This window comes from Perna viridis, chromosome 4 (genome assembly GCF_037379345.1).
Source record: "Perna viridis isolate PV_CMFRI_1.1 ecotype Kerala chromosome 4, ASM3737934v1, whole genome shotgun sequence".
NCBI lineage: Eukaryota > Metazoa > Mollusca > Bivalvia > Mytilida > Mytilidae > Perna > Perna viridis.
In genome coordinates, this window is record NC_142448.1 from 958,175 (window position 1) to 1,030,263 (window position 72,089).

Consider the following 72,089-nt stretch of genomic DNA (forward strand, 5'->3'; position numbering starts at 1 on the left):
GAGCTGTTTGGTGAAGTCGTCGATATCGTCTCGGAGGAAACAGACATCGAGATGTACGATTAAAAGAATGAAGATGAACTTCCAAAAAAAAAAAAACGGCTCTTTTCAGAGCCACACAATTTTTTCAAAAAGATTCTTATATTGATAATGCTAGCTGTAAACTAGTCTTATTGGTAACAGAGTACAGTCGTAATTCTATGATAATTGCATAAGAATTTTTCATTTTACCAAAAAAGTGCCAGATATTTACCAGAGGGGAAAACATAAGCCCATTTTATTTCCGTTTAGATTCTCTAGTGGAGAAAAATGCTACTTTAGTGGATATTGACTTTTTCCGTGTCACTTTAAATTTCAATTGAAATCTGAGAGTAAAAGGTTTGTGCGTAATTGAATTTTGCATGCATGCAAGTGAGAAGGCAGTGGCAAAGTATTGCACATTCAAGTGGAGATAACTCACTTTTTTCTACTACTTCATTAATTTCAAATTTCCAGTCTTATCCATCATTAGAATATTCACGTAGAGATTTCATGAGCATAAATATTGGAATTTATTTACAAATCTACAAATCTATTTACCGTAATTTATTTTAGTTTTGGCAAAATATTTCACCTTTCATTTCGTTTGTAGTCTTTTTCTTTTATTTTTTTCACTTTATATATCACTATATAATATTTGGATTATATTATTATATTTTTAAAATATTTTTTAACAAACGTTTTGACTTTCCCTATTGTTTTTTTTTTTTTTTTTTTTAGTTTCTTCCATTAATTTATTAATGATTGGATTACAATAATTTATGATTAATAGACAAATGAGTTGACAATACACACAAGCCCACGACACGCGACTATTTTGACAGTGGACTCGTGCCTTAAATTCAATTACTCTTTTCTGTCATTACCTTGACTTTCTCAATTCCAAGTGTCAAACTGAAGAGCTATATAACCAATGGACATATCCAGAATAACCAGAACTTGTTTCTGTCATCATAGTGCTAACTGCAAAATGAAAGCCAAAGTCCAAATGAAAAACCGTGACAAGCGGTCTACACTTGTCGACAGTGAGCGGCGTTTTAAGAGAGCCTGTGAACAGATTGTCCAGCTGAACTACTCACTTGACGCACTTCAGCAAAGGTATAACAAAGCAAAGAAAGACAATCACAGATCTTTCAGATATTCACTACGCCTAAGAATAGCGGTCGTTGACGGCATGCGCAACATGTACTACGACTACGCCCACAACAAAGCAGAGACCATTGCTGAACTACGCCAAGAGCTGTTTGGTGAAGTCGTCGATATCGTCTCGGAGGAAACAGACATCGAGATGTACGATTAAAAGAATGAAGATGAACTTCCAAAAAAAAAAAACGGCTCTTTTCAGAGCCACACAATTTTTTCAAAAAGATTCTTATATTGATAATGCTAGCTGTAAACTAGTCTTATTGGTAACAGAGTACAGTCGTAATTCTATGATAATTGCATAAGAATTTTTCATTTTACCAAAAAAGTGCCAGATATTTACCAGAGGGAAAAACATAAGCCCATTTTATTTCCGTTTAGATTCTCTAGTGGAGAAAAATGCTACTTTAGTGGATATTGACTTTTTCCGTGTCACTTTAAATTTCAATTGAAATCTGAGAGTAAAAGGTTTGTGCGTAATTGAATTTTGCATGCATGCAAGTGAGAAGGCAGTGGCAAAGTATTGCACATTCAAGTGGAGATAACTCACTTTTTTCTACTACTTCATTAATTTCAAATTTCCAGTCTTATCCATCATTAGAATATTCACGTAGAGATTTCATGAGCATAAATATTGGAATTTATTTACAAATCTACAAATCTATTTACCGTAATTTATTTTAGTTTTGGCAAAATATTTCACCTTTCATTTCGTTTGTAGTCTTTTTCTTTTATTTTTTTTTCACTTTATATATCACTATATAATATTTGGATTATATTATTATATTTTTAAAATATTTTTTAACAAAAGTTTTGACTTTCCCTATTGTTTTTTTTTTTTTTTTAGTTTCTTCCATTAATTTATTAATGATTGGATTACAATAATTTATGATTAATAGACAAATGAGTTGACAATACACACAAGCCCACGACACGCGACTATTTTGACAGTGGACTCGTGCCTTAAATTCAATTACTCTTTTCTGTCATTACCTTGACTTTCTCAATTCCAAGTGTCAAACTGAAGAGCTATATAACCAATGGACATATCCAGAATAACCAGAACTTGTTTCTGTCATCATAGTGCTAACTGCAAAATGAAAGCCAAAGTCCAAATGAAAAACCGTGACAAGCGGTCTACACTTGTCGACAGTGAGCGGCGTTTTAAGAGAGCCTGTGAACAGATTGTCCAGCTGAACTACTCACTTGACGCACTTCAGCAAAGGTATAACAAAGCAAAGAAAGACAATCACAGATCTTTCAGATATTCACTACGCCTAAGAATAGCGGTCGTTGACGGCATGCGCAACATGTACTACGACTACGCCCACAACAAAGCAGAGACCATTGCTGAACTACGCCAAGAGCTGTTTGGTGAAGTCGTCGATATCGTCTCGGAGGAAACAGACATCGAGATGTACGATTAAAAGAATGAAGATGAACTTCCAAAAAAAAAAAACGGCTCTTTTCAGAGCCACACAATTTTTTCAAAAAGATTCTTATATTGATAATGCTAGCTGTAAACTAGTCTTATTGGTAACAGAGTACAGTCGTAATTCTATGATAATTGCATAAGAATTTTTCATTTTACCAAAAAAGTGCCAGATATTTACCAGAGGGAAAAACATAAACCCATTTTATTTCCGTTTAGATTCTCTAGTGGAGAAAAATGCTACTTTAGTGGATATTGACTTTTTCCGTGTCACTTTAAATTTCAATTGAAATCTGAGAGTAAAAGGTTTGTGCGTAATTGAATTTTGCATGCATGCAAGTGAGAAGGCAGTGGCAAAGTATTGCACATTCAAGTGGAGATAACTCACTTTTTTCTACTACTTCATTAATTTCAAATTTCCAGTCTTATCCATCATTAGAATATTCACGTAGAGATTTCATGAGCATAAATATTGGAATTTATTTACAAATCTACAAATCTATTTACCGTAATTTATTTTAGTTTTGGCAAAATATTTCACCTTTCATTTCGTTTCTAGTCTTTTTCTTTTATTTTTTTCACTTTATATATCACTATATAATATTTGGATTATATTATTATATTTTTAAAATATTTTTTAACAAAAGTTTTGACTTTCCCTATTGTTTTTTTTTTTTTTTTTAGTTTCTTCCATTAATTTATTAATGATTGGATTACAATAATTTATGATTAATAGACAAATGAGTTGACAATACACACAAGCCCACGACACGCGACTATTTTGACAGTGGACTCGTGCCTTAAATTCAATTACTCTTTTCTGTCATTACCTTGACTTTCTCAATTCCAAGTGTCAAACTGAAGAGCTATATAACCAATGGACATATCCAGAATAACCAGAACTTGTTTCTGTCATCATAGTGCTAACTGCAAAATGAAAGCCAAAGTCCAAATGAAAAACCGTGACAAGCGGTCTACACTTGTCGACAGTGAGCGGCGTTTTAAGAGAGCCTGTGAACAGATTGTCCAGCTGAACTACTCACTTGACGCACTTCAGCAAAGGTATAACAAAGCAAAGAAAGACAATCACAGATCTTTCAGATATTCACTACGCCTAAGAATAGCGGTCGTTGACGGCATGCGCAACATGTACTACGACTACGCCCACAACAAAGCAGAGACCATTGCTGAACTACGCCAAGAGCTGTTTGGTGAAGTCGTCGATATCGTCTCGGAGGAAACAGACATCGAGATGTACGATTAAAAGAATGAAGATGAACTTCCCAAAAAACGGCTCTTTTCAGAGCCACACAATTTTTTCAAAAAGATTCTTATATTGATAATGCTAGCTGTAAACTAGTCTTATTGGTAACAGAGTACAGTCGTAATTCTATGATAATTGCATAAGAATTTTTCATTTTACCAAAAAAGTGCCAGATATTTACCAGAGGGAAAAACATAAGCCCATTTTATTTCCGTTTAGATTCTCTAGTGGAGAAAAATGCTACTTTAGTGGATATTGACTTTTTCCGTGTCACTTTAAATTTCAATTGAAATCTGAGAGTAAAAGGTTTGTGCGTAATTGAATTTTGCATGCATGCAAGTGAGAAGGCAGTGGCAAAGTATTGCACATTCAAGTGGAGATAACTCACTTTTTTCTACTACTTCATTAATTTCAAATTTCCAGTCTTATCCATCATTAGAATATCCACGTAGAGATTTCATGAGCATAAATATTGGAATTTATTTACAAATCTACAAATCTATTTACCGTAATTTATTTTAGTTTTGGCAAAATATTTCACCTTTCATTTCGTTTGTAGTCTTTTTCTTTTATTTTTTTCACTTTATATATCACTATATAATATTTGGATTATATTATTATATTTTTAAAATATTTTTTAACAAACGTTCTGACTTTCCCTATTGTTTTTTTTTTTTTTTTAGTTTCTTCCATTAATTTATCAATGATTGGATTACAATAATTTATGATTAATAGACAAATGAGTTGACAATACACACAAGCCCACGACACGCGACTATTTTGACAGTGGACTCGTGCCTTAAATTCAATTACTCTTTTCTGTCATTACCTTGACTTTCTCAATTCCAAGTGTCAATCTGAAGAGCTATATAACCAATGGACATATCCAGGATAACCAGAACTTGTTTCTGTCATCATAGTGCTAACTGCAAAATGAAAGCCAAAGTCCAAATGAAAAACCGTGACAAGCGGTCTACACTTGTCGACAGTGAGCGGCGTTTTAAGAGAGCCTGTGAACAGATTGTCCAGCTGAACTACTCACTTGACGCACTTCAGCAAAGGTATAACAAAGCAAAGAAAGACAATCACAGATCTTTCAGATATTCACTACGCCTAAGAATAGCGGTTGTTGACGGCATGCGCAACATGTACTACGACTACGCCCACAACAAAGCAGAGACCATTGCTGAACTACGCCAAGAGCTGTTTGGTGAAGTCGTCGATATCGTCTCGGAGGAAACAGACATCGAGATGTACGATTAAAAGAATGAAGATGAACTTCCAAAAAAAAAAAACGGCTCTTTTCAGAGCCACACAATTTTTTTCAAAAAGATTCTTATATTGATAATGCTAGCTGTAAACTAGTCTTATTGGTAACAGAGTACAGTCGTAATTCTATGATAATTGCATAAGAATTTTTCATTTTACCAAAAAAGTGCCAGATATTTACCAGAGGGAAAAACATAAGCCCATTTTATTTCCGTTTAGATTCTCTAGTGGAGAAAAATGCTACTTTAGTGGATATTGACTTTTTCCGTGTCACTTTAAATTTCAATTGAAATCTGAGAGTAAAAGGTTTGTGCGTAATTGAATTTTGCATGCATGCAAGTGAGAAGGCAGTGGCAAAGTATTGCACATTCAAGTGGAGATAACTCACTTTTTTCTACTACTTCATTAATTTCAAATTTCCAGTCTTATCCATCATTAGAATATCCACGTAGAGATTTCATGAGCATAAATATTGGAATTTATTTACAAATCTACAAATCTATTTACCGTAATTTATTTTAGTTTTGGCAAAATATTTCACCTTTCATTTCGTTTGTAGTCTTTTTCTTTTATTTTTTTCACTTTATAGATCACTATATAATATTTGGATTATATTATTATATTTTTTTAATTTTTTTTAACAAAAGTTTTGACTTTCCCTATTGTTTTTTTTTTAGTTTCTTCCATTAATTTATTAATGATTGGATTACAATAATTTATGATTAATAGACAAATGAGTTGACAATACACACAAGCCCACGACACGCGACTATTTTGACAGTGGACTCGTGCCTTAAATTCAATTACTCTTTTCTGTCATTACCTTGACTTTCTCAATTCCAAGTGTCAATCTGAAGAGCTATATAACCAATGGACATATCCAGAATAACCAGAACTTGTTTCTGTCATCATAGTGCTAACTGCAAAATGAAAGCCAAAGTCCAAATGAAAAACCGTGACAAGCGGTCTACACTTGTCGACAGTGAGCGGCGTTTTAAGAGAGCCTGTGAACAGATTGTCCAGCTGAACTACTCACTTGACGCACTTCAGCAAAGGTATAACAAAGCAAAGAAAGACAATCACAGATCTTTCAGATATTCACTACGCCTAAGAATAGCGGTTGTTGACGGCATGCGCAACATGTACTACGACTACGCCCACAACAAAGCAGAGACCATTGCTGAACTACGCCAAGAGCTGTTTGGTGAAGTCGTCGATATCGTCTCGGAGGAAACAGACATCGAGATGTACGATTAAAAGAATGAAGATGAACTTCCAAAAAAAAAAAAAAAAACGGCTCTTTTCAGAGCCACACAATTTTTTTCAAAAAGATTCTTATATTGATAATGCTAGCTGTAAACTAGTCTTATTGGTAACAGAGTACAGTCGTAATTCTATGATAATTGCATAAGAATTTTTCATTTTACCAAAAAAGTGCCAGATATTTACCAGACGGAAAAACATAAGCCCATTTTATTTCCGTTTAGATTCTCTAGTGGAGAAAAATGCTACTTTAGTGGATATTGACTTTTTCCGTGTCACTTTAAATTTCAATTGAAATCTGAGAGTAAAAGGTTTGTGCGTAATTGAATTTTGCATGCATGCAAGTGAGAAGGCAGTGGCAAAGTATTGCACATTCAAGTGGAGATAACTCACTTTTTTCTACTACTTCATTAATTTCAAATTTCCAGTCTTATCCATCATTAGAATATCCACGTAGAGATTTCATGAGCATAAATATTGGAATTTATTTACAAATCTACAAATCTATTTACCGTAATTTATTTTAGTTTTGGCAAAATATTTCACCTTTCATTTCGTTTGTAGTCTTTTTCTTTTATTTTTTTCACTTTATAGATCACTATATAATATTTGGATTATATTATTATATTTTTTTAATTTTTTTTAACAAACGTTTTGACTTTTCCTATTGTTTTTTTTTTTAGTTTCTTCCATTAATTTATTAATGATTGGATTACAATAATTTATGATTAATAGACAAATGAGTTGACAATACACACAAGCCCACGACACGCGACTATTTTGACAGTGGACTCGTGCCTTAAATTCAATTACTCTTTTCTGTCATTACCTTGACTTTCTCAATTCCAAGTGTCAATCTGAAGAGCTATATAACCAATGGACATATCCAGAATAACCAGAACTTGTTTCTGTCATCATAGTGCTAACTGCAAAATGAAAGCCAAAGTCCAAATGAAAAACCGTGACAAGCGGTCTACACTTGTCGACAGTGAGCGGCGTTTTAAGAGAGCCTGTTAACAGATTGTCCAGCTGCACTACTCACTTGACGCACTTCAGCAAAGGTATAACAAAGCAAAGAAAGACAATCACAGATCTTTCAGATATTCACTACGCCTAAGAATAGCGGTTGTTGACGGCATGCGCAACATGTACTACGACTACGCCCACAACAAAGCAGAGACCATTGCTGAACTACGCCAAGAGCTGTTTGGTGAAGTCGTCGATATCGTCTCGGAGGAAACAGACATCGAGATGTACGATTAAAAGAATGAAGATGAACTTCCAAAAAAAAAAAACGGCTCTTTTCAGAGCCACACAATTTTTTTCAAAAAGATTCTTATATTGATAATGCTAGCTGTAAACTAGTCTTATTGGTAACAGAGTACAGTCGTAATTCTATGATAATTGCATAAGAATTTTTCATTTTACCAAAAAAGTGCCAGATATTTACCAGAGGGAAAAACATAAGCCCATTTTATTTCCGTTTAGATTCTCTAGTGGAGAAAAATGCTACTTTAGTGGATATTGACTTTTTCCGTGTCACTTTAAATTTCAATTGAAATCTGAGAGTAAAAGGTTTGTGCGTAATTGAATTTTGCATGCATGCAAGTGAGAAGGCAGTGGCAAAGTATTGCACATTCAAGTGGAGATAACTCACTTTTTTCTACTACTTCATTAATTTCAAATTTCCAGTCTTATCCATCATTAGAATATCCACGTAGAGATTTCATGAGCATAAATATTGGAATTTATTTACAAATCTACAAATCTATTTACCGTAATTTATTTTAGTTTTGGCAAAATATTTCACCTTTCATTTCGTTTCTAGTCTTTTTCTTTTATTTTTTTCACTTTATAGATCACTATATAATATTTGGATTATATTATTATATTTTTTTAATTTTTTTTAACAAAAGTTTTGACTTTCCCTATTGTTTTTTTTTTAGTTTCTTCCATTAATTTATTAATGATTGGATTACAATAATTTATGATTAATAGACAAATGAGTTGACAATACACACAAGCCCACGACACGCGACTATTTTGACAGTGGACTCGTGCCTTAAATTCAATTACTCTTTTCTGTCATTACCTTGACTTTCTCAATTCCAAGTGTCAATCTGAAGAGCTATATAACCAATGGACATATCCAGAATAACCAGAACTTGTTTCTGTCATCATAGTGCTAACTGCAAAATGAAAGCCAAAGTCCAAATGAAAAACCGTGACAAGCGGTCTACACTTGTCGACAGTGAGCGGCGTTTTAAGAGAGCCTGTTAACAGATTGTCCAGCTGCACTACTCACTTGACGCACTTCAGCAAAGGTATAACAAAGCAAAGAAAGACAATCACAGATCTTTCAGATATTCACTACGCCTAAGAATAGCGGTTGTTGACGGCATGCGCAACATGTACTACGAATACGCCCACAACAAAGCAGAGACCATTGCTGAACTACGCCAAGAGCTGTTTGGTGAAGTCGTCGATATCGTCTCGGAGGAAACAGACATCGAGATGTACGATTAAAAGAATGAAGATGAACTTCCAAAAAAAAAAAACGGCTCTTTTCAGAGCCACACAATTTTTTTCAAAAAGATTCTTATATTGATAATGCTAGCTGTAAACTAGTCTTATTGGTAACAGAGTACAGTCGTAATTCTATGATAATTGCATAAGAATTTTTCATTTTACCAAAAAAGTGCCAGATATTTACCAGAGGGAAAAACATAAGCCCATTTTATTTCCGTTTAGATTCTCTAGTGGAGAAAAATGCTACTTTAGTGGATATTGACTTTTTCCGTGTCACTTTAAATTTCAATTGAAATCTGAGAGTAAAAGGTTTGTGCGTAATTGAATTTTGCATGCATGCAAGTGAGAAGGCAGTGGCAAAGTATTGCACATTCAAGTGGAGATAACTCACTTTTTTCTACTACTTCATTAATTTCAAATTTCCAGTCTTATCCATCATTAGAATATCCACGTAGAGATTTCATGAGCATAAATGTTGGAATTTATTTACAAATCTACAAATCTATTTACCGTAATTTATTTTAGTTTTGGCAAAATATTTCACCTTTCATTTCGTTTCTAGTCTTTTTCTTTTATTTTTTTCACTTTATATATCACTATATAATATTTGGATTATATTATTATATTTTTAAAATATTTTTTAACAAAAGTTTTGACTTTCCCTGTATTAGGAATACAGGTAATGGAGGCGGATTGAGTACGCACACACGTGAGAGCTCTGAAGAAAAAATGTAAATAGATGTGTTTTTAAATGGAGTCCAGAACTCTAGATTGTTGCTGGAGCTCGGAAAAATACATTGAACCTAAAGTGTGAGACAGAACTGTAAAAAATGTGTTTTGAATGGCAAGAAGGAAACGAAAACGAAAATCAATAACAACACAGACACCACCCAATATGGCCGCCCCCATGATACTTGATGTAAACAACAGTTCAAATGAACTTTCACAAGTTATAGCAAATACCAATGAGTCCATTTATGGAAGCCAAACACGACCTAAATTCTTAAACCCTCAATATCAAAATCCTCAACAATTTCATCACAGTACTCCAATGACAATGAACTCTCTAATGTTAAATGGTCAACCATCCATACATATGACACCAGCCCAACCTCAACATAATGGTGTAATTCTACCAGATAAACCCCCACAGCTTTCTCAACCAATGGAAATTAGACCTCAAGCAGTTTGTGATAGTGGTACCCTTCAAATAACACTAGAAACAATAAACAATATGAACACAAGGTTGAACAAACTAGATATGTTGGATGAACTGAATGGTAGAATGTCGACTATTGAAAATCATTTCACTAAAATAACAGATGAAATAAAAGAAATAAGACATGATCTTAAACAACAATCAGAAGAATATCAATAGAAGAATTCCAATACAATATTATTGATGAGAGAGTTACAAATGTTGAGTCTGAAAAAGACAAGTTACTTTTTGAGAATGATCAATTGAAACAAAAACTTTTAGAAATGCAAGCCCAATCAATGAAGTACAACCTGATCTTTAGTGGCATTGCAGAGGATCCTGATAACCCAGTTGAAAATACTGAGCATATGGTTAAAGGTTTCATTTCCAAAGAGCTGAACATTGACACTCAAGAAATGCAATTCTGTAATGTTCATAGGCTAAGACCAAGAAACGATGGAAAGCCTCGCAATATTATAGCAAAATTTGTCAAATATGAGGATCATGAAAAGGTCAGATCAGCAGCTATCGAAAAGCTTAAAGAGCGACGTGATGTTTCAGTCTATCAGCAATATCCGACTGAGATAAATGATCGCAGGAAAGAATTAATCCCAAAGTTAGCGAGTCTAAAAAGATCTGGTCACAAGAATGCTCGAATTGTGCTTGACAAACTGTACATTGGTAACCGACTAGCTGAACCGTCCGACTTTGCAAATCCTAATGATCAACAGTTCTTTGGGCCGGGTAATGGGCCTCGGTTCGCTGGACCACCACCACCACGCTTTGATCCCCCAAGATATCATGGGCCTGTCAACAACGGACAGCAAAATATTCCACCTTTCCGTGGACCGCCGAACTTCGTACCACAATTTAACACTCCTAACGGACCAAATAACCGGCCTCTGCGTCCTCAAAATGGCAGATAGGATGGCGCTCACAGGAGACGAGCTGTTCCCCCCTCTGAAGAAAAGAATGATATTAACATTTTGTTCCTGAACGTATGTGGACTGAAGTCGAAACTCAATTGTCCAGAGTTTATCGAACTAGTTAAGTCTCATGATGTAAACATTTTTGTAGAGTCAAAAACAGACGAACTTGATGTATTAAATTTGCCAAATGGCTATTTATGTAATTCAAAAATAAGAACAAATTGTAAAAGAAAATCAGGTGGAATTGTGGTGATTTATCGAGAATATCTCAAACATTTTTTGAAATTCATTAAGACTAGTTCAAATTTTGCTCAATGGGTAATTTTTTCATCTGATATTATGAAGTTAGATAAAGATCTTCTTCTTGGTTGTATATATTTACCACCGGAAAATTCCAAATATGCATCTAGTGAAGCATTTAATGAAATTGAGGATGAGATGCTTGACGTCTTAAGCAAAAATAGTTGCTGTGTTTGTACGGTTGGTGATTTTAATGCAAAAACTAGACATTTGAATGAAGTAGTAATTCCCGATGATTCTCTCTTTGATATTTTGGATGACATAGGAGATGATGATGATTTTAGATCATATATCTATGATTTTGAAGAATTGAAAAAATTATATTTTCCTCTTTCGAGATTCTCAGAAGATATTTCACCTGCTAATAATTATGGTTACAAGCTAATTGATTTTTATAAGAGAAACAACCTCTATATTGGTAATGGTAGATTAATGGGTAATGACTATATGATTGGTCAAAAAACATGTAAAAATGTGTCTTTAATTGATTATATTTTATTGTCCTCAAGTGCTATTCCAATTGTAAAAATGTTTAATGTATTAGCGTTCAACCCCCTTTTCTCTGATGTACACAATGCTTTACAATTTACTTTCCACGCAACAATGAATAATTTTACTACACATTCCAACGATAAACACCACGAACAAGCTACACGAATTCCTAGGTGGAACACAAACAAAGAAAACCGGTTTGTTGAAGTAGTGCAAGATGACATTGAGACAATCAACGAAATCAATAAAAAATTAAATGACCTGAATGACGCTGGTCAAGATGGAAAAAACATAGTCAATGATATTGTTAACTCCATTGGTGGCCTGTTCAAAAAGGCGGCGACTCATGCATTTAGCAAGAAACACAACCACAAAAAATATGCACCACACAAAACATTTCAGGTTTGGTTCAATGGAGAATGTCATGAATCACGTCAAAAATTTCACGAGGCTCGCAATCGCTACAGCTTCATCAAAAACCTACACAACAGAAATGAGCTTAAAAAAGAGAGCAAGGAATACAAGCAAAACATGAATAAAGCATACAATAACTACAAACATAAAATGGAGGCTGAACTTAGAAAAACCTCCAAAACAAATCCTAAAGGTCTGTGGAAAATATTGAATAAATTAAAGCATAACAAAACATCAGACGAGGCTAATATTTCAGTTGATACTTTGTACAATTATTTTAAATCGTTAAATGAAAATCTAAATGATGATGATGAGTTTGACATTGATCAAATGATTGATCCAAGTATTGTAAATATGTTAGATTTTGATATAACTGATGACGAGATTATTTCTGCTGTAAAAAGTTTGAAAAATTCTAAAGCAGCTGCTGAAGATGGCATTGTTAATGAATACATTAAGAGTACGTTAAATTTGATATGACCGATTTACAATAAGCTTTTTAACTATGTATTTGATAGTGGTACAATTCCTGATGCCTGGCTCACAGGAATTATTGAACCTGTCTATAAAAACAAGGGTGATAAGAATGACCTAGATAATTATAGAGCAATTTGTTTAACGTCAAACCTTGGTAAAGTTTTTACCTCTATTATGAACACTAGACTTAATACATTTGCTGATGAGTTAGAACTTATAACTCAAACACAAGGTGGATTTCGAAAGGGATTCTCTGTTCAAGACAACACTTTTGTTTTACACTCTCTTGTATCTTTGCATCTTTCTTCTGGCAGAAAACTTTTTTGTGCCTTCATAGATTTCAAGAAGGCTTTTGATACAGTTTGGAGGGTAGGGTTATATCAAAAACTATTAAAATCGGGTATAGATGGGAAGATGTTCAGATTGATATATAATATGTACTCAGATATTAAGTCATGTGTTCACTATGGAGAATCAAAAACTGATTATTTTACATGTGAAATTGGTGTACGGCAAGGGGAGAAATTATCTCCCTTTCTTTTTTCCGTTTATCTCAACGACTTAGAAAGTTATCTAGATGAAAATTCTTGTTCCAATTTACAATTCCTAGATTCTGTATTTTTTGATAGACTTGGTGAATATTTGAAACTTTTCATTTTACTTTATGCAGACGATACAGTTATTTTTGCTGATACGGAAGAAGAATTACAAAACTCACTTCGAGTGTTTGAATCCTATTGTACTTACTTGAAACTTAAGGTTAATACTAATAAAACTAAAATTGTAATTTTTTGTAATAGAAGATGTCAATGTAATTTTCATTTTACCTTATTTAATGATAATGTAGAAAAGTGTGATTCGTACACTTATCTTGGGCTATTATTCAATTTTAATGGTCGTTTTTGTAAAGCCCGGGATAAACTTATTAATCAAGCTCAAAAGGCGATGTATGCTTTATACCATAAAATACGCAACTTGCACATTCCAATAGACCTTCAACTTAGATTATTTGATGCTCTAGTTACCCCTATTCTTACTTATTCTTCGGAAGTATGGGGCTTCGAAAATCTTTCAAGCATTGAGAAAATCCATTTGCAATTTTGCAAAAAGATACTTGGCGTGTGGTCTTCAACGCCAAATATTATGATATATGGAGAACTTGGAAGATACCCTCTAGAAACTAATATCAAGGTGCGTATGGTTTGTTTTTGGTATAAGCTTATGATCAATAAAAATAAGCTTTCTGGAAAATTATGTGACCTATTATATAGTTTATACGCAAACGGTAATCGCTCTTTGAAGTGGATTAGCTTCGTAAAATCTATTTTTGACAATATTGGTATGAGTGAGATATGGGATAATGTAAACTTTTATACATTGAATGCTTTAAAAGATATTGTAAAATAGCGTCTTCAAGACCAGTTTATTCAGAAGTGGTTCTCTGATACTGAAAATTCCTCGAGAGGGAAATATTATTCCAATTTCAAGACTGAATTTTGTTTTGAGCCATACCTTATACGTCTTAAAGAAGCAAGTAGATTATATATATGTAAGGCAAGAACTTGTAATTTAAAAATCCCTATTGAGACAGGGAGATGGAATAGAATTCCAGAAAATGAACGAATATGTACACTCTGTGGCTCTGATATTGGAAATGAACTCCATTACATTGCTCATTGCTCAAACAACTCAGTCACTGAAATACGAAATGAGTATATACCCCCCTATTACAGAACGAATCCTACCCCACATAAGTTCTACGGTATGTTGAAGTATTGTAACATTAAAGTTTTGACTCACCTTTCTATCTTTTTGCGAAAGGTTGAAAAGATATTGTCCATATCCAGGTAATTTTCATGAATACACTGTTTGTTCCAAAACACAGACAAAATGTTACACAAATAAATTTTCGAGAATACTATCCTTTTTTATTTAAACCCATATATATATATATACAATGCACATCATAATATTAAATTTCATGAATTCCGTTAATTTCACTGTTATACACTTCTTTCTGTGGTACGTACGCATGTACCTGTATAACGTACGGTAATAAAGCTCATTAATTAATTCATCCATAAAAGGTGTGGTACCGCCCATCATACCCCTCTAGGTCACATGACTGATGGATAAGTAATTGATAAATTAAAAAGTAGTTTAATTTTTTTTTTTTACTTTTTTTATTTTTTTGTAATCGTCGTGTTGTACTCATTTCGCTTCCTTGACTAAAATACTATAGGACTTCTAATCTGATATATATCATACTAATCAATCATGTACTTTATTGTATTGTAAATTTGTGTGAATTCATTATTTCATTTTCGCTCCTGTAGCGCTTATCAAGCGCCTGAGTGTTTTCTTGAATAAAGTTTCTGAAGTTTCCTATTGTTTTTTTTTTTTTTTTTAGTTTCTTCCATTAATTTATTAATGATTGGATTACAATAATTTATGATTAATAGACAAATGAGTTGACAATACACACAAGCCCACGACACGCGACTATTTTGACAGTGGACTCGTGCCTTAAATTCAATTACTCTTTTCTGTCATTACCTTGACTTTCTCAATTCCAAGTGTCAAACTGAAGAGCTATATAACCAATGGACATATCCAGAATAACCAGAACTTGTTTCTGTCATCATAGTGCTAACTGCAAAATGAAAGCCAAAGTCCAAATGAAAAACCGTGACAAGCGGTCTACACTTGTCGACAGTGAGCGGCGTTTTAAGAGAGCCTGTGAACAGATTGTCCAGCTGAACTACTCACTTGACGCACTTCAGCAAAGGTATAACAAAGCAAAGAAAGACAATCACAGATCTTTCAGATATTCACTACGCCTAAGAATAGCGGTCGTCGACGGCATGCGCAACATGTACTACGACTACGCCCACAACAAAGCAGAGACCATTGCTGAACTACGCCAAGAGCTGTTTGGTGAAGTCGTCGATATCGTCTCGGAGGAAACAGACATCGAGATGTACGATTAAAAGAATGAAGATGAACTTCCAAAAAAAAAAAACGGCTCTTTTCAGAGCCACACAATTTTTTCAAAAAGATTCTTATATTGATAATGCTAGCTGTAAACTAGTCTTATTGGTAACAGAGTACAGTCGTAATTCTATGATAATTGCATAAGAATTTTTCATTTTACCAAAAAAGTGCCAGATATTTACCAGACGGAAAAACATAAGCCCATTTTATTTCCGTTTAGATTCTCTAGTGGAGAAAAATGCTACTTTAGTGGATATTGACTTTTTCCGTGTCATTTTAAATTTCAATTGAAATCTGAGAGTAAAAGGTTTGTGCGTAATTGAATTTTGCATGCATGCAAGTGAGAAGGCAGTGGCAAAGTATTGCACATTCAAGTGGAGATAACTCACTTTTTTCTACTACTTCATTAATTTCAAATTTCCAGTCTTATCCATCATTAGAATATCCACGTAGAGATTTCATGAGCATAAATATTGGAATTTATTTACAAATTTACAAATCTATTTACCGTAATTTATTTTAGTTTTGGCAAAATATTTCACCTTTCATTTCGTTTGTAGTCTTTTTCTTTTATTTTTTTCACTTTATATATCACTATATAATATTTGGATTATATTATTATATTTTTAAAATATTTTTTAACAAAAGTTTTGACTTTCCCTATTGTTTTTTTTTTTTTTTTTTTTGTTTCTTCCATTAATTTATTAATGATTGGATTACAATAATTTATGATTAATAGACAAATGAGTTGACAATACACACAAGCCCACGACACGCGACTATTTTGACAGTGGACTCGTGCCTTAAATTCAATTACTCTTTTCTGTCATTACCTTGACTTTCTCAATTCCAAGTGTCAAACTGAAGAGCTATATAACCAATGGACATATCCAGAATAACCAGAACTTGTTTCTGTCATCATAGTGCTAACTGCAAAATGAAAGCCAAAGTCCAAATGAAAAACCGTGACAAGCGGTCTACACTTGTCGACAGTGAGCGGCGTTTTAAGAGAGCCTGTGAACAGATTGTCCAGCTGAACTGCTCACTTGACGCACTGCAGCAAAGGTATAACAAAGCAAAGAAAGACAATCACAGATCTTTCAGATATTCACTACGCCTAAGAATAGCGGTCGTTGACGGCATGCGCAACATGTACTACGACTACGCCCACAACAAAGCAGAGACCATTGCTGAACTACGCCAAGAGCTGTTTGGTGAAGTCGTCGATATCGTCTCGGAGGAAACAGACATCGAGATGTACGATTACAAGAATGAAGATGAACTTCCCAAAAAACGGCTCTTTTCAGAGCCACACAATTTTTTCAAAAAGATTCTTATATTGATAATGCTAGCTGTAAACTAGTCTTATTGGTAACAGAGTACAGTCGTAATTCTATGATAATTGCATAAGAATTTTTCATTTTACCAAAAAAGTGCCAGATATTTACCAGAGGGGAAAACATAAGCCCATTTTATTTCCGTTTAGATTCTCTAGTGGAGAAAAATGCTACTTTAGTGGATATTGACTTTTTCCGTGTCACTTTAAATTTCAATTGAAATCTGAGAGTAAAAGGTTTGTGCGTAATTGAATTTTGCATGCATGCAAGTGAGAAGGCAGTGGCAAAGTATTGCACATTCAAGTGGAGATAACTCACTTTTTTCTACTACTTCATTAATTTCAAATTTCCAGTCTTATCCATCATTAGAATATCCACGTAGAGATTTCATGAGCATAAATATTGGAATTTATTTACAAATTTACAAATCTATTTACCGTAATTTATTTTAGTTTTGGCAAAATATTTCACCTTTCATTTCGTTTCTAGTCTTTTTCTTTTATTTTTTTTTCACTTTATATATCACTATATAATATTTGGATTATATTATTATATTTTTAAAATATTTTTTAACAAAAGTTTTGACTTTCCCTATTGTTTTTTTTTTTTTTTTTAGTTTCTTCCATTAATTTATTAATGATTGTATTACAATAATTTATGATTAATAGACAAATGAGTTGACAATACACACAAGCCCACGACACGCGACTATTTTGACAGTGGACTCGTGCCTTAAATTCAATTACTCTTTTCTGTCATTACCTTGACTTTCTCAATTCCAAGTGTCAAACTGAAGAGCTATATAACCAATGGTCATATCCAGAATAACCAGAACTTGTTTCTGTCATCATAGTGCTAACTACAAAATGAAAGCCAAAGTCCAAATGAAAAACCGTGACAAGCGGTCTACACTTGTCGACAGTGAGCGGCGTTTTAAGAGAGCCTGTGAACAGATTGTCCAGCTGAACTACTCACTTGACGCACTTCAGCAAAGGTATAACAAAGCAAAGAAAGACAATCACAGATCTTTCAGATATTCACTACGCCTAAGAATAGCGGTTGTTGACGGCATGCGCAACATGTACTACGAATACGCCCACAACAAAGCAGAGACCATTGCTGAACTACGCCAAGAGCTGTTTGGTGAAGTCGTCGATATCGTCTCGGAGGAAACAGACATCGAGATGTACGATTAAAAGAATGAAGATGAACTTCCCAAAAAACGGCTCTTTTCAGAGCCACACAATTTTTTCAAAAAGATTCTTAGATTGATAATGCTAGCTGTAAACTAGTCTTATTGGTAACAGAGTACAGTCGTAATTCTATGATAATTGCATAAGAATTTTTCATTTTACCAAAAAAGTGCCAGATATTTACCAGACGGAAAAACATAAGCCCATTTTATTTCCGTTTAGATTCTCTAGTGGAGAAAAATGCTACTTTAGTGGATATTGACTTTTTCCGTGTCACTTTAAATTTCAATTGAAATCTGAGAGTAAAAGGTTTGTGCGTAATTGAATTTTGCATGCATGCAAGTGAGAAGGCAGTGGCAAAGTATTGCACATTCAAGTGGAGATAACTCACTTTTTTCTACTACTTCATTAATTTCAAATTTCCAGTCTTATCCATCATTAGAATATCCACGTAGAGATTTCATGAGCATAAATATTGGAATTTATTTACAAATCTACAAATCTATTTACCGTAATTTATTTTAGTTTTGGCAAAATATTTCACCTTTCATTTCGTTTGTAGTCTTTTTCTTTTATTTTTTTCACTTTATATATCACTATATAATATTTGGATTATATTATTATATCTTTAAAATATTTTTTAACAAAAGTTTTGACTTTCCCTATTGTTTTTTTTTTTTTTTTTTTTAGTTTCTTCCATTAATTTATTAATGATTGGATTACAATAATTTATGATTAATAGACAAATGAGTTGACAATACACACAAGCCCACGACACGCGACTATTTTGACAGTGGACTCGTGCCTTAAATTCAATTACTCTTTTCTGTCATTACCTTGACTTTCTCAATTCCAAGTGTCAAACTGAAGAGCTATATAACCAATGGACATATCCAGAATAACCAGAACTTGTTTCTGTCATCATAGTGCTAACTGCAAAATGAAAGCCAAAGTCCAAATGAAAAACCGTGACAAGCGGTCTACACTTGTCGACAGTGAGCGGCGTTTTAAGAGAGCCTGTGAACAGATTGTCCAGCTGAACTACTCACTTGACGCACTTCAGCAAAGGTATAACAAAGCAAAGAAAGACAATCACAGATCTTTCAGATATTCACTACGCCTAAGAATAGCGGTTGTTGACGGCATGCGCAACATGTACTACGAATACGCCCACAACAAAGCAGAGACCATTGCTGAACTACGCCAAGAGCTGTTTGGTGAAGTCGTCGACATCGTCTCGGAGGAAACAGACATCGAGATGTACGATTAAAAGAATGAAGATGAACTTCCCAAAAAACGGCTCTTTTCAGAGCCACACAATTTTTTCAAACAGATTCTTATATTGATAATGCTAGCTGTAAACTAGTCTTATTGGTAACAGAGTACAGTCGTAATTCTATGATAATTGCATAAGAATTTTTCATTTTACCAAAAAAGTGCCAGATATTTACCAGAGGGGAAAACATAAGCCCATTTTATTTCCGTTTAGATTCTCTAGTGGAGAAAAATGCTACTTTAGTGGATATTGACTTTTTCCGTGTCACTTTAAATTTCAATTGAAATCTGAGAGTAAAAGGTTTGTGCGTAATTGAATTTTGCATGCATGCAAGTGAGAAGGCAGTGGCAAAGTATTGCACATTCAAGTGGAGATAACTCACTTTTTTCTACTACTTCATTAATTTCAAATTTCCAGTCTTATCCATCATTAGAATATCCACGTAGAGATTTCATGAGCATAAATATTGGAATTTATTTACAAATTTACAAATCTATTTACCGTAATTTATTTTAGTTTTGGCAAAATATTTCACCTTTCATTTCGTTTCTAGTCTTTTTCTTTTATTTTTTTTTCACTTTATATATCACTATATAATATTTGGATTATATTATTATATTTTTAAAATATTTTTTAACAAAAGTTTTGACTTTCCCATTGTTTTTTTTTTTTTTTTTTAGTTTCTTCCATTAATTTATTAATGATTGTATTACAATAATTTATGATTAATAGACAAATGAGTTGACAATACACACAAGCCCACGACACGCGACTATTTTGACAGTGGACTCGTGCCTTAAATTCAATTACTCTTTTCTGTCATTACCTTGACTTTCTCAATTCCAAGTGTCAAACTGAAGAGCTATATAACCAATGGACATATCCAGAATAACCAGAACTTGTTTCTGTCATCATAGTGCTAACTGCAAAATGAAAGCCAAAGTCCAAATGAAAAACCGTGACAAGCGGTCTACACTTGTCGACAGTGAGCGGCGTTTTAAGAGAGCCTGTGAACAGATTGTCCAGCTGAACTACTCACTTGACGCACTTCAGCAAAGGTATAACAAAGCAAAGAAAGACAATCACAGATCTTTCAGATATTCACTACGCCTAAGAATAGCGGTTGTTGACGGCATGCGCAACATGTACTACGACTACGCCCACAACAAAGCAGAGACCATTGCTGAACTACGCCAAGAGCTGTTTGGTGAAGTCGTCGATATCGTCTCGGAGGAAACAGACATCGAGATGTACGATTAAAAGAATGAAGATGAACTTCCCAAAAAACGGCTCTTTTCAGAGCCACACAATTTTTTCAAAAAGATTCTTAGATTGATAATGCTAGCTGTAAACTAGTCTTATTGGTAACAGAGTACAGTCGTAATTCTATGATAATTGCATAAGAATTTTTCATTTTACCAAAAAAGTGCCAGATATTTACCAGACGGAAAAACATAAGCCCATTTTATTTCCGTTTAGATTCTCTAGTGGAGAAAAATGCTACTTTAGTGGATATTGACTTTTTCCGTGTCACTTTAAATTTCAATTGAAATCTGAGAGTAAAAGGTTTGTGCGTAATTGAATTTTGCATGCATGCAAGTGAGAAGGCAGTGGCAAAGTATTGCACATTCAAGTGGAGATAACTCACTTTTTTCTACTACTTCATTAATTTCAAATTTCCAGTCTTATCCATCATTAGAATATCCACGTAGAGATTTCATGAGCATAAATATTGGAATTTATTTACAAATCTACAAATCTATTTACCGTAATTTATTTTAGTTTTGGCAAAATATTTCACCTTTCATTTCGTTTGTAGTCTTTTTCTTTTATTTTTTTCACTTTATATATCACTATATAATATTTGGATTATATTATTATATTTTTAAAATATTTTTTAACAAAAGTTTTGACTTTCCCTATTGTTTTTTTTTTTTTTTTTTAGTTTCTTCCATTAATTTATTAATGATTGGATTACAATAATTTATGATTAATAGACAAATGAGTTGACAATACACACAAGCCCACGACACGCGACTATTTTGACAGTGGACTCGTGCCTTAAATTCAATTACTCTTTTCTGTCATTACCTTGACTTTCTCTATTCCAAGTGTCAAACTGAAGAGCTATATAACCAATGGACATATCCAGAATAACCAGAACTTGTTTCTGTCATCATAGTGCTAACTGCAAAATGAAAGCCAAAGTCCAAATGAAAAACCGTGACAAGCGGTCTACACTTGTCGACAGTGAGCGGCGTTTTAAGAGAGCCTGTGAACAGATTATCCAGCTGAACTACTCACTTGACGCACTTCAGCAAAGGTATAACAAAGCAAAGAAAGACAATCACAGATCTTTCAGATATTCACTACGCCTAAGAATAGCGGTTGTTGACGGCATGCGCAACATGTACTACGACTACGCCCACAACAAAGCAGAGACCATTGCTGAACTACGCCAAGAGCTGTTTGGTGAAGTCGTCGATATCGTCTCGGAGGAAACAGACATCGAGATGTACGATTAAAAGAATGAAGATGAACTTCCCAAAAAACGGCTCTTTTCAGAGCCACACAATTTTTTCAAACAGATTCTTATATTGATAATGCTAGCTGTAAACTAGTCTTATTGGTAACAGAGTACAGTCGTAATTCTATGATAATTGCATAAGAATTTTTCATTTTACCAAAAAAGTGCCAGATATTTACCAGAGGGGAAAACATAAGCCCATTTTATTTCCGTTTAGATTCTCTAGTGGAGAAAAATGCTACTTTAGTGGATATTGACTTTTTCCGTGTCACTTTAAATTTCAATTGAAATCTGAGAGTAAAAGGTTTGTGCGTAATTGAATTTTGCATGCATGCAAGTGAGAAGGCAGTGGCAAAGTATTGCACATTCAAGTGGAGATAACTCACTTTTTTCTACTACTTCATTAATTTCAAATTTCCAGTCTTATCCATCATTAGAATATCCACGTAGAGATTTCATGAGCATAAATATTGGAATTTATTTACAAATTTACAAATCTATTTACCGTAATTTATTTTAGTTTTGGCAAAATATTTCACCTTTCATTTCGTTTCTAGTCTTTTTCTTTTATTTTTTTTTCACTTTATATATCACTATATAATATTTGGATTATATTATTATATTTTTAAAATATTTTTTAACAAAAGTTTTGACTTTCCCTATTGTTTTTTTTTTTTTTTTTTAGTTTCTTCCATTAATTTATTAATGATTGGATTACAATAATTTATGATTAATAGACAAATGAGTTGACAATACACACAAGCCCACGACACGCGACTATTTTGACAGTGGACTCGTGCCTTAAATTCAATTACTCTTTTCTGTCATTACCTTGACTTTCTCAATTCCAAGTGTCAAACTGAAGAGCTATATAACCAATGGACATATCCAGAATAACCAGAACTTGTTTCTGTCATCATAGTGCTAACTGCAAAATGAAAGCCAAAGTCCAAATGAAAAACCGTGACAAGCGGTCTACACTTGTCGACAGTGAGCGGCGTTTTAAGAGAGCCTGTGAACAGATTGTCCAGCTGAACTACTCACTTGACGCACTTCAGCAAAGGTATAACAAAGCAAAGAAAGACAATCACAGATCTTTCAGATATTCACTACGCCTAAGAATAGCGGTTGTTGACGGCATGCGCAACATGTACTACGAATACGCCCACAACAAAGCAGAGACCATTGCTGAACTACGCCAAGAGCTGTTTGGTGAAGTCGTCGACATCGTCTCGGAGGAAACAGACATCGAGATGTACGATTAAAAGAATGAAGATGAACTTCCCAAAAAACGGCTCTTTTCAGAGCCACACAATTTTTTCAAACAGATTCTTATATTGATAATGCTAGCTGTAAACTAGTCTTATTGGTAACAGAGTACAGTCGTAATTCTATGATAATTGCATAAGAATTTTTCATTTTACCAAAAAAGTGCCAGATATTTACCAGACGGGAAAACATAAGCCCATTTTATTTCCGTTTAGATTCTCTAGTGGAGAAAAATGCTACTTTAGTGGATATTGACTTTTTCCGTGTCACTTTAAATTTCAATTGAAATCTGAGAGTAAAAGGTTTGTGCGTAATTGAATTTTGCATGCATGCAAGTGAGAAGGCAGTGGCAAAGTATTGCACATTCAAGTGGAGACAACTCACTATACTACAACCATACCCCTGTAAAAACGACACATTTTACAGAACAGTATAAATCCGTCCTGTCAAGATTTTTCCACTTTAACTGACTAAGAATGAAATTATTGTTGTATCTAAATGTGTCTGTGACTATAAGCTTTAGAAATATGTAAAGTTTATTTGGCAGACGTGACTTATTTAATAAATAATGAACTTTATTCACCGATATGTCTCTCTTTTTATCGCCATTTTCTTGTCAGAAAAAGTTCGTCCTGTCAAGATTTTCGCTTTATTTTTTGACATTTTCAAAAAAACTTTGTATCAATTAAAAGCACTTTTATTCTTTTTTAATTCAATTTTTTTAAATCCATTAAATAAAACTAAAGTTATATCTAAAAATATATAGGGAAATGTCCGTCCTGTTAACAGACCGAACCAAGGTGTCTATCTACTTTTGAACATTTTAAAAATTTCCTGGTCTTTTAACCGGCGCTTGTTTCGTATACAATATAAAAATAATAAATACTACCTATCTTATGTGGATCCTGAAAAATTACCTATCTTAGTACTTATTATTTTGATTTTTTATACGAAACAAGTGCGTGTGGGTGTTTTTCTGAAGCGTGCTCTTGCACTGCCTGCCGACACTCTCATGTGGATCCTGAAAAATTTGAAAGATCTTTTGGAGACAATCAGTTCAAGACTATTATCCGAAGATAATAGCATTAAAACCTATGATTTTTCAACACTGTATACTTCTATTCCCCGTACTCAGTTAAATTCCGACTTAAAAACATTATACATCGTTGTTTAAAAAAAAAAAAAAAGATGGTACACCTAGATACAAATATATAGTTCTTGGTAGAGATTCCTCATACTTTGTAAGAAATAATTCCAAATCATCTTCCAAATATACAGAGGAAGATGTTTACAAAATGCTGGAATTTTTAATCGACAACATATTTGTCCAGTGTGGTGGACGTGTTTTTCAACAAACGGTCGGCATTCCAATGGGAACAAATTGTGCTCCTTTACTTGCTGACCTATTCCTTCACTCTTATTAGGAAGAATTTATAGCTAATCTGATCAGAAAGAATATCGTTTGGCTAGATCCTTCAATCTCAGTTTCCGCTATATAGATTACGTATCATCTTTAAACAATCCTGATTTCGGGGATTTGATACATCGCAACTACCCAAAAGAACTTGAGATAAAGGATACTACAGTCACTGTGAAGTCAGCCTCATATCTTGACCTACACTTAGAAATCGATGGTAAAGGAAAACTATTGACCAAACTTTACGACAAACGTGATGACTTTTCATTCAGAACTGTCTACTTTCCTTTCATCTGTGGCAACATCCCTTCGGCATCTGCGTATGGAGTGTTCATATCACAACTCATACGTTATGCCATAGCTTGCCGAAACTACGCAGACTTTTTGTATCGCGCTAGAACTCTAACAAATAGGCTTCTGGAACAGGGTTATTTTGCTACAAGATTGAAGTCATCATTACAGAAGTTTTATGGTCGTCATTATGAACTCGTGGATCGTTATGGTGTATCCATCTGCACCACGAAAACTGATTTATTCAACGGGTTATAGTTTTCCTTTCCTCGTTTGTCCACCCCGGACTTTACTTTTTATGAGCAACTCGGCGGGTGTTTCTAGAAAAGCAGAGGACGCTTACCCTACCGGTGCACCTGGTTCATGCTCCCAGTTTTTAGTGGAGTCCGAGTTGCTCATTTGCTTTTGTTACTTTGTATGTATGATTTTAGTTACTGTATGTTCTTTGTTGTATATGTCTGTTTTCCATGTCTGGTCTTTGTCCCTGGATTACATTCTTTTGATTACCGATATAACCTTGGTTCCCTTGATTGCTCTGTCAGTGATTGCTGCAATGTGGCTATTCTCTAAAACCTGATTCTATGTTCTTTCCATTTTGTTTACTGTCCTTTTTTCATTACTTTAATTTATGTTATATTGTATGAATTACGCCAACTCTAAATAAAAATTACTTACTTACAGCCGAACACATTTTGGTTGATGTGACGAATAGAAAAAGTGACGGGGTGTCCATATGTAGAGCTTGTATATACAACCCAGTTTTTGACCTGTACAACGTTGCTAGTGTACACTTTTGTTAACTTTGAATTAGAATTGTAGAATTGTAAGTATTGCATCTTATTTGCGAGACTAGGAATGCTTACTTCACTCACAAATTCAAATTTTACTGTGCTGAAGGGGTTTATTTAATCCTTTTGCAATCTGGTGTCCAGTGTAAGGCTACTTCGGTGTGAGAATTTTTGTCTTCCCTGTCCTGACGACATGGCCTATCCACTTCCATCTTCTTCTCAGCAGTGTTGTTGCCATGTCAAGTTGGTTGCATTTTCTCAATAGTTCTTCATTAATGATGGTATTGGGCCAGAATGTTTGCAAGATACGTCTTATACACTTGGTATGAAATGTTGACAATTTTGTTTGGTCTTGCTCTGTCATTTTCCAGCACTCAGAGTGGTACAAGAGTGTTGAAAGTGTGCAACTCTGGTATAGTTTAAATTTTGTTGTTTTGCTATACTGGCTGGACCTCCATACATTATTGAGTGAGATAAAGATGTTCCAAGCCTTTCCAATCCTATTTTTGATGTCTTCACTAGTGCCTCCGTCACTGCACACTGTGTAACCAAGGTAGGTGAAGGTGTTTGTTGTCGGAAGATTTTTGCCATTAATTTCAACTGGAACTTCCCTACTATTTCTGAATGCTACACAAAAATATAGTCCAAATGTAATTCCTTTTATATCCTTCAATACATCTTTTATAATGCATAAATATGTTTCTTGCATTTATGCAGCTCAATAATATTCAATTATTTTTGCAAAATCAAATTAAGATCAAGTGCTCAAAGCAAATGAAGATTTGAAGAACTCTTCTTTGGCCTTGGAAAATATTTAATAATAAAATTCATTTAAGGAATTTAGTTCATGCAGTTATGTGTCAAAAACATTAAATGTGTTTAGCATGTTCTTTTGAACACACTTATCAGTCACAATCTTCATCCTATCATAATATTTTATGATTAATAAACAGGAAGTGTCAGAAGAGTGGTTATTTTTACCAAGTAAAATTAGTGGTTAAATGCAAACTGATAAAATGTGTTTAGTTTTGAAAAATCTTATGTTCATCAAGGATGTTATTTTCTTAAGATGAAATTGGTTTTATTTGAGTATAATTACAGTGTAGAATAAATACTCAGTTAAAATATTTTTAGATGTAAATGCAAATTAACTTTTGGATAGGTTTAAAAATTTTGGAAAAAGGTTAAATGGAACAAATATTGTAAATGTGTGTGAAGTTGGATACTGTTTAAGTATTGATTGCTACAAGATTGAAGTCATCACTACAGAAGTTCTATGGTCGTCATCATGAACTTGTGGATCGTTATGATGTATCCATCTGCACCATGAAAACTGATTTATTCAACGGGTTATAGTTTTCCTTTCCTCGTTTGTCTACCCAGGACTTGACTTTTTATGAGCAACTCGGCAGGTATTTCTAGAAAAGCAGAGGAAGTTTACCCTACCGGTGCACCTGGTCCATGCTCCCAGTTTTTAGTGGAGTCCAAGTTGCTCATTTGCTTTTGTTACTTTGTGTGTATGATTTTAGTTACTGTATGTTCTTTGTTGTATATGTCTGTTTTCCATGTCTGGTCTTTGTCCCTGGATTACATTCTTTTGATTATCGCTATAAACTTGGTTCCCTTGATTACTCTTATACACTACTATCAACTAAAATTTTAGTTTCTCTAGTCTTTACAGTGGAGTCACTTATGTCCTCCAGGATGAAATTGCCAAATTTCAATAGTTTTCAGTATTTGTTTCTACCCTTTACAGAAATGTTATTTAACTACTAGAACCATAAAATATATCTTGGCATAAAGACAAAAGAAGTTAATTACAGACAATGTTGGAAATGGTGATTCCATTGTGGAGAGTGGAGACGCTGTGACTCCACTCAAAATATCTCCACTATGAAGAGTGGAGAAATTAAAATTTGTGTTGACAGTAGTGTACTTCATACTTCAGTAATCAGTAGTAAAGATTGACGTTCAATATCTACATATTAGGAAAAAAAACAGTTCTAACTTCTAAATAATATGGGAAACACAAATGTGTGATTACAGTTTTATTTTATATCAGTAATCTATGAAAGTTTGTTTATGCTACTATTTTCACTAGAATCAAAAACCTCCAGCACTAACAACACTTTGATCATTTATCTGTACATGCACCAATAATGATAACCAGAAAATCAATGTAAGATTTAACAAATTCTACATGTGCTAATTTAAAATACCCTGGCATCAGCCATAATTTAATTGTTTGCTTAATAATGAAAATAATGAAATACTGATGCCTATTTCTGAATTGATGTATGAAGTAGACATGCTGGTAATGACCCAATGTTAGTATTGTTAATTATTGTACAATATGTACAAATAAAATCTATATTAAGTTACTTGAAAGCTGATGTTCTATTATACCATAGTACCCATAGCATGTCTGAATGCACCGTCCCTTCAATGGTACTCTTTGCAGTTGAGTTTTGCACCTTTCACAAAATATTCTCTTATAAACTGTTAACTGCTTTAATCCCTTTAAGTACTGTTTCAACTGTCAGATATTTCTTTTTTTCTTTTTGATAAAACTGGTGTTTATGCTAAACGCTTTTCTGTATTATTATATAGTTATAGTAATTACTAATATAATATGTGGTCTAATAATTAAATATATAGTATTATACCATGATATGGTATATTATATCATTTTCTTTTATAAAATTACATGTCTTGTTCCCTTTGCAACTTAATCATAATTGTTCTGTTTTTAGCTCACCTGGCCGAAGGCCATGTGAGTTATTGCCATTACTTGGTGTCTGTCATCGTCGTCATCGTCCGTCGTCGTCATCATCGTTAACAATTTTTAAAAAATCTTCTCCTCTGACACTACTTGAACAATTGGAACCAAACTTGGTATGAATGTTTCTTGGGGTATCATGCATAGAACTGATGTTGGGAATTTTGATCCGTTGAAAAACATGGCCACCATCACTAATAATAGAACATAGGGGTCAGAAAGTAGTTTTTCGTAAATATCTCCATAACCTTTAGGTTTAGTCAAATTCTGACAGGATAAAACTGTTTAGCATAATGAGATCTACCCGTGGTAAAATTTTTGTTTTAATCTGTTAAGCCATGTTTGAGTTATTGCCCTTTTTGAACATTTTTGGGCTATTTTTAATGTTATTTCTTTCAAAAATCTTCTCTGACACTACTTGACCAATTGGAACCAAACTTGGTATGAATGTTCCTTGGGGTATCCTGCATAGAACAGATGTGGGGTCCCTTAAAAACATGGCTGCTGTTACTAAAAATAAAATGAAGGGGTCAGACAGTAGTTTTTTTGCATATATCTCCAAAACTATTAGGTTTAGCCAAATTCTGACTGGGTAAAAGTGTTCAGCATGATGAGATCTACCTATGGTCAAATTTTCATTTTAATCCATTTAGGTCTCACTAACCACTTCCGGGTCAAATGGCCACCCCCCCCCCCGTGTAGTATCAAAAACACACTGAACCTAGACATATGCATTGAAAGTGCATTATTTGTGTGTATTATAATTAAAATTAGTCAAAATGAAGCTGAGAATGTGTACTTTAAAATCATATATGTAATTAACTTCAAAAGTGTATGAATATTGTTTACATGTGTGAGTAATTTGCCTCCATGCTGTCAGTTAGCAGAACAGGTAAAAATTAGGATTTTCAGTATTATTTATTCAAGTAAATTTTGTGAAGAATTTCTACTATCATCGTACCATTAGCATAATGATTTTGGAAGCCTTATTTTCCAAGCTTCGCAACGGTATGCAATTTTAAGATGTCATTTGTCCTGGGAATTCACAGTGAGACTTTGAAAATTACTTTTTTAACATGTAAAATAATGGAAACATTAGAAGTGGTTAGTGAGACCATGGCCATGTTGGAGTTATTGCCCTTTTTGATGTTTTTTTTTTTTTGCTATTTTTAATGTTATTTCTTCAAAAATCTTCTCCTCTGACACTATTTAACAAATTGGAACCAAACTTGGTATGAATGTTCCTTGGGATATTTTGCATAGAACTCTTGTGAGGATTTTCGATCCGTCAAAAAACAAGTCCACCATTACTAAAAGTATAACATAGGGGTCAGTTAGTAGTTATTCACACGTTTCCAAAACCATTAGGCTTAGCCATATTCTTTCAGTATCTGAAATGATCCTTATTATTAGAGATACAAAAGTCTTCAGGGATAAAAGTTGTCAGACGACTCTTTGTAAGAGTTATTGCCCTGGAAAGGTTTTTTTTTCTTAGTTTTCAGCCAATATCTTGATTCTTATAAGTCCTACCAAAGTCTTCTTGAGTCAAAATTGTTGGATAACTTCTTGTTAAATTTATTGCCTTTGAAAGGCAAAAGTTAACCAGGTGAGCGATTCAGGCTCCTGGGAGCCTCTTGTTTTACTATGCCCTCCATGGGCCCTGTTATTGGAAAATGAACATTCTTCTTCTTCTTCTCTTACATTTAAATATTATCAATCATTGTAATTATGAAAGGCAATTACAGTAACATATTCCCTGTCCACTGAATCAGTAAAAAAAAATACATTAATTCACACTTGTCATTTTTGCCACAATGACCCCAGATTTGTCTCCAAATAATCTTGTGACATTAGAGAAAAACAATGTAATTTTACATCGTGAACTGATTGATCTTTAAGTTGAAGTAGAATTTGGAATGAAAACAAAGGAAAAATGCATTATTTTCCTATATGGTGTCCACTAGTGTACATATGTCTTTTTTGCTGCCTTGGGAGGCTATAATTTTTATTTTGCTTGGTCCCTAATAATGCATAAGTGTCAGATTTAAAAAAAAAAAATGCTCAGCAAACATCACAATTATTTAGACTTTTCGTCATACATCACAATTATTTGGACTTCTCAGCATAATCACAATTATTCAGACTTCTCAGATATTGGACTATAGACTTGGAGTTTCTATGTTTTGCTCTTTAGTATTGCTGTGTATTATAAGTTGACCAGTGTTATTTATGTGGTTAAGTATGAGTTAGTTAGATCAGTGCACAGACTTTCTTACAACAATCTGTTGATTGATTCCAGCATCACAGAAGGAAGATCTACAGTTACATTTTATGACATTATCCACCACCTGTTGAACACTATTTAATTATTGGCTTTTGACAAGTACATTTAAATGTTATGGTTCAATTGAACTTTAGAAAATTGGCCATTATTTTTTTATGTGTCTTGTATAATTTTTGGGAGGAGTCTAGGATATATTATATTCTGTGCATGTTTTGTATCATTACTTATGTAAGCTGATTTCCAGCCAAGATATTTTAGTGCTAAAGAATGAATCTCTAATTGTCAAGTTTGGCATGGTTCTTTACTTACAACTTATAACAGATCTTAGAGAATCTGAAGTACAACTACATTTGTGTATTTGGTTTCAATCAGATTAAGAGCTACAGTGATAGTGTTAGTGGTTTATTAATCCTGAAAATAAAGATATAAGACCAAAAAAATGTTTGCTTGACTCAACACCTATTCATTATTTTTATGTGTGTGAATGGCTTATTTAAATGTGGATTTATCTTGTTGATGACCATTAGTTATTTTTTTCAGCATTATGAGTGATCTAGAGTGTATGCCTTTGAAAACATTAAATGATGTAGATAAATGGACAAGTGAAGGTATCTCGAACAAGATGAGACAGGCTTCTGTATCTCTACAGAGAAAATATCATACTGATGAATCTGTTCCAAGGACATTAGTTTGTCATGATATGAGAGGAGGATATATAGAGGATAGGTTTGTTTATATGACCTCTACCCTATTGATCTTTGACCTCTAGTTATATGTCCTATGATTTTTGTTCATTTGACCTCTAGTAAAATGACCTATGCTCTCAAGTTTTATGACCTCCAGTCCCATGACCAACAGCCTCTAGTTCAACATCCTATGGCCTCTATTTTTATAGAATATGGTCAATTAACAATGGGTTCAGCTTTAAATCCAATGGCATCTAGTTTGTATGCTTAACATAAATTTCTTGTCTTTACTTGATATACAAATGTATACAAATTGGTTTGATAAAACAGATCTGATATCTTGTCTCTCAGGGGCAATAACTGTATCCTTTCTTTCCAGATACATTCAGGGAGTTGATGAAGAGAAATGTTACACATTCTACCATTGGGAATTGATTGATACATTTGTTTACTTCAGTCATCATTTCATTACCATACCTCCTGTCACATGGACAAATGTTGCACATAGAAATGGAGTCAAGATGCTTGGTAATTCAGTAGCTTAGGCTTCTGTAACTTGACTAATATTAAGATTAGAGATTTTAAATGCATTTAATCCACTTGAGGAAGGGAAAAATGATTCTTATTTTCCATAATTTTACCGTAGCAATTTGCAGTTAGATTTATTGGATGAGCTACAGTAATTACTTGACCTATATTTGTAGATACTGTAATTACATGACCTATTTTTATACGACTGCAAAAAATTAATGGTTCTATAATGGTGTGGCACTGACACTGTCGTTGTCATCATCATCTTCGTCCGTAGACACTTCCATGTCCACCTAATAACATAGGTATGACTATATACCAGTATCTTTATGAAATCATACCACAAGGTGCCATACTACAAGAGGAAGTTTGGAATTGATTTTGGTGTTGTGACTTGAACCTTTTTGGAATTAGGGGCCAAAAAAGGGACAAAGAAAATGATTTTCCTGATGTTATCTGGACAATAACTTGACCTCAAGTGACTGGATCTCTTTGATATTGAAACACAAGGAGCCATACTACAATAGAAAGGCTTATTTTTGAGGTTATTGCATGAAATTTTTTTGAATAAGGAGCCCAAAAGGGACCAGATAAATGCATTTTTGGAATAAGGAGCCCAAAAGGGACCAGATAAATGCATTTTTGGAATAAGGAGCCCAAAAGTGACCAGATAAATGCATTTTTTATGATTGGACAGTAACTTGAGTAAATGATAATGGATCTGTTTTATATTTAACCACAATATGTCATTCAACAAAAAAGAGTTGGAATGGAACTTTGTGGTTTTGAATTGAAGAATGTGGGTCCTAAAAGGGGCCAGAAACAAAACATCAAACATTGTTTTAAGTTTAGGCAATTAATTTAGTAACATTGATTGGATCTCTTTGAAATTATAATATAAGGTGCCACATCACCAAAGGAAGGCTAGGATTAATTGGGGGTTGTGACTTCAACCATTTGAGAATGAGGGGCCCAAATTTTTACAACCAGCTGAGTAACTAAAAAATTAATATAAATAAGAAAGGTTCAATGTAATAGTTTTTGGGAACTAACATTTATTGTTCTCTTTTTCATTACTAGGTATATTTTCATAGGTGGATCCAGGGGAAGGGGGAGATGGCACTAGCCATCCTCTTAAGAAATTGAAAATTTTTCAAAGTGGATACTCAGAGAGGAAATGAATACCTCAATAAATTTGTCTATTTAATTGTATTATTAAAACTGTTAGGTGTTCACTGATATGATCATTATATTAAAGTTTTATCCAATGTGGTTTTACATAAATGAAACTAAGGGTATTCTTTTACTTGCTTGGTGGTTATATTTCAGTCACCTTATCTGTCCCTCCGTCCATCCATTACACTTTTTGTACATTATGTAACAGGTTTCTCAGTTTCTATTTGGCATATTATTTTTGCATGATGACTTGTACTATGTCTCCCCTTGTCAGTTTCTTCACTCATCTACTCCCTGTTTACCGATCACCTGAGTGTCTCCCTTTACAGGTTGAGTGGAAGTATTCTTAGTGCATCCTCTTGTTCAATTTTCAGCTGAGTTGCAACAAAGTTGAACTTGGCTATTAGTTTGGTGAAGGCAGATGGGTGGGTGGGCGTCAAAGTTGGTTTCCAGACAATAATTGTAAAAGTTTATACCCTATTCAAACGAAAGTGAGTTCCCTATTAATTTGGGGAAATTTCGGGATATTGTCACATACCTGGTAAGTGCAGTCCCTACTGATTTTGGGGAAATTTTGTTCAAGGTTAAGGTCACACTCATAACAAAACTTAATTTTTTTTTCTGTAAAAATTTAGTTTCTGGACAATAACTTGTGCATTTTCATTTTTAATAATGGATATTGGGTCAAATTAGGGAAATGTTTAAATGGAAATTTTAAAGTTCTTTGATCAGTTTCAACCTGTATAAGAATCTTATTCTGTGTCAAACATTTAATTACAGTCCAAACTCTGAACTGTGTTTTACTTGAATGTTGTGACCATTTTGGCCTTAACTGTTCAGGACTGACCACTGCCGTCATATCAAGCTGTGCCTTTTGAAGCATTTTATTGTAGATACAGTTATTATGTGGCCCATTTTAGTAGATACATTAATTACTTGACAAATTTTTGTACATACAGTAATTATGTGACCTATTTTTGTTGGATAGGTAATTATGTGACCAATTTTTGTAGATACAGTAAATACTAGACCTATATTTGTATATACAGTAATTACTTGACCTATAGGCTAGAAACCACTAATTCCACTTCCCATAGGCTTCTATGGTAATTTCACAATATTCAATGGCTTCTCTGGACTTTACCTTAACTTTAACCTGCAGAGGACTATATATCAGCATGATTCTACATATGTCAGCTCACAATCCTCAGAAGGGCATGTGGGGTTAGCAGACTTGCAGTGCTGTACCGGTCACGGAAGTGAAGTGTCTATAAATAGCATGGGAAATCCCAGTGTTTTCACAAGATAGGGGTATATTTAGAAATCATTATGGAGATTAGGCTTCACATCACAAATAGCAAAATGCACCTATAAAATGTACAGAAATGTTTTTCCTTTCAGAAACTGTTTAAATTTTTTAAATAAGATGAGGAACAGGGGTAATTTCTGCATAGGACTATTTTTACGTACGTTCCAAATGCTCATTGCTTGAATTGGTGGTCTGTAACCTATATTTGTAGATACAGGAATTACCTGACTTATATTTGTAGATGCAGTAATTACAGGACATTTTTTGTAGGTACAATAATTACAGAATGGGATGAGGGATTCCAGAAATGTGAAGAGTTCCTGTCATCAGAATCATCATACAAAACTTTAGCTGATCAGTTAATCAAAATTACTGAGTTCTATAGGTTTGATGGCTGGCTTATCAACATAGAAAATAAGATCATGGTAATTTAATATTAAAAAATGCCGTTTTAATAGAATAAAAAGTTGAATAGGATAAAAATTGTATTTTGAATTGCACACAAAGTAGCAGCTCTGTACAATTGCAAATTTTACCAGCAAGCATATTAATTTTACCTTTATATTCAACAGATAATAAATATCTTGCATTATATATTTATTGATGGATTCAAGGTGAAACACTAATTGTAGAGATGTATTTAAGATAGGAATGGAAGATTTACTGATACAATTTTTTACCTGCATCAGCAACAGTGACAGTAGGTCTAGTAGCCTCTCTGTCTGTACCACCAGTGACAGCGGGTCTGATAGCCTCTCTGTCTGTACCACCAGTGGCATCGGGTCTAGTAGCCTCTCTGTCTGTACCACCAGTGACAGTGGGTCTGATAGCCTCTCTGTCTGTACCACCAGTGGCATCGGGTCTAGTAGCCTCTCTGTCTGTACCAACAGTGACAGTAGGTCTAGTAGCCTCTCTGTCTGTACCACCAGTGACAGCAGGTCTAGTGGCTTCTCTGTCTGTACCAACAGTGACAGCAGGTCTAGTGGCTTCTCTGTCTGTACCAACAGTGACAGCGGGTCTGATAGCCTCTCTGTCTGTACCAACAGTGACAGTAGGTCTAGTAGCCTCTCTGTCTGTACCACCAGTGACAGCGGGTCTGATAGCCTCTCTGTCTGTACCACCTGTGGCATCGGGTCTAGTAGCCTCTCTGTCTGTACCAACAGTGACAGCGGGTCTGATAGCCTCTCTGTCTGTACCACCTGTGGCATCGGGTCAAGTAGCCTCTCTGTCTGTACCAACAGTGACAGCAGGTCTAGTGGCTGCTCTGTTTGTACAAACAGTGACAGCAGGTCAAGTAGCTTCTCTGTCTGTACCAACAGTGACAGCCGGTCTAGTGGCTGCTCTGTCTGTACCAACAGTGACAGTGGGTCTAGTGGCTGCTCTGTCTGTACCAACAGTGACAGTAGGTCTAGTAGCCTCTCTGTCTGTACCACCAGTGACAGCGGGTCTGATAGCCTCTCTGTCTGTACCACCTGTGGCATCGGGTCTAGTAGCCTCTCTGTCTGTACCAACAGTGACAGTGGGTCTAGTGGCTTCTCTGTCTGTACCAACAGTGACAGCAGGTCAAGTAGCCTCTCTGTCTGTACCAACAGTGACAGTAGGTCTAGTGGCCTCTCTGTCTGTACAAACAGTGACAGCAGGTCAAGTAGCCTCTCTGTCTGTACCAACAGTGACAGTAGGTCTAGTGGCTTCTCTGTCTGTACCAACAGTGACAGTAGGTCTAGTGGCTGCTCTGTCTGTCCAACAGTGACAGTAGGTCTAGTAGCCTCTCTGTCTGTACCACCAGTGACAGCGGGTCTGATAGCCTCTCTGTCTGTACCACCTGTGGCAGGTCAAGTAGCCTCTCTGTCTGTACCAACAGTGACAGTAGGTCTAGTGGCTTCTCTGTCTGTACCAACAGTGACAGTAGGTCTAGTGGCTTCTCTGTCTGTACAAACAGTGACAGTAGGTCTAGTGGCTTCTCTGTCTGTACCAACAGTGACAGTGGGTCTAGTGGCTTCTCTGTCTGTACCAACAGTGACAGCCGGTCTAGTGGCTTCTCTGTCTGTACCAACAGTGACAGTAGGTCTAGTGGCTGCTCTGTCTGTACCACAAGTGACAGCGGGTCTGATAGCCTCTCTGTCTGTACCACCTGTGGCATCGGGTCTAGTAGCTTCTCTGTCTGTACAAACAGTGACAGTGGGTCTAGTGGCTTCTCTGTCTGTACCACCAGTGACAGTAGGTCTAGTGGCTGCTCTGTCTTTACAAACAGTGACAGCAGGTCTAGTGGCTTCTCTGTCTGTACCAACAGTGACAGCCGGTCTAGTGGCTTCTCTGTCTGTACCAACAGTGAAGACAGGTCTAGTTGCTGCTCTGTCCACCTATTGTTCATTTTGTTTAGGTGTACATACTTTGTGTTATCAAAAAGTATTGAACCAATATTATTCGCAGTGTTTATTTATGCATATTGCACCTCCTATTATCACTGGGGTAAAGTGGATGGCTGTAACGATCTCAAGATGGTGGAGGAAAAATTGGATAAGAAAGTTTTTCATTCATGAAGTTGTTCATTCAAGATGTTGAACGAAATAAATATCATGAATAGATTGTAATTCTTCCTAGCTTTGAAATTAAAGCAGGAAGCATAGGTGCATAATGCATGATAAATGAGACATCACAAGGTAAAAATAAAAAAATATCGGCAATATGATATTGACGAATCATCTTTTCAAAAGATGACTGTAATATGCAACAAGAGAAGTCCGTAACATACAGAAACAAAAAAATATTTGGTGGTGAGAATTGGTTTCAGTCTATTCACCCTCTAAATAAGAAACTATGGTGTTTATTTTATCAAGAATCTGAAGTATTGGGTCTATACAGAGACGATAACTATACATTTTCACATTTTGACATTTTGACAGTTCCTTTCATTACAAATAATTGTTACAATATCTTGACATATTTTCTGGTGCACTATAGGCTACTACAGATTTCACATTTCTGGTGCCCTGTACTATAGGCTACTACAGATTTCACATTTCTGGTGCCCTGCACTATAGGCTACTACAGATTTCACATTTCTGGTGCCCTGCACTATAGGCTACTACAGATTTCACATTTCTGGTGCCCTGCACTATAGGCTACTACAGATTTCACATTTCTGGTGCCCTGCACTATAGGCTACTACAGATTTCACATTTCTGGTGCACTATAGGCTACTACAGATTTCACATTTCTGGTGCCCTGCACTATAGGCTACTACAGATTTCACATTTCTGGTGCCTTGCACTATAGGCTACTACAGATTTCACATTTCTGGTGCCCTATAGGCTACTACAGATTTCACATTTCTGGTGCCCTGCACTATAGGCTACTACAGATTTCACATTTCTGGTGCCCTGCACTATAGGCTACTACAGATTTCACATTTCTGGTGCCCTGCACTATAGGCTACTACAGATTTCACATTTCTGGTGCACTATAGGCTACTACAGATTTCACATTTCTGGTGCCCTGCACTATAGGCTACTACAGATTTCACATTTCTGGTGCCTTGCACTATAGGCTACTACAGATTTCACATTTCTGGTGCCCTATAGGCTACTACAGATTTCACATTTCTGGTGCCCTGCATTATAGGCTACTACAGATTTCACATTTCTGGTGCCCTGCACTATAGGCTACTACAGATTTCACATTTCTGGTGCCCTGCACTATAGGCTACTACAGATTTCACATTTCTGGTGCCCTGCACTATAGGCTACTACAGATTTCACATTTCTGGTGCCCTATAGGCTACTACAGATTTCACATTTCTGGTGCCCTGCACTATAGGCTACTACAGATTTCACATTTCTGGTGCCCTGCACTATAGGCTACTACAGATTTCACATTTCTGGTGCCCTGCACTATAGGCTACTACAGATTTCACATTTCTGGTGCCCTGCACTATAGGCTACTACAGATTTCACATTTCTGGTGCCCTGCACTATAGGCTACTACAGATTTCACATTTATAAGATTTAGGCCATGTGAGTTTATCAAAGTGGCATAGATATGGTTGTTTACTTATAAACATTTTGCTACATTCTTCGATTGGACATGTAACGATTTCTTTAACATAGTCAAGTGCAAGATGGGCGTTAAGAGTGGAGGTCAATTTTTAAAAACGTCAAAAAGTTTGGAATATGTCTAAAGTCATAAGTCAGAGGAATATCCATGAACTATGAACATGTATATATTTCCTAAAATTAACAAAATATATACATGTATAATGCATTTACTGCTTTTATCTTGTTTTAATAAAGGCAAAAAAAATACCAGTAAGTAAAAAATGGGTAGGTAGGTAGGAAAATTATTTTATGTTTCAAAACCATTTTACATTGAGTTAATGGGGAAACAATCTAGACTTACAGTGCTTCAGCCAAAATGACTGTAAAATGTTTAGGGTGGAAACAAAAAAATAGGGTAGGCAAGGTAGCAGGAAACAGATATATTACTTTACGGCCTAAAGTTGTAGGGTCCTGGAGATGGTTCCCCTTTTGCAGAAAAATGTACAAAATGGGGATAATATGAACAAAAAGGTCTTTGTCACCTTTTGTACAAATTTCTGGATCGGACCCATCTTTTTTTTTTTAAATATAAAACCTGAATAAGCAATTGTCGTACATTTCATTCACAAGATGAAAACCTACTTTTAATACAGCTGGTATACATGTATCCTCCCAAATATATGAATTCCAAGTGAAAAGTCTGGTTAGAAGTGTTCACTTCTACATGTCAAGCAAGACTTGAATACTGATTAAAAGCTTATTCTTTTCGTCATGAGGTTAGTGATCTTTTTGCATGTGTGTTTAAGGAGTAAACTCATTTTAGTTAGCGTGTTGTCATTCAACCACAGATTTTTTAATTGGGTTTTTCAAAAAGCATAAAATTAAAAAGCATAGCCTAGACTAAATAATATGACGTGAGCACATTATTTGGTTATTCATATCCATACCTCCAAATCCATTATGGTCATCCTGTCTGTTAGACTCTTATATATTCAACAGATAATTAAAGATACAGTCAGTTATGGTCATCACCAGATTCTTCGTTCAGTCATCTTGTTGATATTTTGACTTTGGAATTTCTCAGTAATCATGCATTTTACACATATGCTTCCCTCTTTAAATTCCAAGCTAGGAACAATTACCAACTATTTATGATATTTATTTTGTTCAATTCTTGAATGAACCACTTTATGAAAGATTTGTACCCAAATTTCCCCCCGCCATCTTGAGATGATCGTAACAGCCGTTTCAATCTTCAGCTTTACCCCAGTGATTATGAACAAAATCAACAATACTTTTTTCTTTTCCTACATTCTCAGCATGTTGATTGCAATCTATAACTTGTAAACTTTGCATAATGTTTATGCATGTGCTCACAAGTACTGACGAGTCCAGTTCCAACTTTGTTATAATGTCAATATGTCAATATTAATTGTCTTAAGATGATTAAAGGAGAGTTTGGTGATTGTATCTTTAATGAGAAATGTTTTATGGTACACTGCTGTCTGTATGCCACTTAGTTTGAAAACCCATTTGTCTGTCTGCCTACATGTTGTGCAATACTGTAAACATATCAATTTTTACAAATTCTGTCAAGTGAACGTATTTAAGGGTATCTATTTTTGACATTGTGTTTTACTGTCATTTTAGCCAGAGAAGGTACAAGTCCTGTGTGACTTTGTGAAGTATCTGACAGATAGACTCCATGAGAGGTTACCTGGTTCTGAGGTGATTTGGTATGATAGTGTCATTTCAACAGGGGAACTTAGGTGGCAAGATCAACTCAATGAAAAGAATAGGTAAATCATACATTAATCAGACAGACACTTTACACGAAAATCAAACCACTCAATTGATATTGCAGTGTGATAGGCATCAGTTATGGGTAATCTTTTCATGATTTTTATCTTGTTTACGAATGCCGGCCTTAAACATATATCAGTACTATTTTCCTGGACTCTAGAATATTTATAAGAACTTATGAACTCCAAAATCAGCCTGAAAAATATATGTCCATTTGAGCCAGAGTTAAAGAAATTGGTTCAGTCAGTGCAAAATTTGGCCTCAAAAACAAAATCTACAAGAAGAAAATTTCATGTTTGTGGAGCTGTTTGTTTTATAGTTGATTGGTGATGATTTGAACAGTTATATAAACCCTTTGGCCCAGATTGGGAAAATCTATTAAAAACGCTGGAAAACACCAAATTTTGTGCAGCTTTTCACACTTTTAACAATGGCCACATGCGTGTTGACTCTTGTGCTTCATATATTTTATGTATAATTGTCAGGTAAAAATATCTTAAGTCAACAGATGTGTGACCACTTCCGTTCTACACAAAAACAAGCTTAAAAATTGCAGAAATGTTGAAAGTTAAAGGTTTTTGTAAAGTTATATAAACGCATACTGTCATTTTTGGAATAACATCATAAAACTTGTCAAAAACAGCTTCTATTCAGTGTTGGTGACTATTTTATTATACTATTACATGTACTACCTAGAAATCAGCTTTAATAAAATTTACAAAAATGCCCAAATTATGAGGCCAAAAGGGGTCTTCACCAAACTTTTTCCTTTCCTTATCAGACTCCTTTCAGACTACAAAACATACTATGAAGGTAGTATTGTGGGTTAGGACCAGTAACATATGCTTCATGGCATAATTTGATTATGAAATTAAGATACAAAAATGTAATTTTCTAAGTCTTATCTTACTTTACAGTTATTAATACTTATTTGTTAAGACAAGAAAGTTGAACTACAATTTTCTCTATTCGGGGGAAGAACTGTGCAATGCATTAACATTGAATCAAATTGTAGTTATCTAATGAAAACTTTCTTGATGTTTTACAGTATATTCTTTGATGTATGTGACGGGATCTTTCTGAACTACAATTGGACCTCTGAAAAACTGCAGAACTCTAAGGCTCTGGCTACAACAAAGAATAGACCATTAGACATTTATGTGGGAATTGATGTGTTTGGTAGAGGGTGTCTCGGAGGTGGAGGTTACAATACAATTGAGGTTAGATAATTATCTGGGATTGATGTGTTTGGTAGAGGCTGTGTGGGAGGTGAAGTATGTAATACTACATGTATTGAGCTTAGATATTTATGGGGGGAATTGAGCATTTTGATAGTGGCTGTTTCGGAATAACATGTTATAATACTGTTGAGGTATGATATATATATGGGAATTGATTTATTTGGTAGAGGCTGTCTAGGAGGTAAAGGTTGTAATGCTATTGAGGTTGTTAATTTTTGGCATTATTCATGTTAAGGACTAAATTCAAAGAATTTATTTTTTTTTAATTGTTAATCTTGAATCTGGACAATTTTCAAAAGCCTTTGTGTTTAACATGGAGAAACATACCTTGGAAATTGACAATTGTAAATCAGAATGTATGGAAAAATATCATGAAAAAAAAACTTAACAGGATATATAACGAAAACACTATCTGAGTTCTGCTTGTTAAAATAAAATGACACACACTTGACGGACAGTTCTCATTGGCACCTTCATAACAGCAGATAAAATTGCAGAAGACGATCAACTGATACGCCACTACAAAACCTTGAATGAAAAGAAAGTGGTATGCACAAACGAAATAACAAAAAGATGTTCAAAAACTACTATTTCTAAGCACTGACAGCCATTAGACAATACAGTATACCACAAGATATTTTTCACGGACAGCCATTAGACAGTACGGTATACCACCAGATATATTTCACCGACAGCCATTAGACAGTATAATATACCACCAGATATTCTCAACAGCCATTAAACAGTACAGTACACCACCAGATATTTTTCACTGACAGCCATTAGACAGTTTAGTATATCATGAGCTGTATTTATATTTTTAGGCACTGACAGCCATTAGACAGTTCAGCATGTCAACAGCTGTATTTGCCTTTGGATGGGTTTATGAAACTCAGGGAGTAGAAAATTTCATTGATAATGAAAATAGGTATTTACATTACTTGACCAATGCCATAATGCCATAGATGTTAAACAGAGTTAGGGGACATATACTATCAAAACACCTAGCAGAAAATATTTGACCTACATTACAAAAAATGTGGAAAAACCCTTTGGATTTATGTCATGTGGAAAACTTATGTAGCTGTAGTTGTATATATATAGCTTGTATATATATATCTTGTCAGAGACTCCATATATTGTTAATTTGGCAATTTTGCAGTGTGTGATTTTTTTATTGTGAAAAATGTAACTGACCTGAATTTGCAACAATTGAAAAACTCACATTGTGGAATTTTTAACATTATTGATGCAAAATTTTTTTGAAAATTACGTAAATTTAAATTACAATATCAGATAGCACTGTATTTCCACATGCTTTATTTCAGATTCTGGGATTTACTGTGTGATCTGTGTCCTACATCTTTTTTGAGTGGTAAAATTTTGTCCTCATCCTTCTGTGTTGGAGCTGGTAGACATTTCTTCATCAATGGAAAGGTAATAGTTATCAAAAACTGCCTGACAAATACTTTCCTAAAGTACTAAAAAACAACTTCTTGTGCAACACCATTTAATTTTTTTAAGTATAACTTTGTCATGTTTAGGTATGCAATGAACAGCCTTGGTATAACTTGAGTCAGCAGGATATTCGTCCATACCTCAGAAGAAAACAGATTATATCGCATAAAGAGTTATCTACCATGGAGCCTTCCTTTGACTGTGCCTTTAATGGAGGGGCATGTCTTAGTTATAATGGACAATTACCACCTGATAATGTCCCTATGTTATTAAAGTAAGTTTTTTGTATATCCTTTAAGGGAGGGGCATGTCTTAGTTACAATGGACAATTACCACCTGATAATGTCCCTATGTTATTAAAGTAAGTTTTTTGTATATTATTGTGGTTAAGGAGTGATAGTGTTCAAAGTAACTAATGTCCAGTCTGTTTCCTTTACTCAACTATTCAAAGGTGAATTACTGCCATACATTATATTTGATATCAGAAAATTCTTAGGAAATTGATTTGTCACCTCAAAATTACAGTAGCTTCATGTAAGCATCTAAAACTTGACTCCTTTTGTTATTTTATGAAACCTTTTTTTCTCATACAAAAAAAACTTGTATCAAAAATGATAAATTTGAAATAAACAATGTTCAAAATTGCTTTCAGTGTCATAAATCTATAGTAGAGTGTATAGTGGTGAATCTAGAAATTTCAAAATGGGGGAGGAGGGAAGGGGCTAACTGACCTAAGAGGGGACCTGGGCTAGTGATGTCTATAGATATTCTATATAATCAACCAAATTTATAAGTCAAAGGGAGGTGGATCTGCCTATGGCATACAAAGCAATTTATGTGTATATAGGCTTTGTTTTGATACCATGTTTTATGTTTGTGCGTGTAATGGATATTTTTTCATCAGACAATGGCTTCTGCCACAGTCTATTAAACAAAGTGTTTTTTTACAGATTATTTGACTTGAGCATACCAAGTACAGAGACATATATTGTCAGCTATAGTTTCAAATCAAAGGGAGATAATGGAGTGTTCTTAGAAATGGAGGGAAAACGTGATAATGAGGATTGTAGGTTAATTTTCACCTCTGATGACAATCCAAGCACTGGTAGTGACCAATTAAAACTGAAAGATGTGATAATTACACCTAAACCAGCCTGTGCTGTCTTGGAACCAGTTTACAATCAGGTTTGTCTGCCTGATAGGGGATCTGACTGGACAACAAGGTACAGAAATAGTTGTTATTCAAAGCTGAATAAAGTTGTTCCTTTTTAAAATTGACAGTCCTCATAATTGCAGTAGAAAGCATTGCTTTTAGAAATGAATTTGTTAAGAGTTAACTTAATGGACTCTTACACACATTCCTGATATTAAATTACACCAGCATGGTTGAAATGTGAAAGAAATAGCATACATGATTTCTTGTTGACAGTTTAAAGACAAGATTTAATAGTATCATAAGTTTTTAATATAAATGAGAATATTTTTCATTTAGAACAAAATCATTTAGAATTACACCAACTTGATAATGCTTTACAAAACTAAAACCTTTGCAAACTTTTGTATTTCGTTTATTATTCAGTTTTTAGATATTACTGTAGTTCAGTTGTCTCTACTTCTTCAACGTAAGAGGTTGGAATTTCATTCCTCCATACCCCAACCTCTTACTTCCGAGTGCCAAATTGCATAATGCTTGTTCCGCTGTTCATTGAAATCGGCAGAATTATAGTAAACTACTTTCCATTTAAAACGTTTTATACAATTTCTTTATCATTATACGGGAGAAGGTGACTAAACTAAAACAATGACCTACCTGATGAGAAAATCCAACAATCCTGGGAATCCTTTGTAAAAGCAGTTAAAATGAACTTCATATTTGGTTTTTAGCTTTTTGAGTTTGTAATTTGGGTAGAAAAAATTGCGGATTTTAAAATTTGCGAAACGAACATATCAAATTAACCAACGAATTGCCTTTACGAACTTTAAGTTTGCTTTGTCAAAAATATATTGTATTCCATAAAATTAGTAACCTAATTCAAAATTGCTGGTCATTTTGACTACAAATGTTTTCTAGGTATTTAACAAATATTTAGGATTTTTATCGTTTGATTTCCGGTAGGTTAAACTTCTTTTGTGTAAATAAAAGACATGAAGTGTTTTAAAACACATGTTTAGCTAATTAACATTAGCGGTGGCTTTCAACATGTCAGATGCTAGAGGTTAGGATGGCACCAAGTCAGAAAATAGCTTGCCAGACAACCTCTAGCATTGCTGGAGTAACCTGTCTCATGATAAAATATACTCTTTAATGAAAATCTTAATCATTTTTGAATTTTAGATGGTACAATTTGGATGGAAAACTTTTACAGAATGTTACTGTGAATTCCTTAATTCTTGGAATGTCATCAGGATCAAGTGAAACTCAGACAATAAATCTTGGACAAGTGCAGGTAACGCAATGTTAAACAAATAATTTTTGTTACTGTTATCCTTTTATTAGGTTCCATGGCAACATCAGATATCAGCTTTATAAATGCTATGAACCAAAAGTAGCCTTAAACAAAAACTTTAAACTCATTCCAAAATAAGCCGACAGATGATTTCTTATTTACAGGTTTTTCCTACTTCACAGCTTGAAGTTCCAACCTTCACTGACATTGGGATCATCAAACTAGACAAAGAAGAAGCCTTTTTATCGTGGGAGTGTAACAAACCAAGTGATGTCAACTATTACATCCTATACATCATAGAGGGCCAGAAGACAACTTACCTTGGCAAAGCAGCATCCAGATATTATATCATCACTGACCAATCAATCATCAGTCAGAGAACAGTTAGATTTGGCATACAGGCAATGCTTAATATAGGACTTGTCACAAAAATGACCCAGTCAGAAAGTTTACTGATGGGTTGTTCTGATAACTCTTAGTAATAATGCTCTTTTTTTGTGATCTTTTTCTTATTATTGTGCAATCTCATTCTTTAAAGTCTTAATATTTTTCTGATGCAGTTTGTAGAATACTCCAATAATTATATTTAGTAACTGATAGGAGCAGTATTGTTTATCATGTTATTTTGATGGGAGCAGTATTATTTATCCTATTATTTTGATGGGAGCAGTATTGTTTATCCTATTATTTTGATGGGAGCAGTATTGTTTATCATGTTAGTAACTGATGGGACCAGTATTGTTTATCCTGTTATTTTGATGGGAGCAGTATTGTTTATTCTGCTATTTTGATGGGAGCAGTATTGTTTATCATGTTAGTAACTGATGGGAGCAGTATTGTTTATCATGTTAGTAACTGATGGGAGCAGTATTGTTTATCCTGTTATTTGATGGGTGCAGTATTGTTTATCCTGTTATTTTGATGGGAGCAGTATTGTTTATCATGTTATTTTGATGGGAGCAGTATTGTTTATCACGTTAGTAACTGATGGGAGCAGTATTGTTTATCCTGTTATTTTGATGGGAGCAGTATTGTTTATCATGTTAGTAACTGATGGGAGCAGTATTGTTTATCCTGTTATTTTGATGGGAGTATTGTTTATTCTGTTATTTTGATAGGAGCAGTACTGTTTATCATGTTAGTAACTGAAGGGAGCAGTATTGTTTATCCTGTTATTTTGATGGGAGCAGTATTGTTTGTCATGTTATTTTGATGGGAGCAGTATTGTTTATTGTGTAGGTAACTGATGGGAGCAGTATTGTTTATCATGTAGGTAACTGATGGGAGCAGTATTGTTTATCTTGTTATTTTGTAGATTATTTTGATATTGTTTTCTTTACTAATAAAATTGTTAAACATCATATGAAGCCTTTGATACAGGAAACTAAGGTTTAATCTTCAAGCTCAAATATTCGAGTAAACGTTATATAAGACTTAAAGACTAATGGAGTTCTTTAAAGTCTAAATGAACTTATCAAGGCTATATTTTCCAAATAAAGTTGATTTTATCATTATGTTGATGGGTAAAAACAACTTAGATACAAATGACAACATTTCTTTGCACAAACACATCACTAATAAATGGTTATGGCATGAATATATGACACAAATACAATTAACATATGATAAAGCCTTTCTAATGATTTATAACTCTCTATACTTTCTATATTTACATTAATTCTAAGATTTCCTGGTAATTGGTAGCAGTGAGCTAGTCTCACGTGGATCCTGGTAATTACTAGCCGTGAGTCCCACATGGATTCTGGTAATTACTAGCAGTGAGCTAGTCCCATGTGGATCCTGGTAATTACTAGCAGTGAGTCCCACATGGATTCTGGTAATTACTAGCAGTGAGCTAGTCCCATGTGGATCCTGGTAATTACTAGCAGTGAGTCCCACATGGATCCTGGTAATTACTAGCAGTGAGTCCCACATTGATTCTGGTAATTACTAGCAGTGAGTCCCATGTGGATCATATAAATGAACTATAGTGATAGTTAGGTTAAATGTTGATTTATAGTGTCCTTAAAATTGTATGAACGGTTTAATTTTAACTGACCTATATATCATCACTTTTTGTAGGTAGTCCGTCAACTTTTCACATTGTGCTCAACTAAATGAAAATCCCTTGACCAGTTTTAAGCAAACTTGGTAGAAATAAAGTATGCTAGAGCATTTGCATAAGAATCACTTTTAGTTCTATTTGATCAAATAAGATTTAAAGCTTCTGATTAGCCAATTGTCTAAGATCAACTGTTCTGAAATCACCAATGTCAATGTTTTGAGACAAGCTTAATGGCATTAATGCTGTCTACAAATGATTTATTATTGTGTGGGCTCAGGATGTTCAGTGGGTGGCTACAGCCACTTAAAGTTGTTGTTTAAACCCAAAAGGAAACACATTTTGGCCAACTTAGCAGAAATAATGAAAGGTACAACTTCCAACATGTGATGAAATTTCCAATTGATAGAATAAGTTAGCTGCCAGCAACTTGATAGGTTTAAAAATAGTCTTTCAAAAACTGATGTTTTTGGCCCCATTAATCCCTTTTTACTTAAAAACGGAGAAAAATATTTCATTCAATATAGAATATATTAGGTTTCAAATAGTCTTTCAAAAACTGTTGTTTTTGGCCCCTTTGATGCCTTGTTACTTAAAAACGGTGAAAAATATTCCTTTCAATATACTGATTGAAAAATTCATGGCATGGCCCTACTGAGGCCCCCTATGGACTGAAAATGCTAAATGCTATTTTAAATCTGTTAAACATTCTTAAAACAGAATTACATAAAAAATAAAAATTAATTGTCAAAATTGAATGAGAAACAAGCATTCTGACAGTATTGCTGATGCAATACAGTGTCCCCTTTCAGCCTTTGAACTCATTGCCTTTATGAGATTTTTTTATATATGTGAACTAACAATGGATGGTGTTATTTTTTAACAATCAAGAGAAAATAACTCTTGAACAGCAAAAGCAAATTCCATCAAAATCAAACCTGAGCTTCATTTTAGAGTAGATAATAACATTTTTGCATTACAGAAAGCATAAAGACATTCTCTTTCTATCACCTGGAAAGTTGAAAAAAACTTAGTTATTATGAATTAAAGGGCAAATAACTCTAGAATGACAGCAGCAATTTGCATCAAAATGATGAAACATAAAATTTTATGTAATTTTCTATGCCACAATAACATTTAAATTTAATTTGTCACTTGTCATGATAAGACTAGCTAACAAATATGAAATCAATTGGATGAGGCATTACAAAGAAAAGTTGGGAAAACATAAAATTTTATGAAATTTTTTATGTCCAAGGGACACAACTTCTGTAAAAATCATTCAATCCTAACATCATTCGAACTTAACTTGTAACTTGTCATGATAAGACTATATACCAAATATGAAATCAATTGGATGAGGCATTACAAAAAAAAGTCCGGAAAACCAAGTGTAACTGATGGACCGACAGACTGACAGACAGACGGACGGACAGAGTGCAAACCTAAGTCCCCTTCGGCATTTGCCGAAGGGGACAATAAACATTCTATATCAATTTTAAACTAAACATTGGGTCTAATGGGACTTGTACCCCACCCAGCCTGTTGAACACTGTACAATTGGGGACCAATGTGGACATACGATTCATATTGGACACAAATTTTATAGTGGATAGACTACACACTTTTGACTTTCTCCAGCAATCAGTACTATTTTTTGTTGACAACACAATAAAAGAATATGACACATCTCCATAAAGTAATCTTACAATCCATTCAGTTTCATAACAATCCTGCAAGACATTAAGGAGTCAGACCAAGTTTTAATGAAAAAGTCCAAAAGCCATCATTTATATAAACATTTTTTGTTAAAACATAAATTCCTGGCAATATACACATTTCCATATAGTAATCTAACACTCCATTGAGTTTCATTACAATCCTGCAAGTCTTTAAGGAGGATATGTAGAAAACACACCAGACAAATTTTTGTTGAAAAATGCCTAAGTTCCAACAGCTGTCATTTCTACAATTTGTATCCGAACATAAATTCCTGACAATATGCACATTTATATGGTAATCTTACACCCAATTAAGTTTCATAAAAATCCTGCAAGTCGTTGAGATGGAGTTGCTGACAATATGTTAAACCAAGTTTTGCTGAAAAAGGTAAGTCCAACAGCCATTATTTCTACAATTTTTGTCCAAACATAAATTCCTGTCAATATTGCACAGTTCCATATGATAATCTACCACTCCATTAAGTTTTATTACAATCCTGCAAATTGCTAAGGAGTAGTGGACAATGCACAATGCATCAGACCAAGTTTTGCTGAAAAATGCATAAGTTTCAACAGCTGCCATTTCTACAGTTTTTGTCAAAACAAATTCCTGACAATATGCACATCTCCATATGGTAATCTAACAGCCCTTAAAGTTTCGTGACAATCCTGCCAGTTGTTGAGAAGGAGTTGCAGACAATGCATTGGACCATGTTTTGTTGAAAAACACCAAAGTTCAAAAACCATCATTTCTACAATTTTTGTTCAAACATAATTTCCAGACAGTATGCACATCTCCATGTGGTTGTATTACAACACACAAAATTTCATTACAATACTGCTTACAAAATACTTTGGACAGACTGAAACCTATATAACCCCCAAACTTTGTGGGGGTATAATATACACCTATTTTGCTCCTTTTGCCCCCCTTTTTGCAAAACAGTAGGGGCCAGTTATCCCATTTTAAATAGCATGAATAATCCTTAGGATTCTGCTATATCCTTTTTTATGCTAGTGACAGTTCTTTTAATGTTACTCATTTCTTACAAAGGCTTGCACTAAAATACACATGAAACTTATATGGTTGGTTGGTCTTTATTTACATAAAAATTACAAAATATATTTTGATCTGTTTGCATAAATACATTTGTGTATGTTTAAATTTGGGTGTAAACAAATTAGCACCTTCAAGCTCACAATACAAAATAAATACTAGTAGTTTAATAGAAAATCATTTGAGAAATACAGCTGCATAGAAGCTAACCATACAATTATTCCCTAAATGTCTCTATTATGATGGCATTTAGAGTCCAAATTGTCTGATAAAAAATAAACAACAAAGAAGTCAATTACATAATGGTAACTAGAAAAAGTGATGCCCCTGCATGCCATACTACTGTTTAACCAAAATACTCTAAGAAAGACTATCCTAGAAACACAAATGATGCCTTAACACATGAAAAATGGAGTCAATACAATAAGAAACTTTTCACTGAGCTGCTTAGTACAAATATATACATGAGCAAGAAAGAAACCAAGATGGTGCAAGCATTTTTTAGTTCTCAAAAAATCGAGAGCACTCCATTTTAAGAATAAATTTTAACTCTTTAGAATTTTTCAAAAAATGAAAGGGAGCTTATCTATATGGATATACACAATTTGCCAAAGTTCAATTGGTATCTTTGAGTAATAGTGCAAAAATAAATTTCCACAACTGAAAATGACCAGAGAGCCTGGATTGCTCACCTAAGCCTTCTTAATTGTACTCTTGACCCTACAGTACTATTGTCATAAAAAAAATTTAGTCAGTGAAAGTACAGATCACTTAAATGCAAACAGAATTTAGCTAAACCCATTGGTTTTCAATTTATTTTTCAAAAAATCTTCTTTTTTTACCCCTATAGTCTATTTTAAGGACCAGTGGCCATGTTTTTTACAGATAAAAAATTCCAACACACAGATTGCCAAGGACATCCTAAGGATTATTCATGCCAAGTTTGGTTACAACTCATTGAGGAGTTTCAAAGGAGAAGACTTACAGGGTTGCAAATATAAAATTTGAAGGAAAAAAAATTGATTTCAGTACCCTTAACTCAAACATCCACCAATGGAACATTATGAAAATTTCCACAAAAAGTCCATCTAATCATGCTGAACAACTTCACTAAAAAATCCCCACATACAGAATGTTAAAAATACCATAAGGAAGATTCAAGCAAAGCTTAGTTACAATCTGTCCAATAGTTTCAAAGGAGAAATTATTTGAAAAAGTTAACAGAGGATGACAACAGACGATGGATGCATAGTGATGGCAATAGCTCACATGGCCCTTTTTTAAAAAAGAAGTTAAAGGGAGTTTGCCACTATATCTTATGGAATTGCCAAAAGTTTTAATTTATTTGGTAAAAAAGTTTTTTTCAGTCATCATGAAAAAACCTATGAAAGGGATGGAGAGATGGACAAGGGTAATACAATATGTCTCATCCTTTAAAAATCTTTCTAAGATTTATGCAATTACAGTTTGTTTAAAATATCCTTTTTTTAGTGGTTTAAGTCCAATTAATCTGAAATATTATTTGAAAAAAAAACCAGAAGGTGCTTCTTCAGTGTTGTATGATTTGTACTAAAATGCTGACAGCAGTATACCATAATACATATACCTGTACAAAATTGACTATAAAAATACATACTAAAAACTTCCCCATTTTACTGACACAAATGAGATTTGATCAATAGAACTTTTGCATTATATAAACATTCGATATCATAAGTTTTGACTGAAGTTCTCACACACAAAGTACCAGTGGACATTTGATTAAGTAAATCAATGAAGGTATACCTTTCAGAGGCAATTTTCATTAAAGTAATGACATTTTTGGGGTCTATGAAGAAATAACCTAAATCATGTGGTGCACAATAAATAATCTGCACAGCAGGTTATTTTCAAGTGAACACCATAGGTATTGAGGTAATTTCAAATATCATAGTCATTCCTTATAATTCAATTTTAGTATCAAAATTCAATGATTAAATCATTAAAGAAGGCTGATGATGTAATTGTCACATTACAAAATTTGGTCTATGAGATGATGGAGAAAATGTTTTATCCAATCAGAAAACATGTTACATTTGATATCAAATTATTACTAGTGGAAAAGAAATTATACTCCTCAGTAAAGCCATGTACTGGGTACTTCCCATTAAAATACAATTCTACTGGCTCACAAGGGTGGCTGAGGAGTACTAAAGTGCCATGAATATAGATAATGGTACTAGACAATGGTACTGCTAGAATCACTGATGCCAGATCAGAATTTATTGTCAGACCTTCAGAATAAAATATTGCTTGTCACACTGTGTACATGTTATCTATGCAGAAAAGAATAACATGAAAAAAATCAATAACAAATATTATAAGCCAACCTGGTAACCCCTGAAGTAATCTTACAATCTTTAAGCTGCTAAAGTATACTACAAGTACCAGTATATGTATTATAATTGACCTAAATTCATACCCTCCCACAAAGTCAATGAAAAAAAATAACACATACAAATGTTATATTTGTGGGTTTTTTTGGGGTTAAAATGACTTTATTTCTGTGAAAATACTGAATAGTAACATACAAAATTTCCTTTTCCATAAAAATCTCCCACATGAGACAGTGTCATTGGGGAGATTGACCTACATGGACTGCTTCAAAAGTGAACAGGTATGATTAATACTAGGTACCTTATCTTTGAACTTCCTTAAATACAATTCCAATAGTATGTTTCAGTGATCAGTACATTGTTTCCTTTCACAGGTGTGCAGACAACAGTAAAAAATTTAAAATGTGAATTCGTCCCTAATAATCATGAATATATTAAATACATGTGTAATTTCCTGGTTTATATCTTGCAGTTGATCAATTGAAATGTCTTGATCAAAAATCAAAGCAAGGGTTCAAATATAAAGTGGAGGTATGTATCGGAACCAAGTATTATGCTGACTTTTAGAGATTATCAAGTATTTATATTACAAACATTAAAAAAAAACCTTTTATCAACACATTATGATTAATTTCCATAAACATATCTGTATTTATCATTAACCAATAGAAAACTGTCATTTAGGTCACATGACTATGATGTACCTTTACCATCCCTGCTAAACAATGAAAATGATCATACATGATCAGCATGTTGACATGAATAGTTACCTCAATAACTTTACCTGTATTTTCCATGATAGTTACAGCTGTATTATTATATTACAGCATAGTGTTCCATACAAAAAATATTGTCTAAATACTATAAAATTTGGTGTTTATACAAAATTTGATTGACAGATAAATGATTAGTACAAAGATACACTATCATTCTGTACTCTGAAAGGAAACAAGTGATATTCCAACCCTCCAGCACTGAAGGATTTTTTAAAATGACAAATAGTGCCTTAATAACATATACCCCAGTATATTATATAAGTTAATATTTACTGTAGTTACACATTTGTCAACATAGAACATATATGAGATTATTAAGAGCTTAATATCAGTTTCTATGAGTATACATGTACTGAACGTCAACAAATGATGAACTATGGGTTACAAGAATAATAATTAAGTAACAAGAAGAACTCTGAGGTCTTGCTTCCATGAGTGCTACCAAAAGATGATAACTGTACATAATTATTAACATCTTTCTTCCTCTTGCAGAAAAAAAAATATTACCAGTAAATTCAACATCTGTAGACAAAAAAAGGAGAGAAATCCATCAGTAGATATAAGACACAATAGAAACATTCCAAAGGCTTCATACCTTGGATCAATTGATCAAAGTAAATTAACTAAGTCTAATGACTTTCAATTTTTACACCATGCAGGAAAATGTTTTGTTTTTTTATGACTTTAAAAATAAAATGAACCCACAGGGGCAGTAAACATGTAAATCCAGACTAGGTCAGTATTCCATGTAGATACTAGGAGAGCTACATGTATGTCTTTGACTGAAAAGATATCACTTAAGTTATGCTTCATGTATAAAAACTTATTTCACTTTGAAAACCTCCTTTGAAATCTTTCCACAAAATGTTACATAAAAAAATACAAAACAAAAGCTACAGTACCGGTATTTCAAAGTACTTTGTAAATTGATTACATGCTACTCTTCACTAACAATAAAAATATCAACAAAATAAATATGTATATATACTGCAGTGTACAATGTGTTAATTTACAAGTATGAACCATGTGACTATCATGTGACTATCATAAGACTGTCATGTGATATTCTTGAGATGGAATAAATCACTGTGGAATGGCGGTTTAATGTTTAATGGTTATCTTTCAGCCTTCTTTCATGTTGTATGGTTCAGCATTCTAAGAACTGAAATGAAACCAATATTGTGATGTTACAATAAAAAAAATTATCCTCTTTTCTGTATTTTATACTTTTTGTATTATTTAAGTTACTTTATGTTCTTTGTTGTGTATGTCTGTTTTCCACGTCTGGTCTGTCTCTGGATTACATTCTTTTGATTACCGCTAGAACCTTGGTTCCCTTGATTACTCTTCCTATGCCATAGAGCTTACTTCTAACTATGGCAGTTGAAACCAGGAAGTAATTCAACCTTTAAGGATATTATAATGTAATGAAGGTGTAGGAGGTGAATGTGAAATGAAATGTAGACTTCGGGAGGTAAATGAGAATGGAATGTAGAGTTTAAAGATGTGAATGTGAAATGAATTAGAGGCTTTAGATGTGAATATGAAATAGAATGTGGGCTTCAGATGTGAATGTGAAATGGAATGTAGGTTTAAGATACGACTGTGAATTAGCATGCAGACTAGAGGAATGGAGTAAGGTGAATAATAAATGGAAAGTATGCTTATGAAATGAATGTAAAATGGAATGTGAACTTTAGAAGAAATGTGGAGTAGTAATTTATAAACATCTCAACAGTGAACTATTATGTATTGTTCTTATGAGATAACACTTTTGATATAATAATAGACAGGTCCCAGAGTTGGTGATTCATATATTTACACCCAAAAAAAATTCAAAATGGGGGTATAAATAACATCCATAACAATGCTAATCTTTATTACTAAACTAAAAATAAAACAGATCACTTGTACCTGTAACACAAATGATTTAACATCTGTCTTTCACTTGTTAATTCAATGTTTTCCATGGCATTAAATACTTATATACCATCAAATTAAAATCCCTATACATTTTTGACAATATTAGTATGAAGACTACATGAATTAATGAAGTACAAAATTGATTCAAAGGAAAACAGTTCTAACTCAGTGTGACTGGTATAGCTATAGTCAATCCTATTAGTGATACATTCAATGTCCTCATGCACATACATTAACAGGTTAAATGAAGCAGCAATTGTTACTGAGAAAAAGCTTCTGAATCAATTCAACAAGTAGATATTAAAGAAACCAAAGCTCAATTTTTATTTGAACTACAAACTGTGAATCATCTCAGCGAGTGATATTTCAAGCTTGCAAAAGTAAACATGTAAAATCCTTACATAGAATCATCTCCATTTGACAGCAATCAACAATAATTACCTTGTTTCATGTACAGATAAATATGATGTCCACCCATCATACAAAGTTCCATGTAAATCCATTGAATACATTAGGGTGAGTTATGAAAGGATGATGGAGGACAGACATACACGGTAAATCATATAAACCAACCCCAACTTAAGGTTTCAGGGGTTCGACAGTGGTATGCAGGATGTGGGAGAAGTGAGGTCAAATTTGGTGGTTTTTTGGACCATCACATTACAAGTACACTTTATTTGACAGGACTCAGGAAATGCACACGTTATCTACAGAACTGAAATAATTGCTTAATATTTTTTTATAAATATAAAAGTGTCTAAAACCTATCATGACTAATACTATCACTTGTGCTAAAGAATGCTGTAAAATTCTGCTAACTCATTAAATTAAGGCTAAAAACCACCAATTCCACTTCCCATAAGCTTTTATGCTAATTTCACAATATTCAATGGCTTCTCTAGACTTTACCTTAACTTTAACCTGCAGAGGACTATATATCAGCATGATTCTACATATGCCAGCTCACAATCCTCAGAATGGCATGTGGGGTTAGCAGACTTGCAGTGCAGTACTGGTCACCGGAAGTGAAGTGTCTATAAATAGCATGGGAAATCCCAGTGTTTTCACAAGATAGGGGTATATTTAGAAATCATTATGGAGATTAGGCTTCACATCACAAGAAGCAAAATGCACCTATAAAATGTACAGAAATGTTTTTCCTTTCAGAAACTGTTTAAATTTTTTAAATGAGATGAGAACTTTTTTCACAGCACTATGAGAAACAGGGGTAATTTCTGTGTAGGACTATTTTTGCGTACGTTCCAAATGCTCATTGGTTTAATTGGTGGTCTGTAACCTAAATTGTTTACATGCAATGGTACAAACATTTTTTGACTATTCCAATAAATGTCATGTACATGTATTAAGATTCCTGCAAGAACCACAAAATGAACAGCCTAACTTAAACTCAGGGCATAGACTATCTTAAGCATGATTTTCTCCCATCATTCAACAATTACTAACATTTTCCACATCTTCATGTAATGTTATGTTAAATTTGATGTAAACTAGAAATGCTGTGAGCAAGCCCACAAAAAGAATACCCCCACATCAGTAAGTTCAATTATCTCTCTTTTGGAATACTATATTCCTTCAAGCACAGCTACATATGATGCCCAAACTTCCTATCAAATTTTATTATACAATGTATTCCCTTCTGTGGTTTAGAAGGAGTTGTGCTTATGAGATTTAAACAACCCCTATATTATAAAACTTTTTACTGCACTATCTTCATGCTACCAAGTCTTCACATGATCTTTGCCCTTGGAATTGATTTCTCTGTACACTGCAATTTTAAGATGCAATAAGCAAATTTATACTTTCAAATCTAGTAGCTATCAGACAGTCAGTCAGACAGGCTGTAAATTTATACATCCCCTTCTGTTAAGATTTACAAAATTCAACACAATTATGGATTCACTATGCTGATCCTGTGTCTTAATTCCTTAAAACAAAAAGAATCATCTTCAGTTTATTTTTATTATTTTCTCTTCCTTATTTTTATTTTTATACAGTAAAGCCTTGTGGTCATTTGGTCAGATAGACAAACAGGCTTCCTTCTAAACAAACATCTCCCCAGCCCCTGAACAACATATTCTTAACTGATTGTTCATCAACTTAAAACACCAATACCTCTTTATACAATACCTTAAATGCAATAACATTTATTTACTCATAAAAAACAATGAGTGCAAAAACCTACTCCTCCACCTCATGTAATACACACTTTTCATTCAATACCACTAACACAATAATATTTTGAAATCAAGAATTTTTACATCAAGCTTGAAAATAGGTGGAGAGCAGAGTGGTTTTCATTGATCATCATATCATGCCCAGCACTTAAGGGACCAAATGCCCTCAAAGTAGAACGTATGAAGTAATCCCTCAGATTAAACCAATGTTAGTGAAATTTCTCAGAGTACAATGTCCTTATTTATAGTGTCAAGCCCCAGTTAGTAATCATGCAGTAATTCTAGGAAGCAGGGACTATGTAACAGTAGAAATAGAAATATTCTAATGTAGAGTCAGACAATTAACAGCATTGTAAATTCATTTAACTTTAAATTAAACAAAACTTTTGTGCAACAAGCAACAAGAGCTTTGCTAAGCTGTAAAATGATAAAAGTTACATGGGGCAATGCATACTGCTATGTGTAATATAATTTAAATTTGTAACAAGGATTAATGCTCTCAATATTCTACTCATTATTTCCCTGTCAAAATGCTTGTAATGAAACCTAATACATTAAAACCCATTCCAATCCCCCCAATAGTTCCCCAAACTTGCTTACTGCCATTCAACTCCAAACAATGTAACAATGAAAGGCAAGCCTAGTGATAAGCTCCAGATCACTGCCTAAATATTGTTCATTTAAACGAAATTCTTATTTCTTTTACCAAAAACATAAAAATGTGAAAATCTGGTCTTTATTCTATAGTTCTGATGCAATTATCATTCTCAGATATACTGGTACATAATATACTCAGACAAGATATCTACTGATACTAAGACTTCAATAAGTACAAACAGAGAGAAATCCTTGTTACAATTCTCCATTGTAATAATACATGATATACCTATTTTCTCATGGCTAATGTTTGATCATACATCTTTTTCTCTGTAAGTAAGTAATCATCAATATTAACCCAAATATCAAAGACAATTAGGAATACAGATTGATGGAAACTTTAAGATGAACCTAAAAATTTTTTTTTAAAATGATATCGTGGAGATATATTAAAATATTTTAGAGATATGGATAAAGGGTATTGAATAACTGTTCTATTCCTACAATGTTTGAATCAGTATAATTTAGTTAGTTAGCCACAAACTTAAAGGATTCTAAGTGGGACCTACATATATACAGACAGGTATGGGTCATATGAATAATTTAAGACAGGACTCTGGACATAGGTATGGGTCAGCTTACATTGACTACACATAACAGGGTTCTAGTACTAAGTGGAAACAATGATGCTACAACATACAGGACAGATACAGCTGTTAAAAAATCAGGCACACATAATGGCTACCCTATACGTACGTCTTAAGTCCTGAGAGGTCGGGTCTGTACTCTGTATTTCCCTAAAGGCATTAATCCACTGGTCCATATCTTCCCTTGTGTCAGCACTAAGTATATAGTCCCTGCCAGGGGTATTTAATGTAAATACATATACCATACTAGACCTGACATCAGTACGGTCCCCAGAGCCCATGCTGACATTGTATCCACCATCCACATGACCTATATATACCTCACCTTTGGGAAATGGACTCTGTGATCAAACATAATAATTGAACAGTTTTAATGCTTATATTACATTCCTTTCTCCATTAAGTTGTTAAAATATATAAGGAATCGTTCTCTAAATTTAAAGATTATATATAACAATCTGGTTTGGGCCAGTTTATATATATATATATATATATAAAAGGAATTTTTCTCTCAATTTAAACACTATAAAAAATAACCTGGTTTGTGGCGGTATAACTAAACTACAAAGCAGTAAGTGTGAATAGATTTCATTGAACTTTTTCAAAAATAATTAGAAACTTTGCATCAAATTTAATTTCATTTGATTTCCAGTGGTTCAAATTAAGAATGAATAGGACTAAAATGATACTTAGTTTTGGATTACTTGAATTCTAGACTTCAAATCAACCAAAGTCACAACAGCACATAAGCGTTTTACACAAAATATAAAAAGGAGCAAACCAATACAAGGTTTGTCACATATCAAATTAAATTTTTGGGTAATACTGAAAGTTTCAGAAATGTATGTTTCACTGCATGAATATACTGATTTACTGATTTACTGTTGGAGTCTTTGCCTCAAGAGAATCTCCCATATCTTTGTTTACTATGTATATCATGAACATTTTTTAATTATTCATAATAACTAGAATGGCCAGAGTTCCTTAGTCCAGAGTTCACAGTCAATATTTACCAAAGGATCTTCTGAATACATTAACTTCCTATTATCTAAAGTAAACCATCTCTTTTTAAAACCATCATTTTTTCTTGGTCCCATTTTCTGTAACCATCCTTCAAGTTTAAAGTCATTTGTTAATCCATCTGCTAACTGAAATTAATATTAAAACACAATATCAGAAACTGCATCAATATAAGTATATCTTCCATGAACAATGGACCCATTCATGCTTATCTGGGATAAATGTGACACTTAAAACATTCTAACAATGTTGAACCTAGTTTAAATGGAACATTGGGTTTACCTCACAAAAGTACTGCCTGAAATAGCATGAAAGAGTCTATTATATATTTTACATAATCTGTGTAAAGTTTAATGAAATTTCAATAAAGAGTTGAGAGGCAGCTGCCTAAAAACTAAAGACTAAAAAATTAGATTATCCCCCTTTATAACATTCAGCAATAGATATATTTATACATGATGCCCTCCATATAATAAAATTCTTTGACTGATGTAGTAAAAGTATAGTGACAAACAAACAGATGGACAGATAGACTGCCATATGGATTGGTTCCTATGTATCACATTCCAAATTTTTGTTCATTGGGGAAAATGATGACATTTATACTTGTTCTCCAAAATAACTTTCTGCTATTCATTAATTTTAAATAATTTCTTCCTATGTATGAACAGTTGATTTCTAACTTGTCTTATGATTATATCAATAATAAACATAAATAATAAAGGCTGAATGTTGGTTCTGCTAAATTACCTCTCTTTCATTTTTGTCTGGATGAGCTATTCTTCTCCATTCAAACTTGGCTGCTCTTATTGCATAATACCAGTTTACAACCTCCTAGATATAAAAAAAAATACAGTAATGGTGAACTTGTTTTTATAATCTATCAACAACTAAGGATATTTCAACATAAATTGTCTGACTGATTGATTGTATGTCCTATGGAAGATATTTTATGTATTTCAGGAGTAGAATATTCGACCAAATGATAAAAACTCTGCTTTGCAAGTATGACATGCTGAGCAAGATTTTGTTTGTGCTAGGTCATTCAACAGACATTCCATTCTTACTCTGAGCCAACCAGTTGTCACTCTGCCTCATACAGATTACACATCAGGGGGAGGGCCTGAAAATCAAATAATGAACTTGGTATTGCCTAATCAGAATACCTTAGAATCATCAGCATACACAAATAAGCTCCTTGTCTGGCCATTAACAAAGTATGTGATCTGTAGTCCATTAGGATAACCTATTTTATCTTTGGCAAACACAACATTTACACTCTCTAAATCTATTTCACATTTAGGACTGGACTGAAAAATAAATGTATCTACAATATATAATAGTAGTACAGACATTTAATAAATCATATAATAGGAAGTTAATGTATTCAGAAGACATTTATATACTGTAAACAAATCTTGGGTAAGTCCCAGAACATAAAGAAGACGATGCTATTCATCTTCAGCAAGTCCCCGAACATGAAGTAGATGATGCTATTCATCTTCAGCAAGTCCCCGAACATGAAATAGATGATAGCATTCATCTTCAGTAAGTCCCCAAACATGAAATAGACGATAGCATTCATCTTCAGCAAGTCCCCGAACATGAAATAGACGATAGCATTCATCTTCAGTAAGTCCCTAAGCATGAAGTAGACGATGCTATTCATCTTCAGCAAGCCCCCGAACATGAAACAGACCATGCTATTCATCTTCAGCAAGTCTCTAAGCATGAAGTAGACGATGCTATTCATCTTCAGCAAGCCCCCGAACATGAAATAGATGATGGTATTCATTTTCAGCAAGCCCCCGAACATGAAATAGATGATGGTATTCATTTTCAGCAAGTCTCTAAGCATGAAGTAGAGGATGCTTTTTACCTTCAGCAAGTCCCTGAACATGACCATGCTATTCATCTTCAGTAAGCCCCAAACATGAAGTAGATGGTGCTATTCATCTTAAGCAAGCCCCCGAACATGAAATTGACGATACTATTCATCTTCAGCAAGCCTCCGAACATGAAGTAGATCATCCTAATCATCTTCAGCAAGCCCCTGAACATGAAGTAGACCATGCTATTCATCTTCGGTAAGCCCCTGAGCATGAAGTAGACGACGCTATTGATCTTCAGCAAGCCGCTGAACATGAAATAGACGATGGTATTCATCTTCAGTAAGCCCCCGAGCATGAAGTAGATGATGCTATTGATCTTCAGCAAGTCCCCGAACATGAAGTAGACAACGCTACTCATCTTCAGTAAGCCCCTGAGCATGAAGTAGACGACGCTATTGATCTTCAGCAAGCCGCTGAACATGAAGTAGACAATGCTACTCATCTTCAGCAAGCCCCCGAACATGAAATTGACAATACTATTCATCTTCAGCAAGCCTCCGAACATGAAGTAGACCATGCTATTCATCTTCAGTAAGTCCCCGAAAATGAAGTAGACGATGGTATTCATCTTCATTAAGTCCCTAAGCATGAAGTAGATGACGCTATTGATCTCAGCAAGCCGCTGAACATGAAATAGACGATGGTATTCATCTTCAGTAAGCCCCCGAGCATGAAAAAGATGATGCTATTCATCTTCAGCAAGTCCCCGAACACGAAGTAGATGATGGTATTCATCTTAAGCAAGCCCCCGAACATGAAATTGACGATGGTATTCATCTTCAGCAAGTCCCTAAGCATGAAGAAGATGATGCTATTCATCTTCAGTAAGCCTCCAAACATGAAGCAGATGATGCTATTCATCTTCAGCAAGTCCTCGAACATGACCATGCTATTCATCTTCAGTAAGCCCCCGAGCATGAAGTAGACATGCTATTCATCTTCAGCAAGCCCCCGAACATAAAGTAGATGATGCTATTCATCTTCAGCAAGTCCCCAAACATGAAATAGACGATGGTATTCATCTTCAGTAAGCCCCTGAACATGAAGTAGACCATGCTATTCATCTCCAGTATGCCCCCAGGCATGAAGTAGACGCTATTCATCTTCAGTAAGCCCCTGAGCATGAAGTAGACAATGGTATTCATCTTCAGTAAGTCCCTAAGCATGAAGTAGACCATGCTATTCATCTTCAGTAAGTCCCCAAACATGAAATAGACGATAGCATTCATCTTCAGTAAGTCCCCAAACATGAAATAGACGATAGCATTCATCTTCAGTAAGTCCCTAAGCATGAAGAAGATGATGCTATTCATCTTCAGTAAGTCCCCAAACATGAAATAGACGATAGCATTCATCTTCAGTAAGTCCCTAAGCATGAAGTAGACGATGCTATTCATCTTCAGCAAGCCCCCGAACATGAAACAGACCATGCTATTCATCTTCAGTAAGTCCCCGAACATGAAGTAGACGACGCTATTCATCTTCAGTAAGCCCCCAAACATGAAGATAATGGTGCTATTCATCTTCAGCAAGCCCCCAAACATGAAACTGAGGATGGTATTCATCTTCAATAAGTCCCTAAGCATGAAGTAAACAATGATATTTTGACTTCTCAGCTAAATTAACATTTCACGTCTATGTGAAAGATTTAACCTATTTTTATGTAAATATAACACATAGCGAACTGCAGTGTATGCAAAATTGGTTTAGAAATTCATATTTTGAACTTTTCTTCCATTTGGGCAACTAAAAAAAAAATTTTTTACAAGACCGAAGACATTTTTACCAGACATGTCTATCGTACCTACGGTACTTTGTTTTCACTGAATCTACTCAGCAAGTATTTGATTATCATGTTTATACTACATTTGTATGGAGATAATGAAACTTATAAATTTTGAGGCTATTCTTTACTAACTTACTGGTAAACTTTTCAAACATAGGTATAAAATATTTATGTCTAAACATTAAATGATCTTGCAAATAAAATTTCATGTCCTGTTGACGTCAGTAAAATCAACCAATTAGTGGCATATGTTAAACTCTCACATGTGAGTAGAAATATAACTGGTTATAAAAAGTAGAACAAAAGCCTCCCAGGAGTCTGAATCACTCCCCTGGTTGAATTTTGCCTTTCAAAGGCAATAAATTTAAAAAGAAATTGTCCAGCGATTTTGACTCAAGAATTCTTTGGTAGAACTTATTATAAGATCTTCTCACAACTGATAGTTTCTTTTAATCTATCATAGTTTTCAAGATATTAACTGAAAACTGTAAAAAAAAAAGAGTCATTTTTCCTCTATCAAGGGCAAAAACTCTTACAAGGTGTCATCTGACAACTTTTACCCCTGAAGACTTTTGTAGACCTAATAATATGGATCATTTCAGCTATTGAAAGAATTTTGCTAAATCTAACGGTTTTGGAGATATATGCGAAAAACTACTATCTGATCCCTATACTCTATTTTAAGTAACGGCTGCCATGTTTTTTGACGGATCCAAAATCCCCAGTTCAGTTCTATGTAGGATACCCCAAGGAACATTCATACCAAGTTTGGTTTCAATTAGTCAAGTAGTGTCAGAGGAGATTTTTGAAAGAAATAACATTAAAAATGGCAAAAATCATTGAAAAAGGGCATAACTCTAACATGGCTTAACGATTAAAATAAAAAGTTTGACCAGAGATAGATCTAATCATGCTGAGCACTTTTACCAATGTCAGAATTTAGCTAAACCTAACAGTTTAGGAGATATATGTGAAAAACTACTGTCTGACCTCTATTTTCTATTTTTAGTAATGGTGGCTATGTTTTTGACGAATCAAAAATCCCTACATTAGTTCTATGCAGGATACCCCCCAAAAAATTCATACCACGTTTGGTTTCAATTGGTCAAGTAGTTTCAGAGGAGAAGGACTTTGTATAATTGTTAACGACGACAACAGACGCCAAGTGATGGCAATAGCTCACTTGGCCTTTGCCAAAATTCTGGAACTTATTAGATATAATTATTTTTATGATGACTTTTGAGCATGTTAAAAATTTGGATGAAATGTGTGAAACTTGTACTTACATCTCTGTCTTTTACATAATATGATAAAGTATGTCCTGTATCTTTTCTAGCTAACACAAATCTTCGCTTTTTGAAGTTTCTATCATCTCTTCCACGTTTATACAAATAACCTTCTTTAATTCCAGAACAATATGCACTTTGTTTATCTGGGTAAATAAATTCTTGTCTGGCATATTTGGCTTTGACATACTCAGATCTTAACAACCTATTGAATCAATGGTACAAAAAAAAGACATATAATAAAAACAAGCTTTAATGTTATTTCTTCTTTATTCTATACTACAATCCAAACAGAGAAAATGTAGCCGTAACAACAGTATACTGGCAATTACTGAGAATGATATTCCATGATATATACGTCTTCACACCAGTTAAAAATAAAATTGGAAATCATCAAAGGGCTTTTTTTAACTGTGTCGAGTGTAGAAATAAATAGTATACTCCTCAGTTCTTCTGAACGAGTGTAAATACATATTTCTTCTATCAATACTTTTAGGTCTTGTACATTTTAAGGTCTATTGTAAATTTTAAAGAAGAAAAATGGCTTTTGTCTAATTTGTAAAATATTTCACATGCTATCAATGTACACAGGATTCTCATTATACAAGGGAGATAACATGTCTTTACTTGGTTGTCTTAAGTCAGATAAAAACAGAAGATTTCCTCTGAAGAAGCTTTGCTCTATTTATCTAAGATTATAATATGTATTTTTAAAACTCAAAAAGCTGACAAAAAAAGAGAAAGAAAACTTCTAGTATTGCCTTGAACCCATGGAGTCAAATTTAGATTTCCATTTTCACAATATATACTCAAAGAAAAAAAAATAAATGTAATTAACAGCTGCTTTAAGTATATGATGTGCACCAGGTTTTGTTGGTGTTCCATAGCCATGAATACTAAAAATACACTGAGTATAGTTGACAAAAGGGTAACCTTCCATACCATTATGACATTTATTCACACACATTTTTTCTGGAATTTCCATTTAACCAAGCAGTTTTAATATTCATCCAAAAATTATTCAAATCAGAAGTTTCATATATGATGCACATATAGTGTAGTAGACATGTTGCTAGTTACAGAATTGGTTCCTTACTGGAGTCAATGACAGAGTGGAACATAACTACAAAAATAATGCCTAGTTCTGAAAATCAAAACAGAGAGTACAAAATGGCAAATTATCTTCCGTAAAATTCCATAAAAATTCAGTAAGCTGCAATTAGAAGAGAATGAAGACACAAAATGTGTATCCCACCCTACCATCAGAGTCAATGGCAAAGTCAATGTTACTCTTACAGAAATCAGTTCAATTTATGTCAAAAGGGTTGTGAGGATAACCCTTCATGAGCTATGCCCACAGTATCTCAAGCTGGTTTTTAGACCTCATGGCAATAGCTATCCTTAAAATAACAACAAATCCAGAAATTATTCTGATCATATATTATTCAAAATTGCCCATTACTTTCAGACAATAGACAAAGAAAAATAGTGGTAGCAAAACTAGCCATCAGTTCAAGATGTAGACACAGAAAATGAAATGGTCACAAAACTGCAACTGTACATCTGTTAAAGATGTAGACAAATTGGTAACAAAACTGCTCATCAGTTCATAACCTTGGACCGACAAATAGGTAACAAAACTGCTCATCAATTCATAACCTTGGACCGACAAACTGGTAACAAAACTGCTCATCAGTTCATAACCTTGGACCGACAAATAGGTAATAAAACTGCTCATCAGTTCATAACCTTGGACCGACAAATAGGTAACAAAACTGCTCATCAGTTCATAACCTTGGACCGACAAACTGGTAACAAAACTGCTCATCAGTTCATAACCTTGGACCTACAAACTGGTAACAAAACTGCTCATCAGTTCATAACCTTGGACCGACAAAATGGTAACAAAACTGCTCATCAGTTCATAACCTTCGACCGACAAATAGGTAACAAAACTGCTCATCAGTTCATAACCTTCGACCGACAAATAGGTAACAAAACTGCTCATCAGTTCATAACCTTGGACCGACAAATAGGTAACAAAACTGCTCATCAGTTCATAACCTTGGACCGACAAACTGGTAACAAAACTGCTCATCAGTTCATAACCTTGGACCTACAAACTGGTAACAAAACTGCTCATCAGTTCATAACATTGGACCAACAAAATGGTAACAAAACTGCTCATCAGTTCATAACCTTGGACCGACAAAATGGTAACAAAACTGCTCATCAGTTCATAACCTTCGACCGACAAATAGGTAACAAAACTGCTCATCAGTTCATAACCTTGGACCTACAAACTGGTAACAAAACTGCTCATCAGTTCATAACCTTGGACCGACAAAATGGTAACAAAAACTGCTCATCAGTTCATAACCTTCAACCGACAAATAGGTAACAAAACTGCTCATCAGTTCATAACCTTGGACCTACAAACTGGTAACAAAACTGCTCATCAGTTCATCACCTTCAACCGACAAATAGGTAACAAAACCAACAATCTATTATAGATGTAAATGCTGACAAATAGAGATAATAAAACTGCCCACAGTAAAGCAGGAAATTTTTGCTCCATCTTTTTTTTTTTTGCAACTAGTATTTCTCCTACTAATCTACTTTCGCACAGTTTTTTTAATTCAGGACAAATGGAAGTAACAAAATGTCCCGTCAGTTAAAAATATAAGACACAGACAGAGAGAGATAACAAAACTGTCCATCAATTCAAGACCTTAATCACATACAGTTAGAGGTAACAAATCAGCCTATCAGTGTATGACATAAGACACAAGCAAAAGAGGCCACAAAACCACCCATCAGTTGAAAACCTTAGACACAGGCAAATTGAGGTAACAGCACTGCCCATCATTTCAAGACCTTTGACCCAAGCAAATAAAGGTAATAAATCAGCCTATCAGTGCATGACTATAGACACAGGCAAAAAGAGGCAACAAAACCACTCATCAGTACAACACCTTTAACACAGGCAAATAAAGGTAACATAACTGCCTATCAGTTCAATACATTAGACAGTCAAACAGAGGTAACACAATGCCAATCATTTCAAGACTTTAGACACAAACAAATAGAGGGAACAAAACTGTCCATCAATTCAAGACTTCAGATACAGGCAAGCAGAGGTAACAAATCTGTCCATCAGTTCAAGACTTTAGATACAGGCAAGCAGAGGTAACAAAACTGTCCATCAATTCAAGACTATAGATATAGGCAAAAAGAGGTAACAAAACTGCCAATCAGTTCAGGACCTAAGACATGGCTAAAAGAGGCAACAAAACTATCCATCATTTCAGGATTTTAGACACAGGCAAATAGAGGTGACAAAATGGCCCATTGGTGCAAGAAATAGACACAGACAAATGGAGGCAACAATACTGTCCATCAGTTCAGGACCTTTGACCCTAGCAAATAGAGGTAACAAATTGGTCAATCAGTACAAAACATTGGACACAGACAAATAGAGGTAACAAATCCGTCCATCAGTTCAAGATTTCAAACTTGTAAACAGTTGTAATAAAACTGTCCATCAGTTCAAGACTTAAGACACAGGCACACAGAGGTAACACACTGCCTATCCGTTCAAGACATTAGACACAAGCAAATAACGGCAACAAAACAGACCATCAGTTCAGGACCTTTGACCCAAGCAAAAAGAGGTAACAAATTAACCCATCAGTGCAAGACTTTAGACACAGGGTAATAGAGCCAACAAAACTGCCCATCATTTTGAGACTTCAGACACAGGCAAACTGAGGTAGCCAACTGCCCATCAGTTCAAGATTTTAGACACAGGCAAACAGAGGTAACAAAACTGTTTATCAGTTCAAGACTTTAGACACAGACAAACAGAGGTAAATAAACTGCCCATCAGTTCAGGACCTTTGACCCAAGCAGATAGAGGTTACAAATTGGTGCATCAGTGCAAAACTTTAGACACAGGCAAATAGAGGCAAAAAAACTTTCATCAGTTCAAGACTTTAGACACAGACAAATGGAGACAACAAAACTGCCCATCAGTTCAGGAACCTTTGACCCTAGCAAATAAAGGTAACAAATTGGTCAATCAGTGTAAGACTTTAGACACAGATAAATAGAGGCAACAAAACTGCCCATCAGTTCAAGACCTTTGACCCAAGCAAATAGAGGTTACAAATTGGTTCATCAGTTCCAGACTTTATACACAGGCAAATAGAGGCAACAAGACTTCCATCAGTTCCAGACTTTATACACAGGCAAATAGAGGCAACAAAACTTTCATCAGTTCCAGATTTTATACACAGGCAAATAGAGGCAACAAAACTTTCATCAGTTCCAGATTTTATACACAGGCAAATAGAGGAAACAAAACTTCTATCAGTTCCAGACTTTAAACACGGGCAAATAGTGAAAATGATAGTGTCCATTTCACTGGATCAGATATCAACATAAATGAAGGTTATGATGCCATGATCCTATTTAGCTTAAGTTTTTATACAAATAATCTATGTACAATAAATCAGGTATATAATTAAAGGGCTTTGGTTTAAATATGTTCAAAATAAATAGAAACTGATTATTAGGGTTGGGGCAAGCAGAATAAAACATGAAGACAGGTTTATTGGTTAGACAGTTTTCACTATAATTATACAGTAGTCCTCACATGAAACATTACATCTGTCACTAATTGTGTTAAGTGTTGAACTGATATTAGTGCATTTTTGTAAAATGAATACTTTTGGAAAAGATGGTGATACATTGTGTGCAATGGTAACATGATTCATGCAGGTTTAATGATCTGGTGATGGGCTGATATTAAAATAAAGCAGAGTTAAAATAATAACCACAGCAAAAAGACAGGCTCAGTCAGGCAGTGGTGTCTGAGATAGAGGGTGTGGGGAAATAGAATTAGTTTGTACAGGTGAATTTAACTTACTTAAATTTTTTGCTTGGAGGTGGTCTATTTTTTATGTAATACCAGCTAATGGAAAAATAATGACATTTAAAATTTATATGGTAATATGCATGCAGTTGATAAATATATATCTGAGCTAAAACATATTAATAAACCTTGGAAGGTAGGAACATGTGCTTGCATTAATGAATACATCAATTCTAAAAACCAATAAGCTATTTAATATTTCTTTGTGTGGGAGCAAAAGACAGACGGTGACCTGACAAACAACCATTTGAACATAACAATACATCAACTAACCTTGATGTAAGGGAGGCTCATACATACATAGCTAGAGTTTATAACTGCAGTTGTATTAATGTTTGGGAAAAAAAAATGATATATGTATTACTATTATACCTAGTATCTTTTTTCTCCTGATTCTAGGATTTTATAGAAATTAAATCTGATCTGAAATTCTATAATTTTACTGAATATAGATAATACTAACTCTGGGTCATCTTTTGTTGGTCGCTTGTAATAGGGAGGTAAATGCTGCTCATATTTCTTGTTCACAACCTCGTTTCCTAGTTCTGCTACTTGCTGAAAAAATAAACAACCCTTTGATATAACATCAAATAAACAACTAAAAGCAAAAAGCAGCAAAGTTGTTATTTGAATGAATAACGGATATTCAAGAAAGAAATATGAATCTGTTCAGAAAGCCTAGTTGAAGAGTTTGAAATATATTGTCAAAACAGGTATCTCAAACATGTAATACAACACTTATGGAATAATAATAACAAAAGTGGTCAGTAACATACAATATAGAATACCTGTAGCAAAGATAATCACTATCCACATTGAGGTAAGTACTCAGGGGTTTCATTAATTTTTCAGGCAGGAGGTACTTTACAGAAAGTAGGAGGTACCGAATAAGTTTGGCAAGGGGTCTGGGGGCCTTTAGTGGCCCCCAGTGGGTCCAGGGCAATGCCTTGGTGGGGGTCAGGGAGCTCCTGGATGTTAGCCTTCTTGAGATTTAAATTTTGACTTGATAATATAGGATTAAGTCTGCAATATTTGCTTCAGATTTGTTTAAAATATATGAATTTGAAATCAAGATATATGATGAATCATAACTGATTTAGTCTCAAAACCCTGAAATCCAGGAGCTCCCCACTATTCCCACCAGATCCATTTCTAGACAAATGCTGATGAACTTTGTTGACTGTTTAATTCTATGCCATTTTATATGAAATTTTGATAAACATCATAGTTTGTTCTTAGGCTTTTATTTACTTGTTACAAAATTTGAACACTAACACATACAAAAAAAAGCATAGAAACAAAACTGAACATTTATTTATTAAATGAAATTCCATAACATGTGGTGGTTCCTAGTGCTGATTATTTTCATAATAAAATTAAACTTCGTTCTTGTTTATTGCCTAATTATTACTGAGACATGTAGAGCAATTGCATGTGTCTAATTGTGAAATGTTGGTCTAAAAATCAAAGTCTGATAAGAAATTCTTTGCTTCTGAAAAAGAACAAGGCTGGCAGTTTTAGTCTGGTTGACTTTTAGACAGACAGAATTTTTTAAACTTTACAATGTATTTATTTTCTATTATAGTCTGTAGCAGTTTTGAATCTTTGAGCCAATATTTTTTTTTATATTCTTGTGAGCAAAAGCCAGACATGTTCTTTCCAAACTTAGGGTTGTAAAAATATTTTTACCAAACCCCCTCCCCACTGATTCGAATGGTTGTCCCTTAAATCATATTTGAATTCTGTAAAAGTCTGTTTCATGTGTTGACTCGATGTCAACACTAAAAATTCCTGCACTCGTCTGCACAAATCACAACAAATATCGGGAAAAATGACGGGTATGGGGCAATCCCAAATACGAATGGCATTTTTTTACACGTTTTCAAAGAATCTTCAACTGTGTTTAGCTTTTTGTTCAGCACAAAATAATCGGTGATTGACATTGTTCAGTCACCACATGTTTTCTATAAATGGACACTACGTTAAATTGTCGTAGGTAAAAGTGCTTTACCGATTAGATTCTGACGCAGAGCTCGACAAAGACACCAATATAAACAATAATAAACACTTTACACATTGACGTAATCCCAAACAGTGAGGAAACACTCTCAGACCCATGTAGGGTCTGGGAGTAGGCCACAGCATTAACACAGCAGCCCAGTCGCTAGTATGACATACTCTGACCGAGTTCTTTGGTCAGGTATCCCGAAGGCTGGGCTCTGCCACCAAC

The 72,089-nt window shown here is 34.1% G+C and overlaps 2 protein-coding genes across 4 annotated transcripts in view; one reads left to right on the forward strand and one right to left on the reverse strand.

The window, feature by feature from the left end:
* Window positions 1–25,789: 25,789 nt before the first annotated feature.
* On the forward strand, window positions 25,790–46,947 carry LOC148618369 (cytosolic endo-beta-N-acetylglucosaminidase-like). Its single transcript, XM_088577215.1, has 12 exons — window positions 25,790–25,873; window positions 31,442–31,627; window positions 31,967–32,115; window positions 34,874–35,028; window positions 40,288–40,436; window positions 41,489–41,660; window positions 42,506–42,609; window positions 43,010–43,118; window positions 43,226–43,413; window positions 44,090–44,362; window positions 45,475–45,586; window positions 45,751–46,947. The coding sequence occupies exons 2-12, from the start codon at window positions 31,446–31,448 to the stop codon at window positions 46,063–46,065; spliced, it is 1,908 nt and encodes a 635-aa protein (XP_088433341.1). The 5' UTR covers window positions 25,790–25,873; window positions 31,442–31,445; the 3' UTR covers window positions 46,066–46,947.
* Window positions 46,948–50,448: 3,501 nt separating this feature from the next.
* Window positions 50,449–72,089, reverse strand: part of LOC148618370 (arf-GAP with dual PH domain-containing protein 1-like) — a 30,380-nt gene continuing 8,739 nt past the window's right edge. Inside the window, exons 3-11 of one of the 3 annotated variants that reach the window (XM_088577216.1) lie at window positions 70,323–70,414; window positions 69,854–69,898; window positions 64,924–65,128; window positions 61,126–61,269; window positions 60,710–60,793; window positions 59,953–60,087; window positions 59,049–59,280; window positions 58,582–58,622; window positions 50,449–54,739 (exon numbers count right to left, since the gene is read on the reverse strand). In XM_088577216.1, coding sequence (XP_088433342.1) covers window positions 58,582–58,622; window positions 59,049–59,280; window positions 59,953–60,087; window positions 60,710–60,793; window positions 61,126–61,269; window positions 64,924–65,128; window positions 69,854–69,898; window positions 70,323–70,414 — 978 coding nt within the window. In that variant the 3' untranslated portion in view covers window positions 50,449–54,739. The remainder of the gene's footprint in view (window positions 54,740–58,581; window positions 58,623–59,048; window positions 59,281–59,952; window positions 60,088–60,709; window positions 60,794–61,125; window positions 61,270–64,923; window positions 65,129–69,853; window positions 69,899–70,322; window positions 70,415–72,089) is intronic. The other 2 variants (XM_088577219.1, XM_088577218.1) reach the window with 2 other exon arrangements.

What these genes read in the sequence shown, in the direction of transcription:
- LOC148618369 (XM_088577215.1), top strand. Translation starts at nt 31,446, where the DNA reads ATGAGTGATCTAGAGTGTATGCCTTTGAAAACATTAAATGATGTAGAT. An exon ending in GGAGGATATATAGAGGATAG is followed by an intron (nt 31,628 to 31,966) that starts GTTTGTTTATAT and finishes CTTTCTTTCCAG; the next exon opens with ATACATTCAGGGAGTTGATG. An exon ending in AATGTCCCTATGTTATTAAA is followed by an intron (nt 43,414 to 44,089) that starts GTAAGTTTTTTG and finishes GTTTTTTTACAG; the next exon opens with ATTATTTGACTTGAGCATAC.